The sequence below is a fragment of the Haematobia irritans genome, chromosome 1 (genome assembly GCF_050003625.1).
Source record: "Haematobia irritans isolate KBUSLIRL chromosome 1, ASM5000362v1, whole genome shotgun sequence".
Lineage (NCBI taxonomy): Eukaryota > Metazoa > Arthropoda > Insecta > Diptera > Muscidae > Haematobia > Haematobia irritans.
In genome coordinates this window covers 281,071,445-281,143,533 of record NC_134397.1, presented here as the reverse complement: position 1 = coordinate 281,143,533, position 72,089 = coordinate 281,071,445, and the positions used below count along the sequence as shown (strand labels likewise).

The 72,089-nt window shown below is 33.0% G+C and overlaps 4 protein-coding genes and 2 long non-coding RNA genes across 8 annotated transcripts; 3 read left to right on the top strand and 3 right to left on the bottom strand.

The window, feature by feature from the left end:
• The first annotated feature begins 31,203 nt into the window (after positions 1-31,203).
• Positions 31,204-42,605, top strand: LOC142228186 (acyl-CoA Delta-9 desaturase). Its single transcript, XM_075298540.1, has 5 exons — positions 31,204-31,346; positions 40,398-40,686; positions 40,861-41,197; positions 41,261-41,604; positions 41,660-42,605. The coding sequence occupies exons 2-5, from the start codon at positions 40,398-40,400 to the stop codon at positions 41,908-41,910; spliced, it is 1,221 nt and encodes a 406-aa protein (XP_075154655.1). The 5' UTR covers positions 31,204-31,346; the 3' UTR covers positions 41,911-42,605.
• Positions 42,606-50,911: 8,306 nt separating this feature from the next.
• On the top strand, positions 50,912-53,099 carry LOC142228159 (coiled-coil domain-containing protein 12). Its single transcript, XM_075298501.1, has 2 exons — positions 50,912-51,124; positions 52,632-53,099. The coding sequence occupies exons 1-2, from the start codon at positions 50,997-50,999 to the stop codon at positions 52,957-52,959; spliced, it is 456 nt and encodes a 151-aa protein (XP_075154616.1). The 5' UTR covers positions 50,912-50,996; the 3' UTR covers positions 52,960-53,099.
• Positions 51,159-51,364, bottom strand: LOC142228165 (uncharacterized). The gene is made up of 2 exons (XR_012720086.1): positions 51,224-51,364; positions 51,159-51,188 (listed from the first exon to the last, which is right to left on the bottom strand). It is a non-coding gene; the product is annotated as an uncharacterized LOC142228165 (long non-coding RNA).
• Sas-6 (Spindle assembly abnormal 6) lies at positions 52,914-55,862 on the bottom strand. 3 transcript variants are annotated; one of them, XM_075298484.1, is made up of 5 exons: positions 55,533-55,862; positions 54,735-55,082; positions 54,148-54,443; positions 53,390-53,931; positions 52,914-53,154 (listed from the first exon to the last, which is right to left on the bottom strand). In XM_075298484.1, exons 1-5 carry the CDS (start codon positions 55,674-55,676, stop codon positions 53,105-53,107), a joined length of 1,380 nt encoding a protein of 459 aa, XP_075154599.1. In that variant the 5' UTR covers positions 55,677-55,862; the 3' UTR covers positions 52,914-53,104. The 3 variants fall into 3 exon arrangements, with proteins under 3 accessions (XP_075154599.1, XP_075154592.1, XP_075154605.1); XM_075298477.1 differs by having other exon boundaries at positions 54,148-54,446; positions 55,533-55,842; XM_075298490.1 differs by having other exon boundaries at positions 53,075-53,310; positions 54,148-54,446; positions 55,533-55,848.
• Positions 55,863-57,874: 2,012 nt separating this feature from the next.
• LOC142228128 (uncharacterized) lies at positions 57,875-59,009 on the top strand. The gene is made up of 2 exons (XR_012720075.1): positions 57,875-58,333; positions 58,430-59,009. It is a non-coding gene; the product is annotated as an uncharacterized LOC142228128 (long non-coding RNA).
• An 8,477-nt stretch (positions 59,010-67,486) lies between these two features.
• mod (modulo) lies at positions 67,487-69,458 on the bottom strand. The gene is made up of 4 exons (XM_075298446.1): positions 69,256-69,458; positions 68,812-68,943; positions 67,976-68,749; positions 67,487-67,924 (listed from the first exon to the last, which is right to left on the bottom strand). The coding sequence occupies exons 1-4, from the start codon at positions 69,362-69,364 to the stop codon at positions 67,641-67,643; spliced, it is 1,299 nt and encodes a 432-aa protein (XP_075154561.1). The 5' UTR covers positions 69,365-69,458; the 3' UTR covers positions 67,487-67,640.
• Positions 69,459-72,089: the final 2,631 nt, after the last annotated feature.

Sequence of the window (72,089 nt, the reverse complement as noted above, 5' to 3'; positions counted from 1 at the left end):
AAGTTAGTTTGTATATGACATTGACTTGGTGTCGTCTGTCAATAATTATAATGAGGTTAATAAAGTAAAGATAAACAAATTGAATTCAAGTAACTGATTTCTATATTGCATACATATTTTCAAAAAGCAGGCTAATCTTTTGCAATTAATGACACATCCGTTAAGAATTTTTATCAGTTCATTTTCATTAGCGATTGTTTATGGAAAAACATCAAAAGGAATTATTTAAGTGGTGGATTTCTTCCAAATTCAATAGCGTTCGTCCTTGTGCCCAAAAAACTCCCTGTACCAAATTTCATCAAAATCGGTTAATAATTGCGACCGGAATCCTGTGAACAACAAATACATGGACAGACGGACGGACGGACACCAAGCGCTAGATCGACTCAGGAGGTGATTCTGAGTCGATCGGTATATATTTTATGGGGTCTAAAATCAATATTTGTGGTAGGCATATTTTTTGGCAGATCAAACTTATTATACCCTAACCACTATGTGGTTTAGGGTATAAATAGTACGAAAAATAGCACGACTCATGCGTGAGTCACGAAAATTTTCGTAAGTCACGACAATTCCGTGACACGTGCACACCTCTGCTTTGAATATCTATCTTAAAGGGTTATATATTCAATTCAAAACTTGCAACATAAAATTCAACAGGAAGACAACAATGTCAAACATGACTACACGTCGTTCTGTCTCCCAAATACGTCTAGGTTAGAAAATATTAAAAAAAATTATATGACGGAAGTGTATGATCTTTATATGAATTATGGTCACAATGGGAAAATATAAATGTATGATGAATACCCACTTGTCCACCATAAATATCAAAAATATTCATACACTAAACACTGTCTAAAGTCTTTGAACAATGCTTACTGTCTCTCACCAACATATTTGGAATATTTGAACTCTTATCCTGGCTTTGGCGAGGATGTAGGTGCTAAGCCTTCTATTTTTTTGTACGGTATTGTATTCTTAATTTTTTATATATTTCATTGACTTAAGACAAAATTGCAATATAAATAAAGCATTTGAATACGAATAAATAAGTTAGTTTGTGGTGTGGTGTCGTCTGTCAATAATTATAATGAGGTTAATAACGTAAAGATAAACAAATTGAATTCAAGTAACTGATTTCTATATTGCATACATATTTTCAAAAAGCAGGCTAATCTTTTGCAATTAATGACACATCCGTTAAGAATTTTTATCAGTTCATTTTCATTAGCGATTGTTTATGGAAAAACATCAAAAGGAATTATTTAAGTGGTGGACATTGGCCAAGGAAATGCTGTAGATTTTCGATTTAATACGTGTTACACATGGAACATTTGGGAATTGTGTGTGGTTGGAATCTATTGCCCTTCTATTAGGATTTAATTACTATCACCGGCTAGTAAATATATTTTAAATTTGTTTATATATGTATTGTAAGAGTTTCATCACAAAGCTTGCATAATTACTATATGGTGTGTATTCACGTGCAAATAATAAATACTCACTGGACAAGGTTCACGGTCGTATTATGCAATGCATGTCACTGCTCATTGAAATTTCTCTAACCATAACCAAATTTATTCAGAAGGTTTGATGCATTCGCTAGCAATAAATTTGTAGTAACATGGATACAACTTAGCACAATGTACACTGAGAGAAGAGTTTTCTTTGCTGAAGAACGAAATTTGTGACAAGAGATGTTTTGTTTTGACGCTAAAAAGTTTTTTAAAAACAAACAAAAAATTTGTAAATTATCGTTCCAGAGGAAATTTTCTTTGGGTCTACTAAGAAAATCCAAAAGTACTCAAAACAAAGGTTTATAATGCAAATTTATCATAAACACAAGACACAGGTTGCTACACTGTTAGAAAAATATGTTTTTCATATGTTCCGATATAAACAAAATGTGTTTCGGGCAAAATTTTAAAACACAATATATTTAAGTGCAAACATGTAATGTTCCTAAACTAACACTAAATGTTTAGGACATCTATGTTAATATGTTAGAATATATTATGTTTGGGGCATGAATGTTTCATAAAAATCATATGTGTGAATGCAAACATATATAAATTTACAAATTTCGACTAAATATACATATGTTGTGACAGTTTTTTCAAAGCGACAGAGAGAGTATAGAGAAAGAAATAGAGATGGAAACCGGGAGAGTTGACGAAAGATATCAACATAACACAGCGAAAGAATCAAAAGAGAACAATTTCTGTGAAACCGCTTGTATGTTTTTTCGAAAAACTGTTTTATGATAAGGCCAAAAATTTGATATGCTTAAGTCTAAATATTATTTAATTTGAATAAAGAGAATAGACATTCTGAACCAAGAGAATAGACATTTAAAAAACAAACAGCCTATGTTTTCGCCTTGAGAGCAGCATTTTATGCATGTGTGTTTTGTTTATTATTTTGGCATTATGGCCACAATTTTTTTCTTGGTTCGTTAAAAGAAACCAGGGGTCTTCATAAAAATAACGAAAGGGCACTATACTCTTTTTAGAGTTGGGACAGTAAAATGAAATAAGGAGGAAATAGTGTAAAATTACACAGTAAAATGTATAAAAACAAAGTTTAGTTCCTCTTTATTAATAAGTAGTCCACGAGGAGTTGACGGGCACCTTCAAATATAAAAGCGGACATTAAATTCGAGTTTTGCAGCTGAAACAATTTAAAAAGTTTAATTTCTTTAAAATGAATTATTAAAGAAAAATACTAGGCATTTTAGAGCGATCGTGTTAAATGCTAGTAAAAAACTATTCACGCCTATATAAATCTATGTTTATATTATAAAATTATTTATGTATGTTTATACTCGACTCCACGTTCTTATTTTGTTAGAGTTTTTGAATCCCTTCACAATTTTAAAGTTTTTTACCAAAAACAGTTTTTTGTTACAAAATTGTTATTTTTGCAATAAAAAATAATATTTTATCCAAAAATCAGTCAATTTCGTTTATATCAATCAAATATATCAAATTTATATCAAATCTTTAATAACCCACATTTCGAAGTTTCATTACAAAAATTTAATATAGTATAAATATAAATGTGTAAATTAAAAAAAAAGTGTTCGGTCGGAGCAGCATGTTAGCATGTCTGCCTTTGCATGCAAGGCAGACATGCTTCCAAACATATAATATGTTCACACAAAACAAACATATTAATGTTTCGGCAGTATCCAATAATATATGTGCTTCCTGCAAAATATGTTTGGAACATATGTTAAAGAAGCGATTTTTTTTGAGGGTGTAGACTACTAGTGTTTTGTTTTTGATTCAATAATTTTCAAATAAAAACAAAATTTACTCAGTAATTTAAAACAAAAAATATTCACGTTGACTAAAAATACTCAGACAAAATTATTTTCTTTACCAATCGCTAGATTGCGATGTTCCGTATACAACAACACCGCCAGAAGTAGATTAGTCAATTTTGAAAAATATTGAAAGTCCGTTAGTCGAAAAGTCGATTTGTGACTTTTGTATCCCTAAAGAGACCCAGCAATTTTATTGTCCTTATTATGTTATTTTATTATAATATTATCAAGTTATTAAACTATTGGCAAGTTAAAAAAGTAGATGTAAATTGTTGTGTATGCAAGAAAAATTAATCAATGTTTTGAATGTGGTTATTACCCACCACCATAGAATGGTGATGGGGTATAAAAAGTTTGCCTTTCCGTTTGTAACATTTCGAAATATCGATTTCCGTCTATATAAAGTATATATATTCTTGATCAGGGAGAAATTTTAAGACGATATAAGCATGTCCGTCTACCCCGTCTGTTGTAATCACGCTACAGCCTTCAATAATAGCGCTATCGTCCTGAAATTTGGCACAGATACGTCTTTTGTCTGCACGCAGGCTAAGGTTTTAATATAGCTCTCATATAAACCAATCCCCCGATTTGGGGTCTTGGACTTCTAGAAACCGTATTTTCTATTCTATTTGCCTGAAATTAGGACAAAAACTATGTGTGCCTAAAATGGTGCCTATCGGTCCATGTTTTAGTAGCCCGATCTCCCGATTCTACTTCTTGAGCTTCGAGAAACCGTAATTTTTGCCTGAAATTTGAAATATAGAGGTTTTTTAGGATCATAAAAAGGTATTCCGAATATATTGTGTATCGGTACAGATTTTGATATATCCCCCTTATAAACCCGCCCTCAAAGTTGGGGTCAAAATTCTGTAGGTTTTTCACAACCACAATTAGGTGTGCTGAATTTGGTGGTAAATCTAATCTCCCGATTTAACTCCTTGGGCTTATACAAACCGTAGTTTTTGGCAATGCCTCGATATAGAACGATTTCACGTCTTGAGGGTATGGAAGGCACAATGATCATGAAAGTTGCTTGAAACTGAAAGTAAAATTTCCAGATTTTACTTCTTCTAATCATTTGAATAAAAGGGGTAAAAATCTACAGATTTTAAATTTCAAGGCGTTATATCATCATTTTCTCGGACACTTACATGAGATGTTTATGATTCCTCTAAAACTCAATCAAAAATTGTTGTTATAAATCGAGTATCTGAACTAGTCTTCATAGGTACAATCTTTAAATTTTTCTTCGAGAAGCATACCGATCTACTCAGGAGAATATCTGTCATCAAACCCCCCTGAAATTCTACATATTTCAAGTAACCCGCTACGACGAAGAGTTTTCAAAGGAAAGTAGTATATTTGATTCATGGTGATAAAAAATCTACATATTATGAATTGAATTTGAATTACATTGACAAAAATCCGACAACAATAGGTCCGCATTTTCAAAAGAAACCCCCGGTTATTTGGACATTTTGTGTAGTTGTTTATTCTACACCAAAAAAAAGTGAACTGTTTTATAGGAAGAATGAACTACCTCGCACGAAAATTGAACTAAATTTTACTCCACATTTTGAGATTTCCACAAATCGTTGTTAAAACCAAGAAATGTTAATGCCCTGTTGTACTTTTTAACTGCAGTTCACGAAATTACATCGTCTCATAGAAGAAAAAATTAACTAAAAGTAAAGAAAATCATTGGCGCCAAATCATGACCATTTTAACAATACAGTAGTTCATTCTTACTATTTTTGGGAATCGTACTAAAATCTTCTTTTGCTTTAGTTCATATTGAACTTATGTGTACGGTCATTGAACTCTATACTCACGTTTAGTTCATAAAATTTTTGCGACATACTTAAAAAAAGTAAGATTTCGTTAAGCTGTGGAAAATTTCGATAAAAATAATAAAATTTAACTATGTTACAAGCAAATAATTTTTTTCCAATAAAAATAAATTAAATTTAGTGTTAGTTTAACTACGAAATTTTTTTTCTGTGTATAAGTGTACATTAGCTTATGTGGGATCTTTAGCATGGATGAGAGTGCGGAACACAAGACTAGCAAACATGAGACCCATATTCAAATCCGCCGGCCGTGAAAATCGAGTAAGTAAGAAAGCACTTCAAATAGAATACTTAGTAAGAATGTGTAACTAAAGTCAAATACACAGACAAATAATATGAAATGTACAAAATATGGGGGTTTATTTTTAGTTTTTTTTTCTGAGAACATTCCACAATAACACTTTTATATACGCATATGAGAAGTGTAAATGGGATCTTCCTCCCCAATGATTTTAGCAATAAAAAATACTTTGTTATTGCATTAAAAAATACATTTTATTCTAAAATCAAGGCTCAATCCAATCTTTTGTTTTCTTGAAATAAAGTTTCTTTACATCGGATTGTGTGCCCATTAAGTGGTCTATAAATAGGGGCCGCGGTTCGATCACCCATCTGGACAAAATATAAAATTTGAAAAATTTATAAAATCTACAATTACAATTGGCAATTTCTTCTCATTGTTTGTATTACAGAAAGCTAAATAAAACAACTGGGAGTGAGAGAGATATGAGAGAAGGTCAAACTAGCCAGAAAATTAAAAAAAGTAGAGTTTGTCCTTTCTGCGAATGAATCAATGTTTATCACTAAATGTATATACTTTTCTATCAACTGAATGCAAAGTATTTTTTGAAACTTCTACCTTGCAGTTTTTATAAGTTGCCGACAGTTAACAGGTTGGCTGATAAGCCCTGGTCTAACAGAGAAAAACACATTTTTTTGTCAAAATTCGTTTTTATTATTCAACATAGTTCCCTTCAAGAGCGATACAACGATTATAACGACCTTCCAATTTTTTGATACCATTTTGGTAGTACTCCTTCGGTTTTGCCTCAAAATAGGCCTCAGTTTCGGCGATCACCTCTTCATTGCAGCCAATTTTTTTTTCCTGCGAGCATCCTTTTGAGGTCTGAGAACAAGAAAAAGTCGCTGGGGGCCATATCTGGAGAATACGGTGGGTGGGGAAGCAATTCGGAGCCCAATTCATGAATTTTTGCCATCGTTCTCAATGACTTGTGGCACGGTGCGTTGTCTCAGTGGAACAACACTTTTTTCTTCTTCATATGGGGCCGTTTTGCCGCGATTTCGACCTTCAAATGCTTCAATAACGCAATATAATAGTCACTGTTGAGGGTTTTTCCCTTCTCAAGATAATCGATAAAAATTATTTTTCTTCTTCATATGGGGCCGTTTTGCCTCGATTTCGACCTTCAAACGCTCCAATAACGCAATATAATAGTCACTGTTGATGGTTTTTCCCTTCTCAAGATAATCGATAAAAATTATTCCATGCGCATCCCATTACTTTGCCAGCGGACTTTTGAGTCTTTCCACGCTTCGGAGACGGTTCACCGGTCGCTGTCCACTCAGGCGACTGTCGATTGGACTCAGGAGTGTAGTGATGGAGCCATGTTTCATCCATTGTCACATATCGACGGAAAAACTCGGATGTATAACACGTTGGTGGTTTTGGTCAAATGTGAGCTCGCGCGGCACCCATTTTGCACAGAACTTCCGCATTCAAAATCATTTTGTGGATTTTTTTTATGTTTTCGTCGGTAACCACCTCTTTCGGGCGTCCACTGCGTTAACCGTCCTCGGTGCTCATTTCACCACGCTTGAATTTTGCATACCAATCAATTATTGTTGATTTCCCTGGGGCAGAGTCCGGAAACTCATTATCAAGCCTAATTGACTTACATACGTCAAATTTTGACACGAATCATTTGAAGGTTGGTACTATATAAAAATAATATCCATTTAATACTAGCGACGTCATCTATGTGTCAGACCGGGGACTTGTCAGCCAACCTGTTAAATGTTCCGAAATGAAGGCGAATGGAAAACAAATCACCAATATAGTTTAGCCATTTTATTAAGGTAATTTTTTGTTTAAAATAACATAATTTACTTGATTCAGTAAAATTTTTCTAAACTACCATAACAATGCGATTCAAGTTAAATATAATAACACCAAAATACGAGGAAAGACGTACAACAACAAATTCATATGCATTTTCGTAGATTTTTGAAACATTGCGAACTTCTCACTTTTTCACACTGGTCAGCACAGTAGTACCCAAGCGGATGATTTAGTACAGATTTTAATCGATTTCAGTGTATACAGATTTGAATCGATTTCAGTTTTCATGGCACAATAATTTTGACAAAATATTTCAATATTTTGAGAAAGTGGTTAACAAACAAAAGCTGTTTGCAGTAATCTACAAATGCATTTACATGTCCACTTTCTAGAGTAATAATAATACTACGGCAATCCTTATAAGCGAATTAAAACTGAAAGAAATTAAATTACAAAAGTTGACAAACAAAATTTGATTTTCTATTTCTATTTATGTTAAATCTTTTGAACAGTGTTAACATTGAAAGGCAGCCTTAAGTAGCTAGAATTCATATTTTATTGTGAGGATTATAACAAAAAGTAACACGCAATTTTATTCAAAAGGAAGCTCTTGACAATAATCTTCCTATGGAATTTTGTAATGATACTGGAATAGTTTTGAAATAAGAATGAATGGAAAAGTAAAGTCAAAAATCGTAGTTTATCTTTTAATTAAATATTTCCCGGTGAGACAAAAGACTGGAAAAAGGGGGTTTTCTGATTTTAAATTATTAAACCATCAAAAACATTAAAGTCGGGCAGTTGCGTCAACAAAATTGTTGTTCCAATATCTTTGTAATCATGAAATAAAATGCATCTCTGTTTTTACAAAAACACTTATATTTTAAAACAACAACAAAAATCTATTCCAGAATTCAATTTAAAATATACTTTTACGTTTTTATATTTAGGCGTTTTTAATTACCCGTCAAATAAAATACTGTTCGTTTCAATAACGTTAATCTACAATTTATTTACTATGACTTTACACTAATTCACTTTACAATTCGTTCACACTGATGTTATTCGTTTGACGCTTTAATTAAGACTGACTCGTTAGCAGCATGCGAGCGCTTTTATATATGACGGTTTGGCAATGCGAGAATATTCTGGCAGAACTACAATATTCTGGCAACGCCAGAACATTCTTTGACAACGCTAGAACAATCTACGACCATTAAGTTATTCATCTGTCAAACACATATACACTTCCCTACATATATGCTAGCATTACTACATCAATAACAATAGACAATGAGATGAAATGAGAATGCAAAATAACAAAGCAAAGGGGTTGTTATGCTCATAGATAATAGAAATACATAGATGTCCCACTCTTCTCTTTAAAAAAAATGTTCAGTTCCAAAAATTAATTTTCTGACATTTCGTTTTGTTTTTTTTTTTGTTAAGAGAGATTCTTTTGTATTCGTTGTCCATTCACAATTAATTTTTTATGAGGCGTTTTTTATTACAGAACACCCTGTTGTGTTAAAAAGAGTACCAAAAATCTCTCAATTCTCTTGATTTTCTTCGTTTATTCCATAGATAATAGAAATACATAGATGTCCCACTCTTCTCTTTAAAAAAAATGTGTCAGTTCCAAAAATTAATTTTCTGACATTTCGTTTTGTTTTTTTTTTGTTAAGAGAGATTCTTTTGTATTCGTTGTCCATTCACAATGAATTTTTTATGAGGCGTTTTTTATTACAGAACACCCTGTTGTGTTAAAAAGAGTACCAAAAATCTCTCAATTCTCTTGATTTTCTTCGTTTATTCTTAATCTTCGGAACTGTCAAACTTAGTTTGACACCCATGGGACATCTATGTATTTCTATTATCTATGGTTTATTCTTAATCTTCGGAACTGTCAAACTTAGTTTGACACCCATGGGACATCTATGTATTTCTATTATCTATGGTTATGCTATGAGAGAGTAAGAACTAACATTTCGATATGAAAATAAGTAAACAAAAGAACATAAAAGAAATTTAGGAAAGTACCAGAAAATGAATAGATGATTCCAACAAGTGATAACGAAATTTTATCGTTACAATTTGAATTTTTAAATTAACGGAAACTAATTTAAATAAACTTAAATCTATAATTATCAAATTCGTAACAATACATAATTGCTAAATTAATTTAAGCTCACTTTTCTACCTCACACTCAGAGTCGGGCAGTACTTAAAACATTTATATTATTTAAAACTATTGGAAAACTAATACTTGGTGGCGCCTCCTTTTTGTTTTTCGACAGCTTAAAGTCGTCTTGGCATTGATTCAACAAGGTTTTTACAAACATTGCGACAAATTTTATTCCATTATTCCTGTAATGCCATTTTCAACTGCTCTTTTGATGTGCAAAGCCTGTCCTGCATCCTGCGACCTAATTCGCCCCATAAATGTTCGATTACATTTAGATCGGGACTTTGTGCTGCAGTTTTTTATCACCTTGTGGCAATTATAAAGCAACCAAGTCTTCACATCAAGAGCTGTATGCTTCGGGTCGTTATCTTGATAGAACTGAAAACTTCTTTCAATACCAAGTTTTTGAACACTTTCCTTCAAGTTCGTCTTCAAAATTTATAGATAAATATGTTTGTTCATTACACCATCAATAAAATGTAGATTCCCAACACCTGAGGCCGCCATGCATACCCATACCATAACCGAACCACCACCATATTTGACCGTTTTTCTTAAATTCTTGGCCGCTTGCTCTTGGTTTGGTTTTCGCCATACTTTTCCCCGTCCGTCACATCCAAATAAATTTCAGTACATACACGGATGAAAAAGACTGTTTTTCATATGTTTGGCTATAAACATTATATGTTTCGAACACAAATTTTTAAACACAATATTTTTGAGTGCAAGCATATAATGTTCATAAACTAGCATAACATGTTTGGGACATATATGTTAATATGTTAGAACATATTATGTTTGGGACATAAAATGTTTGTAAATATAATATGCTTGGATGTAAACATATATTAATTTAGAAATAGCCTATAAACATATATGTGTTTAGTAGCTTGGAGCGCTATTTAACAGGGAGCGATATTGAATTAAGTTGGTGGTTGTTGCTTGTTATTACAAAATTAACATTTTATTTTTCCTTGGGCAATTGATCAGCTACTTCTTTGATCCTTACAAACTGTGTGGCCCGCTGTTCGAATCCCCGTCCGGCAAAAGGTAAAATTAAAATAAAAAAAATCATAAAATTGAATAATTTCTTCTACAATGTTTGTATTACAGAAAAAGGTGCTAAGAACTAAAAAATCTCGTGGAAGTGAGAAAGATGTCGGGGAATATACAATTGGGCAGAAACAAAATTTTGAGCATTCAGGTGGAAAACCTATGTTGTTAGCACCTATATTACCTGTTTATTTTCATAATTCATTATGATTGTAAATATATAAATAAATAAATAAAATTTTGAGCACAATATTGTTTGGGAGAATTTTTTTAAGCATATAATATTTTTGGGTGCAAAATGCTTCCAAACATATTATATGGTCACATAATAACATATTGTTTTTTGGAAGACAACATTATTGAATTTGGATGCAAAAATACAAAATGTTTGGAACTTAGACTACCCAAACATATATTGTTTAGACCAATATGCTTTCAAACATATTATATATTGGTAGAGATCAAACATATAAATGTTTGGGCAATACCCAAAAATGTATATGCTTGAAGCAAAATATGTTTGGGAGTATATGTTACAGAAGCGATTTTTTGTGAGGGTGTAGTACCTAAAAATCGAAATTTTAAACTGTCTTACGAGTATTTTAATTTATATAACAACTTACAGTACGCCAAAAATCAAAATCTTTGCTTGGCCTGAAAGAAACGACTTTAATCACAACACAAAACGTTGTTGCTGAAAATTTCGTCTACGAGCAAATAAATTATTTTTTTTGTGTATCCATCGGTTGCTGCGTTCATCAAATGCTATAATCCGCGAAATGTACCTATGAAGCTGTTTTGCATGCAGATTCTAAATTCAAAATGACAATACCAAATTAAAATCATTAACCCACTTTCAACGTATCCAACCATTTTTCATCCACAGGTTTATAAAAATTCTGCTTGATAGACTTTTGCTTTGAATATCTTCATATTTTCTTAGCACATTGCACTAAGTTGTATTCATGTTAATAATAACCTAACCTGTGGCTTGGGTATACAACAGTGTTATTTATACGAACAGCGAAATGTATTCCATAGTACGACCGTGAACCTTGCCGATTGAGCTTTTATTCATTACATTTGGATGCCAAACATAATTACATTGGCCTTTGTAAACATTTTTAGTCTTAGCTAATATTTTTTCATACAGCCAAACGGAAAGTTGTACATGGATGATGTGTTCAATGGATTTTTTAACAGACCTCAGGACCTTAGATAAATAACAAATAGATGACATATCCCTCTCCGCGTCAAAAATATTTCGTTTCCCAAAATTAATTCTCTGACATTTCATTTTCTGTTTGTCGTAAGGGCTGTATTGAAGGGCTATACAAAAAAGAAAGGATATGATATTTCCATTTTTTTGCTGGAAATGTGTAGTATTCCTACCGAAAGGTCGCCTATTCATGTTTCATAGATATCTATGATGGTTCAATCCGCGTGGTTCAATTCAATTAATTCTCTGACATGTCATTTTCTGTTTGTCGTAAGGGCTGTATTGAAGGGCTATACAAAAAAAAAAGGATATGATATTTCCATTTTTTTGCTGGAAATGTGTAGTATTCCTACCGAAAGGTCGCCTATTCATGTTTCATAGATATCTATGATGGTTCAATCCGCGTGGTTCAATTCGCGTTTCCCGTTCATTCAATCCGCGTTTCCCGTTCATTCAATCCGCGTTTCCCGTTCATTCGACAATCCTGTTGTAGGCTACATGAACTTCGCGGATACTTAAATGTTCTATCAATCTAAAATAAATATATCTAAATAAAATATAATAATTAATTTGCAATTTGGTTGTGGGTGGTATTTAGATTGGGTAATGCAACCGAATGAAGAAGGGAGTAACGACCAATTCCATAGGTTAATGCCACCAATACCATATGGAGTATTAGTTGCATCTCCCATAATTCGATTGAGTCGACTGAATTAGTCAGGTGACGCAACTGTCAACAGATAGTTCCAACAACTGCCAAAATGAGGTTGGCAATAAATTCGGTTATCACAACCAATCTGTATTCTCTGTGTACCAATAGTGTGCTTCCGAAAACTATACCCAAAGATACTGTCTTAACCGTTGTAAAAATTTTTTGTATTACAAAACATTTCGTATGCTAGTACGATTTATGGCTGATGTAAGAGATCAACAGAATATATATTGTTAGTTGTCCAGGTAGCGCCTTATAACCATAGCTTTAGGATATTTCTAATTTATCTAAATGTATGCCACATCAAAGCAGGTTTCCCTTTGACGGTTATCACAACCAATCTGTATTCTCTGTGTACCAATAGTGTGCTTCCGAAAACTATACCCAAAGATACTGTCTTAACCGTTGTAAAAATTTTTTGTATTACAAAACATTTCGTATGCTAGTACGATTTATGGCTGATGTAACAGATCAACAGAATATATATATTGTTAGTTGTCCAGGTAGCGCCTTATAACCATAGCTTTAGGATATTTCTAATTTATCTAAATGTATGCCACATCAAAGCAGGTTTCCCTTTGACCGGGATCCTGAGAAATTCGAAAAAAATTCCCGCTTTCCCGGGAATGGAAAAAGTCCAGGAAAAAGAAAACCCTAGTGTCACTGAAGCAAAAGGGCTTTTTTGGTTTATATGATTATTTTTAATTTATTTTATGTATTAAATTAACAATTTAAATAAAACTTGGATTTATTTAGTCCTTGGTTTGAATATAAAAATATATGAAAATATAATTACGGTTTTTTTCAACAGGCGATGTGGTTGCAAATGTTTTGAACATCACTGTATGCCGTCTGCAGTTGTTTTTTTAGATAGGTAAAAATACTATAATATTATATGTGTTTACCTTTCTCAAGAATATCGACCAATAAGCAATATGAGGTTGCAAATGTTTTGAACATCACTGTATGCCGTCTGCAGTTGGTTTTTTTTAGATTGGTAAAAATACTATAATATTATATGTGTTTACCTTTCTCAAGAATATCGACCAATAAGCAATATGAGGTTAATAGCATATTGTATTTTAAATGTTTTTTGCTAACGTGTTTACACTCATTTGTGCGTTTCGCAAAGTTTAACTAAGCACATATCCGCTAACACAAATAAACCATTAGATGCGCAGAATTTCTAAGTGAGATGATCATTACAAATGACTCATTTGAATCATAAATAAACATTTTTGCTAAAAGCTTTGTCTAATTCTTTAACTTGCACATTACGAATTTTATTTGATTTTTATAGATTTAAAATCGTATTTTCTCAAACAGCAAGCTTTTCATATTTTATTAAAATTTTATTAACTCGTATTGGCCTTAATCTCAAAAGTATGTATCAGCTGTGGCCGTCTTTATATAAAGCTCTACCTGTTCAATAAAATAATATTTAGATGTTAGATTTAGTTTCAAGAGTTGGTATCGAAACGACGTATTTACATTTTATATACATTTTGTTAATAACAAATCTGCGTTGCAACTTTTAAGTAAGAGTCTATGTGAATCCTTATGACGATGATTTTCGGGCCAAATTACACCTCACCTCTAGAAAATTGGAAAGCCACATTGTATTAACAAATTACACCATATGCCCAAAACTTTCTTTTCCTATTTTATATAAAAAAAAAATTTTTGAGAAAAATCTACTATTGTTATAGTAAGCGCACCCAGAAAAAAGTGACCACTTCTTTAAATTAAAATGAACTCATTGTGAAGAAAATTGAACTTCGTATAGCGCCAAAGACATTTTTATTTTTTTGAACGATGGGATTTTCGTTGAAATTAGGTAGAATGCATTCCATATATTAGTTAACATTTTCCTATATTTATGTACCCTTATATTACAGAATGAAAAAAATTAACTGAATTGAATTCATATATGCACACACACAGAAAACAAATTTGTTGTACCATACAATTTTTTTGCCAACCGAATTATTTGGTCATATCTACTACCACAAAATTTGTTAGAGCAACTAATTGTTGTCTGACACAACTATACAGAAATTTGTTTGGATGACTAAATTTTGGGCACAATGACAGTCTAATTGGAAATCACAACCAATAAGGTTTCATTCGTTTGTTAAAGCAATTATCTGTTTTTTTTTTTTGGAAAACCAATTATTATAAAATTAAAGAAAACGTCCGTTGAATGATTTCAGATTTTATTTAATTGTATTACAAATTAATATTTCTCATATTGATCATTTATCTAATGAAAAATTGGAATGTCGCCCAAATTCGGCGTTTGTGGTTCTTGGTGCACGGTTCTCACAATATCTTCTTCAGTCATCATTTGATACTCACAATCGCGATCGATTTTCAGGGGGACTCAGGCATAACCAGGCGAAATGTTCTCGTTTGCTGATTGATTTTGAGTCTGATGATGAGGCACAAAATCTATATATACACCTTTCACAACCCCGGAAGTCGTCATATTCTGATTGATATATTTTATGAAATTGTAAGAAAATTAGGGAAAAGGTTAAAATATGAGTGATATTAATGTCGTTTTATGTTTAACTTACTTACCACTTAAGAATGCAGCTACCGGTTTAAAAGATTGTTAGATATAACTCGCAGCAGTCCTTGTTGGGTAGATTGCATTTTTAAAATTGAACTCACGTCATCAAATATTTAAATTTTGGAGTTTCATATATTAACCGAAATAAACAACTTATTTTTTGTCATATATATGTAGTCCATAGCAACAAATTCCCTTTACAACTATAAAATTTGTTAACACAACCAACTTTTTGATTAGGCGGACTTTCAGTTAGGTTTGGTGACATATTGGTAAAACAAATCAGTTATCACAACAGGGTGGAATAAATTGAAATGGTTAGATACTTAAATGTATAAATAACAACCAATATTTGGTTGTGTTTACCAACTTTTGGTCACACCGCCATTATTTTGATTATATAAACTATCAAACAAGAGATATAAATAATAATTATTCCAAACAATTAAAAATTGTGGGTTTTCACTATCAAACTGTTGTCGTAATCGAATTCCAACCAATCATTTCTCTGGATGCAGAGAATACAGATTGGTTTTGACAATCGAATTTATTACCAGTTGGCAGTTGTGCCACCCGACTGATTAGGTCGACACATATGGTGTTGCTTGGGTCTGCCGACGATATCGGTTGTTGCTACCTTCATAATTCAATTGTGCTGCCCGACCTTAATAGTGCTCGTTACCAAATTAAAAATCAATTTTGTCCCAATTAATATTATATTTTATTTTATTAAAATACTACACTTAGTTTAAATATATTTATTTTAAAATATAAAAAAATATACACACATATTATACGATTATATAATATTTTACATCTGTTAAAATCTAAATTAAAATTGTTATTGAATTGGTTGTAATAACGTAAACGAATGATCATAAACTACTTTGATTACTCGTTTACGTTATTGCCACCAATTTATGCAGTGTGGATGCACTGCCTACTTTATTGTATGCCAAAAAGCGCAACAAACTCTTACTGTTGAAGTATTTTTTGCTGGGACAAGTAAATTAATCGTAATCTGAAATCTGTGTGATATAAATAAATGGGAACCAAAGTTTCCATTCATGATTAGCAGGATCTTCCCAAAGGAATAAATGGTAGGAAGAGCTAGATCGCTAGAGAATCTATCTCAACATGTCAGAAACGATACGATATAATCTGACCAAAACTGGTGCATTGCATTAACCCTTAAATGCACCGTGTATCTTTAAAGATACAACCATTCAAAAAATTCCTACTATTAAAGTTTTGGTTAAAACGGACAAATACATAAAAACAAATTAAGCTTACCCCATTTGCTTCCACTGTTGACTCCTTGCAAGTTCTTCTATACATTCATTAGGGCGGATTTTTCATTAGGTCCTCATAAAATTAGATACAGAAGTTCATGAAATTTTGTGTATTACATTAAATTAATCCATTTGACATAATATAAGCAAATTCCTGGGATTATCAGTAATACTTTTTTAATGAGATCCATAGTACTATTTATAAACATATGTCTTTTCTCGACTTAAGAAATTTTAATATTGACATATAAAAATATGCAATTTACATTCGGCTGTGGCAACCATATGTAAATTATAATTACTAAATTACAGCCATGAAATTCTATTAAGGAAGGTTGTACCAACCAATTTCATGCAAACAATCTCAAAATAGATACATTTGGTTGCTACAAGTATTTATCGTAAAACACGAAGGAAAATCTGTTATAGCAGTTGTCTAATGGTTGAGTAGATGAAAATATAGTTGAAAATAGAGAGAGTAGGTAGACACAAACGACTTATTGTTCCAAATATGGAATTTAAATTATTACAACCGATTTCCACCCATTATATTCTCTGTGTGTGGAATGATTTTATTGAATTTTTTTCATTCATTGGGACAAATCTTACATATTTGTGGTAAACCTTTTCAAACTTGGAACTGCTTACCTTCGTATTTCAATACAATTTTTTTATTTATACACTGTTAGAAAAATATGTTTTTTATATGTTCCGATATAAACAAAATGTGTTTCGGGCACAATTTTTAAACACAATATATTTAAGTGCAAACATGTAATGTTCCTTAACTAACTCTAAATGTTTGGGACACATATGTTGTATGTTAGAACATATTATGTTTGGGGGATGAATGTTTCATAAAAATAATATGTGTGAATGTAAACATATATACATTTACAAATTTCGAGTAAACATATATATGTTGTGATATTTTATTCAGAGAGCGACAGAGAGAGAGAGAGAGAGAGAGTATAGAGAAAGAAATAGAGATGGAAACCGGGAGGGTTGACGAAAGATATCAACATAACACAGCGAGAGACTCAAAAGAGAGCAACTTCTGTGAAACCGCTTGTATGTTGTTTCGGAAAACTGTTTTATGATAAGGCCAAAAATTTGATATGTTTAAGTCTAAATATTATTAAGTTTGAATATTAGTAGAGTAAAGAGAATAAACATTCGGAACCAAGAGAATAGACATTTGGAAAAAAACAACACGTGTTTTCGCCTTGAGAGCAGCATTTTATGTATGTGTGAACATGTGTTTTGTTTATCATTTTTGCATTATGGGCAAAATTTTTTTCTTGGTTCCAAGAACTAAAAATTTCGTGGAAATGAAAATTATGTGAGGGAATGAGCACAATCTTCTTTGAGGAAAATTCTTCTAAGCATATACTATTTTTGGTCTCAAAATGCTTCCAAACATACAATATGTTCACATAACACAAACATATTAATATTTCGGCAGTATCCAATAATATATATGCTTCCTGCAAAATATGTTTGGGACATATGTTAGAGAAGCGATTTTTTTTGAGGGTGTATGGGCAATTTTTTCTTCAATAAAATACACGTTTTATTAATATATTAAATTTACTAAGAATCAACAGCATCGACTGGCCTTAGGTTAGGTTAGGTTATGTGGCAGCCCGATGTATCAGGCTCACATAGACTATTCAGTCCATTGTGATACCACAGTGGTGAACTTCTCTCTTATCACTGAGTGCTGCCCGATTCCATGTTAAGCTCAATGACAAGGGACCTCCTTTTTATAGCCGAGTCCGAACGGCGTTCCACATTCCAGTGAAACCACTTAGAGAAGCTTTGAAACCCTCAGAAATGTCACCAGCATTACTGAGGTGGGATAATCCACCGCTGAAAAACTTTTTGGTTTTCGGTCGTAGCAGGAATCGAACCCACGACCTTGTGTATGCAAGGCGGGCATGCTAACCATTGCACCACGGTGGCTCCCCGACTGGCCTTGAAATATTAGTTTATTATTCCACTATTTCCATGTAATGTTATCAACTGTAAAACGCATTTCTTCTTCTTGTACCTTTCACTTTTAATAAGTTGCTGCGTAACGATTTTGTTCTCCATTTACAATTTCAATACCTAGAAATATAAAAAAATCATAAACCAATTTTTTCCCAAAAGGTTAGCGTCACTGAATGTTACCTGTTAATTGAAGATTCCAAAATGAAGACGAATGAAGGGGTTGTTATTCTGTTTTCTTTCTTTATACACCATCATGAACATAATTTGTTGTCACTTATTTAAAATAACAAATATTTTATATATTTTACTTGTTATTTTTATATTATTTTACTATATTATTTTTTAACAATCCCTCCGTATACCATAACAACGCGATTCCAGCTAAAAAAAACCCACGCGCAAACATTACAGGTAGATAAAAGAAATATAGGAAACTTTTCTATATTCTAACAGGTGTGTCTCCTTAAGTTTTAAAAATATTTCTCTAAGCCAAGTGTTATTCGTATGTATGATAAGCTTTCAACAATAAAGGAAGTCAGAATTATCATTTTATAAGAAATTTTACTAAATTTGAGGAAACTTGGTTTTAGTTCATATATTGTTTATTTTTACGAATGCTTTGTTATCACTGAATAAAATTTTCTTGTTCAGTAGTAAATTCTTATACCCAGCGAAGAACAGTATTAGTAAAATTCCATGCCTAATTCTAGTTAATGAACTATTCCTAACTGATTTCAGTTTAGGATTTACTTACTGAATCAAGTAAATTTTATTATTTTAAAGAAAAAATTAACTTAATGGAAATAAATTGGCTAAACTAAATTGAAGAAAAATTTTCCTTTAGTTCCGAAGGAACTTTTTTCTGGGTGCGGTTGACGTATTTTATGAAAATGTTCGCAGTGCTGGCCGCATTGTGTGAAAGATTCATAAGGAAACTTAATTAGATATAGCAGACATATTCATTTTATTCCAACATTTGGCCTAAGTTCGAGTTTAGAATAAAAATATATTTTCTTGTTGCAAATTTCATTATATCTTGATGGGGAATGATCCAATGCAAAAATTGAATCAAAGAAAACTAACCATTTTCACGGTTAGTTTTCTTTAATGGCCAATTTAGCTCGATAATTCCAACTTAATACTGGCCTTATAATAGCCATTTTTCATCCTTACATTTCTTTAAAAATTAATTCGAAAGAAAATAGATTCTTTCACTTGTTGCTTTGGATCATTCCCACAAAGTTATAATAAAATTAGCCAAAAAGTTATGATGTTATTCTTCTTTTACAGATTTACTTTTGATTTTAGCCATTTTTCACGTTTACTTTCTTTAATAATCCATTATAAAATATACACTGAAAAAAATATTTACATGATATTAAAGATTACGCAACCTAAATTTTAGGATGCGAAATTTACAAAATATTAAGGACAAATTTCTTTAAAATAAAGAAATTGTAATTAAAATAAAGTTTGTAATCTTTGCTTCAAAAATTTTTTCATTAAATTTAGGACACAAATTTTGTAAATTTACGTCCCTCCGTTAAATTCCCATGTCTTTGAACTAAGACTAATTTTCATTAAACTAAAGAACACACATTTTTGATGTAAAGAAATTGTCCTTAAATTAACTGAAATATTGAATCTTTAAATTTAAGATAAAAGCACTTCAAATATAGGCTAAGACTTAATTTGAGGATTTAGCATCTTTGGTTTAAAAATTTTTTGGAATTTAGAAAATATTTTGTACGTTGATGTATCCATTATAATTTTTTTTTACGTGAATAGCTTTATAAATATACCGCGAAAAGAGTATGAAAGTTCGATAAAAGGAATGTCTACCTTAATTTTAATTTTATTGACCCTAGATTTATCATAGGTCGCTAAAAAATGTATTTATTTTAAAGAAGCCGCATCTTTGGCTCGGAATCAATACCAAAATCCTTAAGGGAAGGTCAAAATCTTTGGATCCAAGTAAACTTTTTTTGAGTGTACGTGGTAAAAATTTAATAAAGTAGTATGTAACGTCCAATATTCTATTGAAATCTTGAGAATATTTTTGGAAATTAAATTATTCTTTGTGCGTTTATGGCTATAGCGATAATAGTCTCTTGTTGACAGTAATGCGCCCAGTAACGAGCTACAGTATCCATTATCAAAGATTATAAAAGAGGAAGATGGGAGATTGGCTTGCGTCATACCAAATGTTGCATTTACCAGATTAGTTTAATACATGTTTGTAATCTTTTAGTTGTTTTTCGTTTTTAAATGAAAAATGCAATTTTCTTAATGAAACAATGTTAAATTTTAGGCAACAACAAAAAAAAATACATTTCACATTACATTTTACCTTCATGGAAATTTATTTCGTGCTCTTAATTTCTTTTTATTTGCATTTTAATGCTATGTCAATACTTGTCGTATACGCGTTTGGTTCGAGTATTAAACTAATGTGGTAAATCGTCTTTTATAATCTTTGTCCATTATGTATTCGGTCATAACTTATAGTGTGGCCAATATCTGGGATATGTTTGACACGAATACTGTCCTTCGGATAAACTTAATAGCTACATGCCACTGAGTAAGCAAACGGTAGTCATTCCACCCAAATGCTAGTGATAGGCATTAGAGGAGTGGGCGTGAGTGAAATTTCACTCACACCTTCACGAAGCAAAATGTTTATTCACGCACGCTCACGCACGATACGTGTGGTAACCACTCACGCGCATTCACGATATTTTGCAACCGGGAATGAGGAAAGGTAACAAAATTCATGAATACACTGAAAAAAGATATTGTTGTGAGGCCAAAGATTTCATGTCCGAATGCAAATTTTGCTTAGCATAGAAGACGCATTTCTCTAATATAAAGTTTTTTTCCTTGTCCAAAAGTCTATAAACTTTTCAATGAAGTAGTGTCGTCCTTATAATTAAGTGATTTGGCTTAAAAATGGGTATCATAACATGAAAGCAAAATTTTTTGGGCTAAGGTCAACTTGACTTTAATAATTCAGAAAAATTCTTTAAAATTAATGAAATTGTCTTTAAATTTGTTGTCTTTTTGCATATTGACTACAAAGCAAAAAGTCGTTCAAAAAAGGTTTTTCAACACTTTATTTTAAAGACGTTTTTACTTGAAACATAGCATAATTTCTACTGGAAGTTGAGTCTGAATTTGGAAAATAAAGTTGTCGTTAGCTCGTTTTTAAAGGACTGATAGCATATGAAGAAAAAAAGGTGAAAAAAACGAAAAATTAAAATTTGCTTCCTAGAAGCAAGTACACAAAACCCAAATTTAAAAGAGAATTGTGTCTTAAAAGTATCCGTACTTGTAACATATTCTCCGCTTCTTTGGCTCGGAATCAATACCTAAATTGTTAAAGTAAAGAGAAAATCTTTGGAACCGGGCATGTTTTTTTTTAGTGTCATATGGTTCGACAGCTAAATTAATTTCAGTTAACATACGAATAAGAAATAAATCTTGATTTGTTTCGTGAGCGTGATTTGTTTCAGTCCCATTCACGCACATTCACGAGAGTTGCTTCAGATTTCGTTCACGATTCACTCACTTCAGCGTGAATCACGTGTGTCACGCGCACACCTCTAATAGACATTGTAGTTCAATGAAATGATCGCTCACTTCAGCTCTTTTCCGATCAGTGAACTAGTTCGGTCAGTTAGTTCACTAGTTCATTGTCCGTCAGTGAGTGGTTCATTTCAAGTTCTTGTCTGGTTCATTTCAAGTTCATAATAAATTACAGTACACAAAACCCAAATTTAAAAGAGAATTGTGTCTTAAAAGTATCCGTACTTGTAACATATTCTCCGCTTCTTTGGCTCGGAATCAATACCTAAATTGTTAAAGTAAAGAGAAAATCTTTGGAACCGGGCATGTTTTTTTTTAGTGTCATATGGTTCGACAGCTAAATTAATTTCAGTTAACATACGAATAAGAAATAAATCTTGATTTGTTTCGTGAGCGTGATTTGTTTCAGTCCCATTCACGCACATTCACGAGAGTTGCTTCAGATTTCGTTCACGATTCACTCACTTCAGCGTGAATCACGTGTGTCACGCGCACACCTCTAATAGACATTGTAGTTCAATGAAATGATCGCTCACTTCAGCTCTTTTCCGATCAGTGAACTAGTTCGGTCAGTTAGTTCACTAGTTCATTGTCCGTCAGTGAGTGGTTCATTTCAAGTTCTTGTCTGGTTCATTTCAAGTTCATAATAAATTACAAATATTAAAAGAACGATTGATGTGAACTACCCAGCAAAACAATTTGGAAGTTCTTCCAAAGGCACAACTTTAAAAGCACTTCCAGAAGATGTACTCCCAATAATGTTCTTTATTTTAACTACACAGGAAGTTCATTTCATTCAATTTTTTTATAACATGCTTTTTTCATATTTTTAATGGGTAATTTTAACTTTTTTTGTTTCAAATTGGTAAAAAAACAGTTTAGGAATTCATAAAATGATACAAATTATTTTAATTTTGTCGAAAAAAATGCTAAATCCAATCTGAAAAAAGTGTGAATTTTTGAAAATATTTGAGGCAAAACATTTCAGACAAGCGTTAGAATCCATTAAAAATTATAAAAAATTATAAAAATAATTTATTTGAAAAAATATCACGGAATTTTTTAATTTGCATCCAAAACATTGAATTCGGATCACACCTAAAGAAGTGATGCAAATTCAGTGCACCGGCTGTTGAAATGGAGGACTTCCGTCCTATGACAAGTCCATGTTAAATTCATCGCTTCTGAGTCAATTTTGCATCACTTCCGGATACAAAAAGAACATTTTCATTACTTTTTGGCGACGCTTTTTTTGCTGGGTAGTTAAGTCCGTTCATTCCAGTGATCCGTTCAATTGAACTACTTCGTTCTACCCAACTCTACCAAATGCAAACTCTATTGAAATACAACGTTACCACAAACTCGCCCCTCATGAACATCGTATGGCGTCAAAAACATTTTCGCAATTTTGAACTCCAATTTTTTTCTTTAAACTATGAAATGTCTAATGAGATTTCTTGAATTTGATATTTTTTTGGTATGCAAGAACACCACCTACACGCAAAAAAATAAGTCTTTCCTCCCAAACGAAATTTTAGACAAACAAAGTTCGTTTCTCATTTGCTTTTCGCTGTAAGGAAATGTATTTGGAAGAAAAGTATATACTTTTTGTGTTAAACGTTTATTCTTTTCCAGGATGTAGAAAAAATTTCATAAAGACAAACTCAAAAAAAAACATTGTTTTCTTGCTGATGTGAGGGAAAATGTCACATCTTTCTCACATCCACGAGGTTTTTTAGTTCTTAACACCTTTTCCTGTAATACCAACAATGTAGAAGAAATTATACGATTTTATAAATTTTAAAAATTTTTTTACCTTTCGCCTGGACGGAGAATCCAACCGCGGACCATGCACTTTGTAAGCCAACACACTAACCACTGAGCTATGTACCTGTTATGGTCATCAATAGATAAATATCCATATAAGTTATATTTATATAGCATAGCTTGCGGCGCCCACGACCCGAATAAACAAAGTTTATTTAACAGAAACAAACATTTAGTTTGGCACCGTGGAGCAGTGGTTGCTACGTCCGACTTGCATGCCAATGGTCGTGGGTTCGATCCGTGCTTCAACCAACGTTTTTTTTTTTTGTTGTTTTTACATATATTCCAGATATGTTCGGAAGATTCCCAAAAAATGTTCAACATTATATTGTAGTATATTAAATTTTGAACTATATATATAAATGTTAAAAATTTTTTTACCTTTCGCCTGGACGGAGAATCGAACCGCGGACCATGCACTTTGTAAGCCAACACACTAACCACTGAGCTATGTACCTGTTATGGTCATCAATAGATAAATATCCATATAAGTTATATTTATATAGCATAGCTTGCGGCGCCCACGAACCGAATAAACAAAGTTTATTTAACAGAAACAAACCTTTAGTTTGGCACCGTGGAGCAGTGGTTGCTACGTCCGACTTGCATGCCAAGGGTCGTGGGTTCGATCCGTGCTTCGACCAAAGTTTTTTTTGTTGTTTTTACATATATTCCAGATATGTTCGGAAGATTCCGAAAAAAATGTTCAACATTATATTGTAGTATATTAAATTTTGAACTATAAAGTGTGTCTTATTAAAGACCTAAAGTCAGAAAAGAACAGTGTTTGATATAAACGAAATGAACTGTGTTGTTGTTTCAAAAATAACTTTTTTATTGAAAAAATAAAAATTTTGTAACAAACGAATTTTTCTGGTGATAAAAGTTTAAAATTTTCGAAGCAATTCAAAAAACTCTAACAAAAGAAAAACGTTTTCGGTACACGTTTTCCAACCGTTTTTTTCTTTGCGTGTAGATTATCAAGAATTGAGGTCAGGTGATAAGATTATGTGAAGCTTATATCATATAGTTATATGGTTGCACATTTTTAAATACATTTATATTGTTTTGTTATTGATTTTCAATACATATTTTATTTGTTTTTTTTTTCCAACAGTACGGAATATTTTTTTTTTTTTTTTAACAATTGCTAGATTTGGTGACGCTCCGTAACCACACTGAAAAAAATATTGTCGTGAGGTCAAAGATTTCATGTCTTTAAAATACAAATGCAAATTTTTCTTAGCATAGAAGATGCATTTCTCTAATATAAAGTTTTTTTCCTTGTCCATAAGTCGATAAACTTTTCAATGAAGTCCTATTGTCCTTATAATTAAGTGATTTCACTTAAAAATGGGTATCATAACACGAAAGAAAAAACGTTTGGGCTAAGGTCAACTTGACTTTAATAATTCAGAAAAATGCTTTATATTTAATGAAATTGTCTTTAAATTTGTTGGCTTTTTGCATCTTGACTACAAAGCAAAAAATCGTTCAAATATAGGAAATGTTTTTCAAAACTTTATTTTAAAGAAGTTTTTTACTTGAAACATAGCATAATTTCTACTAGAAGTCGAGTCTTAATTTGGAAAATAAAGTTGTCGTTAACTCGTTTTTAAAGGACTTTGATAGCATATGAAGAAAAAAAGCTGAGAAAGCGAAAAATTAAAATTTGCTTCCTAGAAGCAAGTACACAAAACCTAAATTTAAAAGAGAATTGTGTCTTAAAAGTATCCTTACTTGTATTCTCCGCTTCTTTGGCTCGGAATCAATACCAAATTTTTTTAAAGTAAAGACAAAATCTTTGGAATGCTTTTTTTTTCAGTGTAAGAATGGATTTTATTCTCTTGGGTAAAATTAGTCGAAGTGTACACGTTCACGAATTTATCATTAATTCAGCGGTTTTGAACCAATTAAAACGAAAGATATTGATATTTTCTTATTATAGTGCAGTTGGATTTGTTGATGATTAACCAGCTCATAAAGGGTGATACGGTCAAAATTTGGTCAAGGGAAAACGCGTGTAAATCGGTGAAATCGTTTATTTAAAAAATCAAATTAAATTTCTTTTTCAAGTTCAATTAGTACAAAATTCAGGAAAAATATTCAGTTAGGCTTTCGCTTTTCCAAATCCGAATTGCCGGGCCTCACGCTTGACACCTGCCATCAGATTTTGTACAGCCACCTTGTCCACCTTCTTCGCCGCAGAAAGCCAGTTTGCCTTGAACTGCTGCTCGTCCTTAGCAGTTTTTTTGGTCTTCTTTAGGCTCCGCTTGACAATAGCCCAGTATTTCTCAATTGGGCGGAGCTCTGGCGTGTTGGGAGGGTTCTTGTCCTTGGGAACCACTTGCACGTTGTTCGTGGCGTACCACTCCATGGCCTTTTTACCGTAATGGCAAGATGCCAAACCCGGCCAAAACAGTACGGAACAACCGTGTTTCTTCAGGAAAGGCAGCAGACGTTTATTCAAACACTCTTTCACGTCAATTTCTTCACGCAAAAAAATAATTCTTTCCTCCCAAACGAAATTTTAGACAAACAAAGTTCGTTTCTCATTTGCTTTTCGCTGTAAGGAAGTGTATTTGGGAGAAAAGTATATACTTTTTGTGATAAACGTTTATTCTTTTCCAGGATGTAAAAACAATTTCATAAGGACAAACTCAAAAAAAAACATTGTTTTCTTGCTAATTACGTTTTCCCTCACATCTTTCTCATATCCGATGTTTTTTAGTTCTTAACGCCTTTTCCTGTAATACCAACAATGTAGAAGAAATTATACGATTTTATAAATTTTTTTTACCTTTCACCTGGACGGAGAATCGAACCGCGGACCATGCACTTTGTAAGCCAACACACTAACCACTGAGCTATGTACCTGTTATGCTCATCAATAGATAAATATCTATATAAGTTATATTCATATAGCACAGCTTGCGGCGCCCACGAACCGAATAAACAAAGTGTATTTAACAGAAACAAACATTTAGTTTGGCACCGTGGTGCAGTGGTTGCTACGTCCAACTTGCATGCCAAGGGTCGTGGGTTCGATCCCTGCTTCGACCAAAGTTTTTTTTTGTTTTTTTTTTTTTACATATATTCTAGATATGTTCGGAAGATTCCGAAAAAATGTTCAACATTACATTGTAGTATATTAAATTTTGAACTGTAAAATGTGTCTTATTAAAGACCTAAAATCAGAAAAGAACAGTGTTTGATATAAACGAAATGGACTGTGTTGTTGTTTCAAAAATAACTTTTTTTATTGAAAAAATAAAAATTTTGTAACAAACGAATTTTTTTGGTGATAAAAGTTTAAAATTTTGGAAGCAATTCAAAAAACTCTAACAAAAGAAAAACGTTTTCGGTACACGTTTTCCAAACGTTTTTTTTCTTTGCGTGTTGGTTGACAGTCCCGGAAGCTATGAAAATGCTGCTTTTCAAGCCACAGGTACAGATGGCTTGCCAAACCAGATATTTCTTTGCGAACTTTGACAGTTTTATGTGCTTGAAAATATCTGCTACCTTTCCCCTTCCTTTTGCCGTATAAAACTCCTGTCCCGGAAGCTGCTTGTAGTCGGCTTTGCCGTAGGTTTCGTCGTCCATTACCACGCAGTCAAACTTCGTCAGCATCGTCGTGTACAGCCTCCGGGATCGCGCTTTGGCCGTCGTATTTTGTTTATCATCGCGATTTGGAGTCACTACCTTCTTGTAAGTCGATAGTCCGGCTCGTTTTTTGGCCCGATGCACGGTTGTAGACGATACACCCAGCTTATTTGCGGCATCTCGGAGAGAGAGGTTAGGGTTTCGCTTGAAACTACCGGCAACTCTCTTTGTCGTCTCAGCGGCTTTCGGTTTTCGATTTCCCCCCGATCCAGACTTCCTGGCTGTCGACAAACGTTCCCCAAACACTTTAATTACATTTGTAACGGTTGATTTGGCAACTTGTAGCGATTTTGCCAGCTTTGCGTGCGAGTAGCTCGGATTTTCGCGATGCGCGAGCAAAATTTTGATACGCTGCTCTTCTTGCTTGGACGGCATTTTGACAACTGAAGAGTGACTTCCAAAATCAAAATAGGAGCAACATTCTACACACACACACCTTCAAAATGAGGGGTATTCAGGTTTTTTAAATGCAAAATTGAAAGAAATACGTCAAGTTTATATTAACCAAATTTTGACAGTATCACCCTTTAATTGCAAGTTTTTACTGGGAAAAATGTTTTTACTGTGAAATGTAAACGAAGGACTACCAGTAAAAATTTGTGATAGTAATCAAAATGTATCGAGTAGGCAAACAGAGCTAATATGATTTAAATATTGTTATAGTCTCACAGAAGTAGAATTAAAATGAATACAATTAAAATAATATGCATTTTAAGTGAAATAAAACCTTTAAGTTTCCAAAATTCAATCAAAAATGTAACTTTTGATACAAAATAAATTTAGCTTTTTTTCTAGCTATTTTTTAGAATATTTTACTTTTTTTGGCAAATCTAGCGGTTTTTGCTGAAACATTTCTGGCAACGCTGCGCTCTAGCATGATAGTCTTTTATTTTTCTTATTAATAGTATTAAAAACTTAATTTAATTTCATGAAACAATTAAAAAAAAGAGATCGGAAAAATATCAGTGGGTATGCACACTGAAAAAAAAGTGAACTGTTTTATAGGAAGAATGAACTTCCTCGCAAGAAAATTGAACTAAATTTTACTCCACATTTTGAGATTTCCACGTTGTTAAAACCAGGAAATTTTAATGCCCTATTGTAGTTTTTAACTGCAGTTCACGAAATTACATCCTCTCATAGAAGAAAAAATTAACTAAAGTAAAGAAGAAAATCGTTGACGCCAAATCATGCCCATTTTAACCATACGGTAGTTCATTCTTACTATTTGGGAATCGTACGAAGATCTTCTTTTGCTTTAGTTCATATTGAACTTAAATGTCAGTTGTGTAGAATAAATGTCAGTTGTGTAGAATAAATGTCAGTTGTGTAGATCTATTCTCTTTGTTTACAAGTATTTTTTCGTCCCTATAACTATATGCCGTCAATTTCAATAGATTTTCTGCAATGACAGTTGAAAAATAGTTGTCACAACCAAATGTCTCTTCTTAGAACAATTAAACAATTTTGACAATTTTAAGTCGGTTGATACGACCTACTTTAAACCCATTTGTAATCATCATTTAGTAAATATGGTACTCCCAGCAAAAAGTCATTTCATATTTTTGTTCAAATGTCATTTTTATTACTTCAAAGTTGTTTGGCCCGAAGGTATTCAAGCGGACTGAATCTTGTTCACCCTCTACCATGGACTACATAAAAATATTACTCGCAATGATGAATACTGTCAAGAAAAAGGCGGGTTTTGCTTTAGCAAACGTTATGAAGATCGGATTAAGTAATTTTTTTTTAATATTATTCTATGGTACTTAGTTATATAATAATACAAATACGGTAATAGATTTGATTTAAAAATGGCGTTTATAAATATTTAAAAAATGCACGAAATTATACCCTTTTATACACATTATGAATTCTGGGACAATATGTATCTGTTTTCTATTTGCGCCAAAAATTTTGTTTTCTCCCCTTCCAAAAATAATATTTTGCTCTAGTTCAATCGTCGCACAAGGTAGTGCATTTTCAGCCAACGTGTACTTTTTTAGGCTTTCGAAGAGATTCGAAAGCCTTTAACAAAATTACAACGTTGGCGATACCCGTTGTCCAAACTCTAATTGAGTCACACATTTTTGGGTAAAAACCCCAAGAATATTTTATTCCTACATAGAAAGGCTTGGAAACTATAGACTAGGATATGAAAAATATTAAATAATTAAAAAATATTAAATAATTGGAATGCTTCTATCGTAGTACCACTCGCTGATTCCACACTGAAAGCATAGTTCTCTTTTCTGAGGAATGAAATTTTGGACAAACCTAATTTTCTGTTGACACTAAAGAATTTTCTTTAAGAGTAAATAAAAAAATGAAGACAATAGTTACGTTGTCTGCCATAAAGAAAATATTTTACAAAAATCGCTTCTGTAGCATATACCCCAAACACATTTTGCTTCAAGCATATATATTTTCAGGATTGTTCAAACATATTATGTTTCACCTTCGGCATACACTGGTAGAGAAAAATTTTAATTAAATTTTCTTGTGTATATATATTTTTAAGGCGCCAATTGGCTACTTCCATTCTTTTACTTGCAGCTTACTCTCTAGCTCTCTCTTTCTAAACACATATATTTTTATAAGCTATTTCCAAATTAATATATGTTTGCATCCAAACATATTATATTTACAAAAATGTTATGTCCCAAACATAGTATATTCTAACATATATGTGGCAAACATGTTATGCGAGCTTATGAACATTATATGCTTGCACTTAAAAAAGCATATGAAAAACAGCCTTTTTCGTCCGTGTACATTAAAAATGAATTTTATTTGTCTAAAAATTCATTCAGTATGAAAGTAATTTTTCTTTGGGTGCATTAAAAAGGTAAAAAGGTATTTCTACAGAGCGGTAAATTCCTCCCAATATCTTAATGAATATGTACTTGACCAGTAGTAATTTCCACCACACAACTTCATAGAACTCAATGAAATGATCAAAGAAAAGAAAAGATCGAAACCCAAAAATCCAAAACAAAGGGAAATGTGAGTCAACACCGCATAAACCGCCATCTAAAGAATATTAACTGTATAGGTTACGATAGTCATACAGTTAGCCCGTCAGATACAAGATCAACTTGACCGCAGACAACAAAAAACACAGGCTATAGTGGTGGCTGGCATACGTTTGTTTGGTTTAGACAGCAATAAGGCGGACGGCAACAACGCGAAAGAATCTGCATTGCTCTTAGTTTGGCCAACGAAGAGACAAGTAATCTAACTACAAGCCAATAGACAAATAAGTGAGCCAAACTCACCATGCCGTCGTAGCCCTTGAGATCGTCGTAGAACAGATCGTTGAAGATGTAAGGTGTCGATGCTTTATGAAAACCCCAGGTTAAGATTCAACGTCAAGCAGTCCACTGTGAACGTGACAGCCATCCAAACGTCCTCTGGATACGCCGCCAGATTCAAATCAGCCAAAAAATCACTATTATTAAATGAAGTGTAACGAGTGCTGCTGCCGCCGTTAGTCATTCTTTCTTAGCAGCGCACAAGTTCTCTTAGGCATTTGCAAAGACAACGTTCCGAACTAGAAGTCGCCAGCACACATAGAACACTCGGACGCGTATTGATTATTGATCGAAAGTCTTTAAAATTCCGTGTAATTAGGCAAAGCTAAATTGTCTGCGAGCTGACTTCGTGCAGTCAGCATTTCATTTCATCGCCGCGTTTCCGAACCAACGGACACGGACGACGCCTCGTCCTATACTGAACCAATCTATTCAAACTAAATTGAAAAAAAGAACTCATAAAATATCCTTGTGCCAAATGAACAGTGATGAATTGAAAAAGAAAACTCGTGCCACCAAACAAAATATAAACAAAACAGACATTGCCTATAGCAATCGTTCGCAGAAAGTGTTTCTTCTTCGAATTACGAATTGCTCACAGCGTTATCGCCAACAAACAAATAGCCGCTAAAAGGATAACTTCTACAAAATATATTTCAAAGGTAATTGGAACCTGAAACAAGTGCAGTGAGTGAGTGGTGGTACATACAACAAAAATTATATATTTATCCAAAACGAATCCATTTCTTGTTAATATTGTCTCAAACGAGTTTTATTTGCCCTATAAGAGGATATGTTTTCGGAGAAAAGAAAAAAATAATAATTTTTTTGTGCACTTACAAGCTCTATCTGGGCTTTAGTTCATTGTGAATGCGAAAGGTAAAGAAGCATCTTAGGAGACATTAATTCGAGCTTATTTATTTGACCTTACAGAAATGCAAATTTAATTAGAAAAAAAAACCTTTTTTTCTGAAATTTAATTTCGGAGCAAAGTACCATGTTCCAGAGTGCAGTAAAAATCAGTCGGCCTTTTAAAAAAGGGTACTAAGTTCGTGTTATACATACGAAAATAAACACTAAAAAGGTCAAATATAATGCAAATTTGTCTTTTTGTTGTAAACAATAAAGATTTCACCATGAGTCCTGAACCTGTTGCTCCTTTTAAGATGAAGCATGAAACTTTCATGTATAAAATATTTGAGCGAAAATTGTGTTTTTGGTTTAAATTAATGAAACACGGCATAATTTGCAAGAATTTTCGTTGCAAATAAATTACTTTTTTAGTATTGTATGTATATTGTCAATGTGTGTTAAAAATTAGATCAATTAAATATATAGATAAATTAAAAAGAAAACATCTAGCATCTTTCAAAACTCTTTGCAAATTGTCACCTTCAATGTTATTCATTTTTAACCCAAGAGCCTATGCCAAATAGCATTAGCATGTTGAATTCAAACAGTTTTGTTTAATTGTTACACATATAAGTTGCAAGATTTGTTATGGATGTTAAACGATTATAAATGTTGAGTACTTCCAATTGTCCTTATGGGATCAGAAACCATATATCTTTCGGATGAAGTACAGAGACCGTTACAAAAAGTGTACAAAATGTTTGTTTTAATAAAGTGTGTTCTGTGTTGTTTTTATATTTCATTTTTACGTTGAAGTCGAGATTTACTTTTTTTGTAAGCCAAAAATATATAATGAAATTGTATATATAATTGCTAAAATAAAAGCTATATTGAAGCAAATACTAATATACACTTTATTATGATGCTACTAATGTACACTTTATTGTGCGACATACTGTGAGTATGTGTTCTGAAACAAGAGTTCTTCTTTGTTGAATAACGAAATTTTAGACTAACGAAGTTTTCTTTTGTCTTAAAAAAGTATGTCCGGAGAAAATAAGTTTTCTTTAGATGTGCTTCAAAAAGTACATTGACGGAAGAGTCATTTTTTTCAATTTTGCCTATGCTAAAATTACATATTTCTGTCAACTAAACACACAAATTAACTCACAATTAAGAATTTTCGCAACAATGGAAATAAAACGTAGTACTGGCCTTGAGATAGCTTTTTTAAAATTCAGATAGTTTGGCAAATATTTCAGTTTACGGTTCAGAATAATTCATGTTTTTATTACAGTACTGTCTCGAAGTGAACTCCACTTCATTCCATTGTATGTATTCGAAACCGAGAAACACTTTTTTAAGCGATAGAAGTGAATACTTGAATATCAATGAGAAAAAATTAGAACGTTCTACAATGTTCTTTATTCATAATGTGTCTTCTTGGCAATGTTCTTACATTCTAATTGGTATTCCAGAAGTTTTGAAGTATCGTATTCATTGCCAATTCGTATTTGAGAAGCTAAGTCTGAATAAATTCGAGTTTTATTCTATGCTTAAGTACAAATCGTTGTGGTCCGTGGATAAATAATCTATACGACAATATTGGAACAAATCTCAATAAAATCCACAATGATATGCTATATATAGTACTCATACAAACATAATGGGAGGAGAACTGTTCTGTTAAAAGAAAATAACGATTTTCTGCAGGAAATCTCTTTCTGTATTGAAGAATATATACCGACTGGTATAATTTAAATTCAATATGGGTTTGAATTCATTTAACTAATTAAAATATCCCATATATTATAACCTATGTTTTTAACTACTATGAACGATCAGGAGGCAAAATCATGAGTTGATCGGTCCGTATCAATACATGAAGGCCGTACTTTAAGCAAGTCTTTAATTTTTTTAATTTAAACTCGATAGAAATATTATAAACATTCAAACAACAATTTGGGAAACACTGGCTCAACCATAAAATCCCCATATTTCAATTTCTTTTTCATACACAGTCCGTTCTATGCGCAATTGGAACAATGTCGGAAACTATGAACGATTCACATTAATGCAAAGCGCCTTAAAAGGATACCCAACCGATTTAGTAAGTTCTGATGCCATAGCCATACCAATCTCATTATCTGGATAGCTACCTGGCTTACTGGGTAACTCATCTATTCGCCCACTCATGACAAAGCCCTACATTAGTATGCTAAGACATACTCCCAAATGATTGACGTTTTGCATATCAATATTAGCCAGTCCAAATAATGATCGGCAACACGGATGAGTTGAACGTTGTGCGCATGTTTGAGAAACTCATGCTTACGTGCTTTGAGCGTCGAGCATTCCAAACGATTTCCTAAAACACACCAACCAATGCGCAGACGCATGCCGCCACAACCGCATGAGCAAGAACACGGAACAAAGTCTGATTCTTTACATAACAACACCATCAATGGATCGGCAATCGCTGTCTTTCGATAATTGTTGAATAGATAAAATAGGTTTAGAATTTTTAAGTGCACATATATGTGTATTTATTATCATATTTCTTTAAACATATATGTATTAACGCATAGAATAACAATAATACAAACGACAGTATTTTATGACTATTTTATTTCCCCATTCATTCCATATAGAATAAAAGATATTACATGATACCATATACATACGTATTTATACATGAGCATAATTAACCTTGACCACTTGGATTATAATCTTTGGCTAAATACCTATTCTTAAATTCACCAAGACATAGTCCAAGAAGATCACTCTTTCTTTCAGAATGGAACATATCGTAACACATGCTCATATATCTATAGTTACCAACGACCATAGAGACGTAAAAAGATACAAAGACAAACATACTAAATTTGAAAATTGATAACATAGCAATCATCAATCACAAGATATTACCTTATTCTTCATCAGCGAATTAATTTGGTGAGGATTTCATTTCTATTTACATATCTTGCCATGTGAGAACGTTACTGTAAATTTTCAAATTTTAATATCTTCTGATTTAAAAAACATAACAACATGCATGATTACCGAAACATGAGTATTGTCTTATTATTTATGCATATCCAAATACGAAAGAAACTCAAAGAAGAAAACCAAACCAATCATTAGTTAAATATTTGGAATTGGAGGTTATGTAGCTATGTTTGTGTGAATATGTCATCGTCTATCCAAGTAACAGTATATAACACTTTCCGTCATGGGGTACAACTTAAGAATGCTTTACTAAAGATGCGTCTGCGTTCAAGATTATTGATCTGGTCTATATTGGCCAGTAAAAATGAAGTCTATTAAAGGGTTTTCATGCTTTAATTGCTACATTTGTGTTTATTGTTATGAGTACTTTTCCTAATGGTAATTCCGACTTAATAGTAAAGAGCACATTGCTCTACATGGGCGTATATTGTTTGGGCGGGGAATACGTATTGTAATGTATGCAGAAAAAAAAGTCTGCTGTTAGTAATATTAACACTTGGTTACTGCAACAAATTTAGTTCTGGCTATATTGGTCAGCAAAACTGCTGAAGCATTTTTATGAAACCTATTTGAACGGTTATGATTCAATTTAAGTTGGTAAAGCGTAATCTGAATATGTCATTTGTAGTGCAGCCAAAGGATAATTGATCCCATTAGACCTCAGTTAAAAGAAGTTTGCAATCACTTTTGGCGACTGATTATTCCAGTTCGAAAGACTATAATTCTAATATAATATACATATTTAACAAAAAATTTTTATTACAAATATACATAATTTTTTTTAAAAAAGAGTTAAATTGCAATTAGTGATTTAGCAGATATCGACTATAAAAATTCTTTGTACTTAAAGAAGCTACGAAAATATACATAGTCCACGAAGCCAAATCACTAATTATTTCAGAAAACATCTCTTAAACTAATATTATTACAGTTAAAACTTATATTCTCAAATTTTACCCTAAAATCGTGCTCAAATTGTATCATGAATTGACATACATACATGACACTCAAAAAAAAGTGAACTCTCTATTTCACTAAAGCCAATGTAACTTTATTTTAGTTCATGGAATTATTATGTTTGGAGAACGTTTCATTTACTCTAATAATTTTTTGCGTACGTTAGTTAAATGAACTAAAAAACGGGAAAAATTATACACAAGTTAATCATAAAGATTTACTAAATTCGTATTTCTCACAAAATAGTTCATTATTTCATTAAATTTGTAAATTTTACTACAAATGCGTCCATCATGAACTTCCTAGAAAAACTGGAACATTCTTGAAATTTTGAACTCCAATTTTTTTCTTCAAATTACAAAACAAGTGAAAAAATTATTGATGTCTAATAAATTTTCTCGAGTTTGTCGAAAAATATTTACTTATATTTGTGATATCGACGTGATGCCAGCGTTTGTAATACTGTTTAATTAAAATTTTATAAAAAAGATTCAAAAGTTTCTAAAATTAACCAAAATATTTCTTCCTGGTGGGTTCACTGTTTTTTCAGTGCATGAGCGTATATTGTTTGGGCGGGGAATAATGTAATGTATGCAGCAAAAAGGTATGCTGTTACTAACATTAACACTTGTTTACTGCAACAAATTTAGTTTATTTTTAAATTGTTCGGAAATTTTTAAGAAATTTGCCCAGCCCAATAAAATTTTCTTTATTTGATGTATAGTAATAATCGTGGCAATAAATGCAAATCTGAGGTTGCATACAACAACAAATAGTTCGTTGCTTTCAAACAATGTTTTACAAAAAAAAACAAAGTTACGTTAAAAATAAGATTTTGGCATAGGCTACGTTCACCTCCAAAGACAATTGAATTGAATTAGCGAGCAATTATTTTACTGATAGGTTAGGTTAGGTTAGGTGGCAGCCCGATGTATCAGGCTCACTTAGACTATTCAGTCCATTGTGATACCCCATTGGTGAACTTCTCTCTTATCACTGAGTGCTGCCCGATTCCATGTTAAGCTCAATGACAAGGGACCTCCTTTTTATAGCCGAGTCCGAACGGCTTTCCACATTGCAGTGAAACCACTTAGAGAAGCTTTGAAACCCTCAGAAATGTCACCAGCATTACTGAGGTGGGTAATCCACCGCTGAAAAACTTTTTGGTGTTCGGTCGAAGCAGGAATCGAACCCACGACCTTATGTATGCAAGGCGGGCATGCTAACCATTGCACCACGGTGGCTCCTATTATTTTACTGATGGAAAAATATTTCTAAAATATGAATTAGTTCTTTTGGAGAAAAAAAAACAGTTACAGTTTTTCTAGAATGAATAAATTTTAATAAAAATGTTTTTATAATTTTTTAAAATTTAGAAGGTTGAAATTAGAAGGTTTTACAATTTTAACAATTTTTATCCCCAAATTGTTACTTCAAAATATGGATTTTTTTAATAACAGAAAAAAATATTTTTTCTTTGACAAGAAGTATTCGTTTATTTGTATCATATTCCAATAACTCGTAGTAAATATTTTTTCTTTGACAAGAAGTATTCGTTTATTTGTATCATATTCCAATAACTCGTAGTAAACTATTTTAGTTAAAATTTTCTAAAATAAACCTACATTTTCATTCATGGTGAGACCGACCACTCTTTAACACCTTTCCGCACTATTTTATAGATTCTTTATCTATTTTGCTTCAATCCATAACAAGCAAACAATCTAATCAAACACTAAACATTGAATTCTCCTTCATAAAAACTGGTCGAACCGATCTAATGTACAACATAAATTCAATTCAATATTGTGCTGGTTCAAGATCGCAAAATGTTGGTTATATTTACACATTGGACTTGTAGCACAAACAACAGGTTCTCGAGGTGATGTACCAGTTATTTTACTTTAGATAAATGCAAACTTAAAGCAACAAATGCATCAATTAAAGTTTCACCTAAAGAACTTTTTGTTACCTTCCAAGTTCAATATAAAGTGAGTGTCACACGTTCAAACGAGTAAATAAAACCCTGACTTATTAATTAATTGATAGTCAAATTTAAATATATGAACTATAGAATTCTAGAATATGTGACATTGGATAGGTAGGTGATCAAATATATTTACTCGCTCTATTTACACCGACTACCACGACGACCAGGTATTTCTCTATCCGCGTAATGTTTCCAAAAACTTCTCATATAAAGCAATGACCTACTAACCGTCTAAAACACAGCAAGAGTTTCAGGTTTTCTATGTATGCCCAGCATCCACAGCTCTTATTGAACGACGAAGAAGAACAGGAAGTAGATGGGTTCCAATACCATCGCATATGAAGCTTATTTCCGCATTGTCAGCTCTTTGATTGTGTTAAGAATTCATTAACTGACCGAAATTCAAGCTTTTAATGAATTCTCTTTTCTAAAAGAATTAATAATAGCTATTATGTTTATCATAAACAGATGGAAACAAATTGAAAAATGATTCACAACTTGTTTACATCGAAATAAAATCTGTATATTTTTACATAGAGCTGATATGAAGTAAATTGATGTTACTCCACAAAAATTTCTTTTTAAGAGAATCTCGGGATCCCACATTTTTTCATTTTCGATGAAGTTCTATTGGACCAGTCTTAATGAATTCTCTTTTCTAAAAGAATTAATAATAGCTATGATGTTTATCATAAACAGATGGAAACAAATTGAAAAATGATTCACAACTTGTTTACATCGAAATAAAATCTGTATATTTTTACATAGAGCTGATATGAAGTAAATTGATGTTACTCCACAAAAATTTCTTTTTAAGAGAATCTCGGGATCCCACATTTTTTCATTTTCGATAAAGTTCTATTGGACCAGTCTTAAAACATACGACATTTCGGGGTTTAAAGTCAAAATTTCAATTTTGGACAATTAAAGAAAAGAAAAATAACAAAACAATAAAAATAAAATTAAAAATTTCAACCCCATGGATTTGAGCCTGTGTCTGTTGACTTTTGCATTTCCATGGAAGTTTTTTTTGAGAAGGTTTTGTAAATTACTAAAATATTCCATCGAATTCAAGGTGTTTGTGGCTGAATGTGCTAATGCTTCATCTAAAATTCATTGGTGTGCAAGGTTGCACTACTTCCGGATCACAAGTTGGGGATCCAAACTACTTTTTTGGAAGCTCTTTTTTTGCTGGGAAGTATATAAAAATTTAGTTTGGTGTTTTATCCAATTAAACACGTCAAGTTGGTATTGAAGACATTTTTGCATATTTGAACTCCAATTTTTTCATCAAACTACGAAGTTTTATTTAACAAACAAAAAAAAAAATAATTATGTCTAAAAAATTTTCTTGAATTTGTCGAAAAAGATTTACTTGCTTTTGTGATATCCGCGTCATATAGACGTTAGTAATACAGTGTAGTTCAAATTTCCTAAATTTAACCTACATTTTGCTTCCTGTGGGTTCACTGTTTGAGTGTATGTTCGAATATACCCATGCTTTTCACATATTGGATATATCATAAAAGAATGCAGTCGGTCAATGAAATGAAAATGAAATGAATCTTAGTAAATTAGCAGGGAGCCACCGTGGTGCAATGATTAGCATGCCCGCCTTGAATACACAAAGTCGTGGGTTCAAACCCTGTTTCGGCCAAACAACAAAAAGTTTTTCACCGGTGGATTATCCCACCTCAGTAATGCTGGTGACATTTCTGAGTGTTTCAAAATTTCTCTAAGTGGTTTCACCACAATGTGGAACGCCATTCGTACTCGGTTATAAAAAGGAGGTCCCTTGTCATTAAGCTTAACATAGAATCGGACAGCACAATGGACTGAATAGTCTAAGTGAAATATCGGGCTGTAAATTATAGAGGTATAAAAAATAAATATTTCCACACTAAAAGAAAGTTGTTAGTAAATACAGCTAAAATCTGCTACAATAGCCAAATAATTATATATAATAGTAAAATTTGACTGCTACTTTTAACTTAGATTACCCTAAAACATATTTTGGTTTTGCTGAAATAAACCAAAACGGCATATAGACGCCTTGACAACACAATCGAATCTGCATCATAAGTAATTAGCTATATTATAAGCTAATAATAATAAATCACATATTTTAGCCCATGCATATTAGGCTCAAAATCTACTAAATGTAGATTTTAAGTCTATTTTTAATAAGGCGTATGACATTTGAAATCTGAGTAAAGTCGATTTTGGAAGTTTAATGTGAATGAGATATTACTTAATCTTAAAAATTAAAAAAAAAAAATTGGTGGAAAACCGATATGTATGTACATACGCTGTACCACAGCATAAAGGGTTTTTTTAAGATCTTAGTAAATTTTCCATTACATATAATCCCGTTCCGAAATTCGGAGATTTTCGAGACGGGATTAATCCCAATTTTTTATTTTGAATCCCGGAATTTTTTTGGGATTCCGAAAAAATCCCCGGATTCTATATTTTGATATCCCGAATGACAGCCGTACTATATTGACATGAGCTTTAATATAGTCCCACAAAAAATAGTCTAATGGCATTAAATCGCACGATGTTCACTCGGCTATCACCATTGTTACGCATGCTGTGTGGCATGTGTCACCATCTTCTTGAAACCACATATCACGCAAATCAAGCTCTTGTATTTTGGGCAAAACAGAATTGGATATCATCTCACGGTAGCGCTCACCATACACATTACTTTCGATTAGCATAAACCGCTCCAGACTATTCCTGGATTTTTGTAATGCTTCTGACATATCTCTGCTTATTTACGTACCCATTTGAACACATTTTGATAATAAAATTCCCCCAAGCCATTGAGTGGCGAAAAATGCTGCCGAAAATTTTACCCCTGTATAAAGATATAAGATTAAATTTAAATATTTTTTTTCAGATGGCGCCAAATATAATAGGAAGTACTTTCATTTTAGCTGAAACCGCTATTACCAACACAGATTCTAACAACAACAAAGCCATAAACTCTACAGCGTCTACAAACCCAGCGGCAACCAGCGGGATTGTGAAAACCAGTACCATTAACAAGCAGGATGTCGAAAACAAAAAACCCTACGAAGTGGAAATAGTTTGGCACAATATCTTGCTGTTTATTATATTACATAGTTCCGCGCTGTATGGCCTATATTTAATTTTTGCGGAAAATGCCTATATTGAATTCGCGCTATGTAAGTATTAACTATGCTCTTATTATCGTAGTTTATCCGGTATGTATATCTATACAATAAGAATTTAGGATGTGCGTCTATGGAGAAATTCACTAAAGGCGCATACCTGAATATGATATTCGTTCTTTATGTCTCAAAAGGTCTAAACTTAACTGACATACATTTTTATTCTAGCCTACATTTGTCTATTCATGGGAGGAATGGGTATTACCGCTGGAGTTCACCGTTTATGGTCTCATCGCGCTTACAAAGCCAAGGTACCCCTACGCATTTTCCTTATGCTTTGCCAATCACTGGCTTTTCAAAATAGCATATACGAGTGGACTCGGGATCATCGGGTTCATCACAAGTTCACCGACACCGACGCAGATCCTCACAACTCGCGACGAGGATTTTTCTTTGCTCACATGGGTTGGTTGTTGTGTAAGAAGCACCCGGATGTGAAGGAAAAAGGCAAACAAATCGATATGAGTGATTTGAAATCTGATCCAGTGGTAATGTTTCAAAAAAAGTAAGATACCAATTTACATTTCAATGTGGAACACGCAACTATAGTCTTCTTGATCTAATTTAGGTACTACTTCATTATTATGCCCATTTGCTGTTTCGTTTTGCCGGCGCTCTTCCCTTATTACTACCTAGGATCGTCTCTGAAAGTGTGCTTCTTTGTATCATCCATGCTTCGGTACTGCATTTCTTTGCATGGTACATGGTTAGTAAACAGTGCTGCTCACTTTTATGGAATGAAGCCGTATGACAAAAACATTAGTTCAGTTAATAATAAAGTGGTGTCGACAATCACCTTCGGTGAAGGATGGCATAACTACCATCATGTATTCCCCTGGGACTACAAAGCAGCTGAATTGGGAAATTATTATAACTGGACAACAGCCTTCCTAAATTTAATGGCTAAAATTGGTAAGTGAGAAAGAAAGAGTTTCAATTAAATCTATAATATGTATTTTTTATGTAGGCCAAGCATACGATTTGAAGACAGTTTCGGATGAAATGCTTATTAAAAGAATTCAACGTACCGGAGACGGCTCCCATCCATTGAGTGCAGATTTGAATAACAACCTGCTATCCGGAAAAGGCATAACCGCTGAAATGTTGGCCAAATTAGATCATGAAAATGAAGAAACCATGGTATGGGGTTGGGAAGATAAGGATGTGAGCGAGGAAGATCGCAAATGTGCCAAAATAATTGAAAAGAAAGATGACTAGTTCTCAGTAGAATTAAGAGAAATACATCATTAGAATCGAAGGCTTTAGGTCATCTATAAGGTTCAGGAGTACATATTTAAATTAATTTTTATTTAAATTGGTGTCTGTTACTTTCGTACATCCTAGCCAACCTTATAAGCTCCCTGCAAGAAAAACACAATTTTGTACCTTATCGCAAATCCGACTACAGTTACACATGCGCACTCCCGTCTTGCAAAATTTTCAGCGGCTATGGACAAACCCATAGAATGCATGTACAAGGAGGTTTCTTTAGTTTTAGATATTCTTAGCTTTAAATCATAGTTTCATAAGTACCACCATTGTCTGGACGCCAGACTATCAGTACATGTTCCACATATGTACTATTGGTATGCTGACCACCCTTACGTTTTTGTGTAATTACTTCCTCATTGATTTGCACAATGGCCCGACAAATAATAAGGGAAAAACCCCATAACCCCTCCTTAGAGAGTTAAGTATGTTCTGTTTATAGTTTTAAGATACATTAATGTCATTTGTACATTTCAGTTTACATAATAACCAAAAATTCGAATATACTCATAATTTTAAAAAAGAAAATATAGAAAAAATCAAAAAAAAATAAATAAATATCAGTTTCCATTTTTTCTTGCACTTAGTCTAGCGGAAAAATGAGAGAAAAAAACTGATACAAATTTTAAAAAATAAAAACAAAATTCAACTCGTTTTGTTAATTTGGAAATGGTAACTTGAAACCGTCTCAACCTTTTTTATTAATGTATGCCTGTTTTAGTAACCATTATTTAATAATTTTGAAGCCTATAATACACAGTACAATTTTGGAAACTCAATATATTATCAAATATTTCCCAGCCAACATTTTAAAGTTCGATTTTATCCCCATCGTTGTCATACACCCAAAGAAATTTGTTAGTAGGGACAGCAGAAAAGTCTGCTAAAACAGCAGAAAGTACAAAAATATAACAGCAAACATCGACTGCTGTTTTTAGCAGACTTTTTTCTATGAGTGTATATACTTTTGTGCATCGTTATTTCGATCGTCTAGGGAAATGGGAATAATGGGAATTATCGCCTATGCTTAATTCTTAAAGAAAAGAATTATATTTGTAAAAGTTTATATATACTGACGGAACCAGGCCCGCTTCGCAGCGCTTTCCTAACCAAAAATTAATTTTCTGACATTTCGTTTTGATTTTTCGGAAAGAGTCAATTCCAAATATTAACTTTCGGCATTTGTTTTTGTGTTGTTCGTAAACAGCACAGTTACTCGATTTTGGTCACAATTTTTTGATAAAACATCAATATTGTGTAAAATTGGAAAACTCAAAAAAGGAAATCGGAAGAGAACGAAATCGTACTCTTATTTTCATTTTATTTATTTTAGACTTGTAATACAAAATACTTCGCGGCCAATAAATATATTACATAGAATTCTTAAACCATTGTCGTTGTTTTTGATTTCAGCTTAAAACCATGCTTTCACTAAACTACAAGTGTAGCTTAACCAACAGAGGAAAAGAATGTTTGTCAAATTTATTTGGGCAATGCCCTATATAAGGTTGGGGTGGACGCACGTTTCGGAATTACCACATTCCTCATCAGCATTCTCTACTTGCAGCAAAACTATCAACCAATGGTTAGGTTAGGTTAGGTGGCAGCCCGATGTATCAGGCTCACTTAGACTATTCTGTCCGTTGTGATACCACATTGGTGAACTTCTCTCTTATCACTGAGTGCTGCCCGATTACATGTTAAGCTCAATGGCAAGGGACCTGCATTTTATAGCCGAGTCCGAACGGCGTTCCACATTGCAGTGAAACCGCTTAGAGAAGCTTTGAAACCCTCAGAAATATCACCAGCATTACTGTGGTGGGATAATCCACCGCTGAAAAACTTTTTGGTGTTCGGTCGAAGCAGGAATCGAACCACGACCTTGTGTGTGCAAGGCGGACATGCTAACCATTGCACAACGGTGGCTCAACCATTAACCAATTATCAGAATAAATTCAGGCAGTTCCCTAAACCCACAAGTGAACCACACTTGAACCTTCCGAAAAAAGTTTTAAATGATAGCCAGCTTATGCCTGAGTATACAAATGTAAATAAAAAAAATAATATACAATGGAATTATAACTTATTCTAATATTAGCAACAATAGCAGATCCCCAGCTATAACAAACGATAAGAATCTACAAAATAGCAGTAAGTATTAGAGATAAAAGGTACCTATAATAAGCAAAATAGCAGTATTAGAGATAAAAGGTACCTATAGTAAGCAAATATTTGTAAAATTGAAATAAAAGTTATCAAATGTCATTCGAATAATAATTCAACAGTTTAAGGTGAAACACGTTATTAGAGTGAGAAAAAGACTCGTAGATCATAAGGCAAACTGTTCCAACTTTGTGCAATTCTGATAACATATTTCCTTGCATAGAGTGATCTAACAACCCTATTAATCAAAATTTGAGGGTTCCTCGTAAATCTCGAAAATTTTAATTTCCTATATAGAGAACGAGGACCACCCGCGCTGACTATTTATATATAGAAGAAAGTCAAATTTCCAAATCTCACCACCCAATATATTATGTGACTCATTAAGTTTAGTACTAAGATCACGTTTTCGCACTGTTATACTCCATATAAAAAAACGTTAGCGCGGAATAAATGCGAAATCTTTTTTATGAGCATTTTCCAACAAATATGTATACAACCCTGGATTTTTCGCAAGAAAAAATAGGCAAGCATATTATTTCGCATAAATAAGTTAACATCCCTGGGTTTGAGACCCTATTTACGAAGATAGATGAAGATATTCGGTTTTCGCAGAAACGAACTTAGTACTAAGCATTAGGAGAGATTTCGCCATTCTAAATCTGACATGAAGAGGTCAATATATGTTAGCAGTATATATACGTCGCAGTGCTGCCCATACACGTCCTGATACCAAATTGACATGATGGTCAAAGTTTGGACACCATGCACCAAAAGTTCGAAAGAGCGGGCACAATAGTAATAGGCCTAAGATCTTCAGGTCCTCGATTATGGCTACCCTTAGGAATTGGGACTACTCGTCCAGTCTCCCAAGCCAAACGAAAGGCAGATCTGGTAAAAACCATGTTAAATAAATCCAAAATGTAAGAAGAAACCTAGGGAAATACTAATTTAATAAAATATATCGAAATTCCATCCACGCCTAATTATGTGACTTAACTTCGCGCAAAGCGTCATAAACCTCATCTTCGTAAACGCAACGGAAGGAACCCCCATTAAGAGAATCTGGAAAGAACTCCAACTCCTGATCGTCTTGAAAATCAATGCCGTTACCCGCGAAATATTCGTTAATTTCATCAGCGTCATACGCAATATCCCTATGACCCGAACCAACACAACCACACCCTCAAAAAAAATCGCTTCTCTAACATATGTTCCAAACATATTTTGCAGGAAACACATATATTATTGGATACTGCAGAAACATTAATATGTTTGTTTTATCTGAGCGTATTATATGTTTGGAAGCATTTTGAGTCCAAAAATAGTATATGTTTGGAAGAATTCCCCAAAGAAGATTGTGCTCATTCCCTCACATAATTTTCACTACCACGAAATTTTTGAGTTCTTCGCATCTTTTTCTGTAATACAAATATGCTGTTTTTTCTTTCAAATGTCTATTCTCTTGGTTCCGAATGTATATTCTCTTTATTCTGAATACTCATTCTAATATTCAAATTAAATAGTAATTAGACTTAAGCATATAAAATTTATGGCCTTATCATGAAACAGTTTTCCGAACCAACATACAAGCGGTTTCACAGAAATTGCTCTCATTTCATTCTATCGCTGTGTTATGTTGATATCTTTTTATTCAACCATCCCGGTTTCCATCTCTATTTATTTCTCTATACTAACTCTCTCTCTCTCTGGCGCTCTTTGAATAAAGTATCACAACATATATATGTTTACTCGAAATTTGTAAATTTATATATGTTTACATTCACACATATTATTTTTATGAAACATTCATGCCCCAAACATAATATATTCTAACATATTAACATATGTATCCCAAACATTTTGTGTTAGTTTAGGAACATTACATGTTTGCACTTAAATATATTGTGTTTAAAAATTGTGCCCGAAACACATTTTGTTTATATCGGAACATATTAAAAACATATTTTTCTAACAGTGCAGACGTACGTAGAATATTCCAAAATCTTGCCGAATTACGTACGTAGAATCAAAGATTATCTGAAATAACAAGATGTCTATATGCTTCCTCTTTTTTTCCAATAGACTCATGAGTTTAGGTCCATACATGTATGAGAGAGTTGGAAAAAAATGGGTATGATGTTATGAATTTAAAAAAGAAAAGAAAATGAAGAATTTTCAATTGGGTTAATATGTCTGTTTCTGCACTCTTTTCATTCAACATTTATGCCAAAAGAAATTACTTCAAGTAAATTGTGTTTATTTTTATTTTGTTGTGTCTTTATTGGTACTTTACAAATTACATTGCCATACAAGACATAATGCCTAATATGGTTTATTTATTTATAATTATATGATGATAATAATGGCAATTTTAACGGCTAAACTGGAACTTAATACCCACCTTAAGTCATTAAATCATTAAGAGATGTCTATTATGCTCCCTGGTGTTCTTTCTACGTTAAGTTTTCTACAGTTTTTCTGCGAAAATAGGAATTTTTACTTTACAGTTTTAATTTTGGAAACACGGCCAATTCAAAATGTTTTCTTTTTTAACTTCTTTATTTGTCAATTGTTGCTTTCTTATCTCTTTTTGTTCGTGTTTTTATCTAAACAAAAGTCACAAATTATTATACATTATTGGTCCCCCGAACACAGCTATTTAGACACATGATTGTTACGAATACAATTTTAAAGAGGAATTGGAGAAAATGTTGCAAAGAAACCTTCCAACAAGCAAATTAGAGTCATTTTTACAACTTTTCGACTAAGAAGTTGCGATTTTACAAGGAAAATATTGGTATTTTGACCATTTTTGTCGAAATCAGAAAAACATATATATGGGAGCTATATCTAAATCAGAACCGATTTCAACCAAATTTGGCACGCATAGCAACAATCCTAATTCTACTCCCTGTGCAAAATTTCAACTAAATCGGAGTTAAAAATTGGCCTCTGCACCCAGAAAAAAGTGCCTTCGAAACTAAAGGAAAAAATTTTCATCAATATAGTTTATCCATTTTATTTCCATTAAGGTAAATTTTTGTGAAAAATAATAAAATTTACTCGTTTCTGCAAAAAAATCCTAAACTGTAAGCAGTTAGGAATAGTTCATTAACTAGAATAAGGCATGGAATTTTACTCATACTATTTTCTTCGCTGGGTATAAGAATTTACTACTGAAAAAGAAAATTTTATTCACCGATAACAAAGCATTCGTAAAAATAAACAAAAACCGAACTAAAACCAAGTTTCCTCAAAATTAGTAAAATTTCTTATAAAATGATAATTGCGACTTCCTTTATAATAGAAAGTTTTTCATACATACGAACAACACTTGGCATAGAAAAATATTTTAGTTCATTCGTACTAAGAAGTATGAAATCCTTTCAAAACTTAAGGAAACACACTTGTTAGAATATAGGAAATTTTCCTAAATTTCTATTGTCTACCTGTAATCGATACCTGTCATCGTAATCGATGTGTTTGCGCGTGGGTGTAATCGATATATTTGCGCGTCGGTTGTTTTTTTAGTTGGAATCGCGTTGTTTCGGAGAGATTGTTAAAAAATAATATGGTAAAATAATATAATAAATAACAAATAAAATATATAAAATATTTGTTATTTTAAATTAGTGAGAAAAATTTTCGTTTTTTTAAATAAATCTATCAATGTTCGTGATAGTGTATAAAGAAAGAAAACACCAGCAGAATAACAACCCTTTCATTTGTCTTCATTTTGGAATCTTCAATTATCAGGTAATATTCAGTGACGCTAACCTTTTGCAAAAAAAATGTTTTATGATTTTTTATATTTGTAGGTATTGAAATTGTAAAAGGAGGACAAAATCGTTAGGCAGCAACTTATTAAAAGTGAAAAGTACAAGAAGAAGAAAAAGTGCGTTTTACAGTTGATAATATCACACGGAAATTGGAAATAGTGGAATAATAAACTAATATTTCAAAGAGATTCGATGCTGTTGATTCTTAATAAATATATTCAATATATTAATAAAACATGTCTTTTATTGAAGATAAAATTGCTTATAGAAATAAATAAAATTGTATTTAAAAACGAAGGTAAGCAGTTCTAATTATGAAGTAAAAGTTTTACCACAAATGTGTAAGATTTGTCGAAATGAATGAAAAAATTTCAATAAAATCATTCCATATATGAATTCAAATTAGTTAAATTTTTTCATTCTGTAGTATAGTGGTATATAAATATAGGAAAATGTTAACTAATATATGGAATGCATTATTCCTAATTTCTACGAAAATCACATCGTTCAAACAAATAAAAATGTCTTTGGCGCTATACGAAGTTCAACTTTCTTCACAATGAGTTCATTTTAACTTAAAGAAGGGGTCACTTTTTTCTGGGAGTGTGGTCATATGAGTGTAAATCGGGCGAAAACTATATATGGGAGCTATATCTAAATCTGAACCGATTTCAACTAAATTTGGCACGCATAACTACAATGCTAATTCTACTCCCTGTGCAAAATGTCAACTAAATCGGAGCAAAAAATTGGCCTCTGTGGTCATATGAGTGTAAATCGGGCGAAAGCTATATATGGGAGCTATATCTAAATCTGAACCGATTTCAACCAAATTTGGCACGCATAGTTACAATGCTAATTCTACTCCCTGTGCAAAATTTCAACCAAATTTGAGTAAAACTCTGGCTTCTGGGACCGTATTAGTCCATATCGGGCGAAAGATATATATGGGAGCTATATCTAAATCTGAACCGATTTCAATAAAATTTTGCACATTTGACTATACTACCAATTGTACACCTAGTGAAAATTTTCAACCAAATTGGGGTAATACTCAGGCTTCTAGGGCCGTATAAGTGCATATCGGGCGAAAGATATATATCGGAGCTATATCTAAATCTCAACCGATTTCTTCCAAAATCAATAGGGTTCTACTTTGACCCAAAACACATACTTGTGCCAAATTCGAAGTCGATTGGGCTTAAATTACTACCTAATCCCTTGGTTACAAAAATGTGTTCACGGACAGACGGACATGGCTATATCGACTCAGGAGCCCACCCTAAGCATTTTTGTCAAAGACACGATTTGTCTATCTCGTCTCCTTCTGGGTGTTGCAAACATATGCACTAACTTATAATACCCTGTTCCACAGTGTGGCGCAGGGTATAACAAGAGGCAATTTGGACATCTTGTTATAATTACAAAGTCTTTGCGTAGAATATTCCAATATCTTGCCGAATTAACGCCGCCAAAAAGACCCGTATAAAATGTCCGTCTCTCCTTGCGAATCATACCCTTAGCCCTATTCCGTTGTTTGCAGTAAGTCCTCCAAAGTGTCTCAGAACGGTAATTTAGAAGGGCTTTGTAAGCCAAATCCCTAAGCGATCGAGCTAAAGTATATGGAACATCAATCGAAAAGGATGCCAGTATAAGGGAGTGGTATGATATAGATGGACATAGGGTCTGATTACACTAGTTTACAAAATAAATTTGTTTAATGTACATTTGATGAGATGTGACTTTTGATCTGCTGAATTAGAAAAAAAATTTAATTTTTTTATGGAACAGTTTTTGAGATATCCCGTTATTTTTAGTTTTTCGCTCTTTTTTCACTAAACAAGTTAGAAATGTCCGATTATATCGTTGTTGATACTTAAATATAATAGGAAACTTCTAACTTGAGATAAATTTGCTTAATGAAAAAAGAGCGAAAAACTCAAAATAAAGGGATATCTCAAAAACTGTTCTATAAAAAATTTTTTAACATTTTTTTCGAATTCAACAGATCAAAACACATAAGAAAAGTCACCTCTCATCAAAATTTTCAGTGTAAGCTAGTGTTACAGTCTAGAACAGAACTACCACTCGAAAAAATAATCTATCAAAGAAATTGATCGCGTTCTAAGATCAAAATGTGTAGACCTTCCCACACATATCAAAGTGCAACCAATTAAAAAAATCATCAAGAACTTCTGTTGAGAACGCGATTTTCTCAACTTGACCTAATCCTTTGAAAAAATGTTTGGAAAATTGTTGAAACTTAGCATTTTTCTAGCATTGGTGTTTATTCGGATGTTCTTGATAGAATAGCAGTGCAACGATGTTCTGGATAGATCATGCAAACTTTGAGAAATTATTAAGTAGCGATGCATTTCAATTTGAGGATAACAGTTGATAAATTATTGATAATGGTGGGTACTATGTTCAGTTTTCGAGTCGAAAATCACGTTATCTTCGCGATTACTTTTCCTGAAATAATCAAAATTATAAATGAAAATACACATATTCCTGCAAAGTCTTGCCGAAATCTAGATGAACAAGAAACTGCACCTCAATTAATCTATCTGCTTTATATTGAACTGTTTTAATAAACTAACCGCGAAAACGGGAAAAGCGAACATAGTACTTACCTTAGGGCCAGTTTCTCAATATCTTGTTATTATTTATCGTGTCGATAAAACAGCTGATCCCATACAAAAATTTTACTAACCGGAGGTCTATCCACCGGTTAAAATTAATCGGAGGATGAGAAACTGGCCATTAATGTGTTTAATTCTACTGTTGAGGGTAATGTCTGTTTTTTGTTGAGAACGCGATTGTCTCAAAAATTTCTCATGACTATTACCGTGATCCCTTGAAAAATTATTGAAGTTTAGCATTTTTCAAACGTTTGCGTTTATTGGGTAGATTCTCTTGTCGCCACACATTTGAAGGGTTGCCATGTAATTCTTTCTCTGAAGTTGTGGCTGCCAAAGAAGATTAAAATTGCTTATTTTATTGTAAATTATTGATAGGGTTACTTTGGTATTGTATATTTGACGCTTAGATTTATTGAAGACCCCAATGATATAAAACCTTAGACTGACTATGTCTGAAAATGATTTATTGGGAAAACTAACTGAAGAATCACTAAAAAGAAAGGAACGACTGAAGCAATTGAAGGAAAAAGCTAACAAACACGGTAATGATCCCGACAGCCATGATAATGCAGCAAAGTAAGTTCCCTGTTTACTCAAACAAAGTATACAATGTTGAAAATACAGAATTTATTCTATCATTCTTTATTTCATTTTTTAATTGTTCATATGTTATACTAAGCCGACAAGGCACATAATTAAAGTACAACATGTCCTAAAGCCTAGGCAAAGAAATACAAATTTAATTTAACTATAATAATAATAAATATAATCATAGTTATTAAAGTAACTATTAAGATTGTTGAAAATTTGTTTGAATTAAAACAGAAATACAAAGAGTCTTGTATAGAAGTGTTCGTCCTAAACAACACCAATAAACGATAACCTTAGACAGAATTAGGAACAAAAACATTAAACATTTTCAAGCGAAAAGCATTATTTGATTGATAAAAGTCAATTGGAACGAGTATTCCACTTCTAATGACCTTATAAAAGAAAGCGAGGTTGATACAATCAACAAAACTGGAAACTGGTATGCCTAGCTAATGGAATTAAATGCCTTAGTCAAATCGAGTGAGACGTGAGCACTTACTGCGGTTGAAGTTACCACGAATATTGAAGTTAATCAAATTAAATGCCTTGGTCAAATCGAGTGAGACGAGAGCACTTATCCTACTGCGGTTGAAGCTATCACGAATAGAGTCCGTCAAAAGCAAAGATTTCGTAATATGTCCATTACGAAATGATACTTACCAATCCTCTGACTAAACCGAACCAGAATTTGGTCCTTAATCAAGCATTCACATACCTTAGACAATATGGGAGGTATCGAGATTGGTCTCAAGTCTCCCGGTCCACATACAGTATTACCCTTAGAAATTGGAACAACTCTAGTTATTTTCCACGCGGTCGGACAAATCGATGTAGTCAAATAGAGTTAATTAGATTTAAGGCAACATCGGAGATATTTGGAAGAATTGTCCATAGAAATTCCTATCTACTCCGACAGATTTTGATATAATCCTCTTCAAAACAACATATAGTTCATCATTTTCCGATGCAGTTAAATGAGAACCTTTCATCATGGAAAGCAAGTTGATTAAAGTCAATAGTATCGTCCGAAAACCGCACATTACCCACAAATAATGGTACCCAGGCAAATCCCTTAATGACTGGTCAAATAGAACATATTGATCTTTCATACACTCATCACCAACGTACCTAACGTTCTTCTTATCATTTTCCTGCGTTTTACTTCTTAAATATAAATTAATTGTTGGGGCATGACTGCGTAAGCTATGACATAGGATCCCAAACCAAGGAAGAGTCAAACAAGAAGTTCCCAAGGTCGGTTAATATATGTAAATCACAAAGATAGGAAGTCAAAACCAGCTAGAGTGAAACAAGAAGTTCACCAAGGTGGGTTAATATACCCGAACATATTTATCTTTAGTTTTACCATCTGACGACTATTAGATTGTATCTTATGAAGGCGACTCTTAGGATTCGTTGTATTGTACCTATATATTAGAATCTGATTTAAAATTCTCTTCCTACTTATTGTTTATGCGTTATGTTTTTACAGACCAGTTTTTCGAAGTTACAAACCACAGAATGTAAGCACTGTCGGTGAAATCATACCCAAGAAACCTACAGGTGATATAGAGGAAGCTGTCGGTGACCAGCTAAATTTGCTGAAGCAGTCTATGGCATTGGATGACATTGACATGACAAATTTAGCACCTAGAAAACCAGATTGGGATTTGAAGCGCGATGTTGGCAAAAAAATGGCAATATTAGAAAGAAGAACACAGAAAGCCATAGCCGAGTTAATAAGAGAGCGACTGAAAAAAAACCAAGAGGGACATGAAATATTTCAAGCAGTCAATATTGCTACAGCGCATGCGCGATAGTAGCATTATATCTTCCGTACAATTTTAAAACTGCGAATACATTTATTTAAAATAGACCAATCAATTACAATAAGAAAATATTTTATAATAAATAATTGAACGTACAATTAAATAATAAATTCAAAATGACGCCATACAAACCATTTTATTGTTTTTGTCCAGGGGGGATCAATTTTAACATTAAAGATTTAATTTCTGAAAGAAAATAAGTTACTTTATATTTAGTGAACTATTGGAGCCTTTAAATTAATTTTTGTTTAGATTGTTGCCCTTTGCTTTTATGAGCATTATAGGTCGATTGGCGTTACTACGTTTAGAAATTCTGTGATTTATCAAAACTATCTGGAAAACCTACCGATTGCAAGCAAGATCTTATTAAGAATTTGTAAAAAAATAAGAACAATCGATAAAATATAAATTATGTACTTACGATCTGAATACTTTGTTTCCAATAATGCAGCGCATTTTCTAATTGAGTCCAGCTCTTTTGGAATTACATTCCTTAAATCGTTCACTGTTTGCTTAAGAAATGCGATCTGCTCATCTCGTTGCTGTATTAAAGTCTCCTTGTCTCTAATCGCCTTTTCCTGTTGTAGTGCAACTTCCGTACGCCAACTTAATATATTTTTCATTTTACATAGATCTTGGGAATGTTTCAGAATGATTTTGTTGGCTTTTGAAATTTCATCAGTTGCAATTTCCAGTGCCTGTCGTTTCCCGTGACTGATCTTTTTTTCCGCTTCCAATTCGGCTATCAGCTCGGCTTTGCCTTTTTCACATTTGTTTAACTGCTCTTTCAACTCACTTATTTCCTTACGAAGATCTTGCAAATGCATATCGTGTTTACGCTCAATGTTTTTTAAGGTCGATAACTCATTGCAAAGTTTATCATTTGATTCTTTAATATTTGATAGCTTTACTTTTAACGAATTTACTTCTTCGTTTAATTTTTCGTTGCGTTTTTGTTCGTGTCTAAGATAATTAGAAACGATGAGAATTTTTTAACTAGATGGGTTAATTTAAACATACAACTTCATATTTTGTAAATTTTGGATTGTATTTCTATTTTTTGTCCCTTGGAGTTGGTTTTGAATTTTTGGAAAACAAACATACTGCAATTGGGGGTTGCAGTGCTTGGACAAGAAGGGACATCGGTATGTAAGGGTTTGATTCAAATGGCTTACTTACGATTTTTCTATCTGTATAACGTTTTTTTCCGCTTTTAATGTATCGATTTGGATTTGAAGATTTTTGGCACATAATCGGCTTCTTTCATTGTCTTGTTGTCTAAGTTCCCTAGCGGATCTTAACGTTTCTTTTAGTTTCAATATTTCTTCAGAATGTTTCTGCTCTATATTCTTTATATTTTCCGAAAAAGTTTTTCTCAATTTATTTGCTTCTGTTTCCAAATTGTCTATTCTCTCATTGCGAATATGTACTTCTTTTTGTAGTTGCCGGTTGTTTTCCTCCGCAAGTAACAAAGTCTTCTGAAAAAAAGAAACAAGAAAAAAAAGAAATAAAAAGAAAAACTGGAATTATCACATTTAATAAAACAAGGAAAGTCTAAAATTGGGCGGGCCGGCCCTGAGCGTTATTGCCAAATTGTCATGTGGCTACCTCGTCTCCTTTTGGGAGTTGCACTAACTTATAATATCATGTTCCACAAAGTGGTACAGGATATAAAAATCTAAAAAGTTTTCTTAAAATTTTAAAATTTTGTTTATTGTCATGTATTTATATTACCTTTTTGGTTTTAATTATCTTTAGATACATACCTGTAGTCTGTCCGTTATGTTATTCAAGTAAAACAACACAACGTTTAATGGGGCAATGCGACAGGGTAAGCTCAAATGAACAAGGTTTTTGAACGATCGAGTTTCCACAAATTGTAGTTGGAAACTTTCCTTTTCAGAACATTCCAGGGAACCACTAATGTGCAATTCAACCAAACATATATTTAATTTACCAGCATGGCATTCGTTTAGCAAATGCATGAGGTTATGTACAAATCCGGAAAACGATACATGTAAAGATTGGTCTTGCTTCAATTGCTGAAAAGAGCTACTATCAACCGTTGTTATATACATTTTTCTTTGGTCACATTTTTCAGTTAAACGCAATTGCTGTAAGTACAACACAAAACACGAATCAATGATGATTTGGATTCTAAACATTAAAAACAATCTAAGGATAAAATTTTACATAATATACATTGATCTATTTATTTTACAGATCTCTTTATAAATCCAAAGTTAATAAAAGAGTAGTTTGTTAAGACTGTCAAGCATGGAGATGTCACTATGGCAAATCCAAAGTAAAAACGTGGACTCCAGCGATAGGCGCAATGAGATATCTTGAGTATCTTCAGTCATTGGCTTTCCTGTGGACACTCCATTAAGTAAAGGGAATCTCATGTGGTATATGAGAAAATCTTTATTATTATTTCGAGTTTCAGAATAAAAAATAATCTACATAAACCTAGCATGAAGTCTTGAGCTGCTCTTAAACCGAGTGGCAGAATCAAATTGTTAAAATTTTCTAGTCAATACAATTTTCCGCGCCATCATACTTACAATAATATCCTGAAACTCAATCTTTTGACCGTGAACTACACAACATTTCTGTGTGCTAAGAGAGTTTAAAAAACGAAAATTAACTAATATTTCGCCAGAATATATGCTTGTCCCATTATTCAAATCATATTCGTCGCCCGACATTTTAAAATAACTGGGACATCTATATAGTCATAAACAATTTATTCCTCTTCAGTGTTGCCAGGTAATTTTTGAACTTTCCACCATAATATAGAGAAAAACACCCCTAAATTCAATTAAATTTCAGACAATACAATAAATTGTTATAAACTCTTTGGCTATATGTAGGAACTTGTGTTGACGTCCCGTATATCTTTTTCTTCAAACTCATACCAGAATTGTTGCACTTTATAAAATATTTTTTAGCTCTAAGATCAGTCCAAACGCGAAAAATCCTGTAAATTAATGGTTGAGTGGGGAGAGCGAACCACTAGCTTGGCATCACTGATCGACTTTAACATGACGTTTAGTACCAGGGTACACTTATTAAAGAAAACCCTCGTTTAGCAGACATACCATGAGACATACGTACGTGTAAGTTACAATAGGTATGTTCGCGCACGCTTACAGGATTCAATTCTTAGTGTCATTTCACGCATTTTTGTCTCGTAACCAATACCAAAATCATTAAATGAATACAAAATCTTTGTAGCTTCTCAGCAAAAATGTATAAGTGCATTTATTTACGTCTGGAGCTGCCCTGACAGCATTTCAAAGTTCCATTTCGTCCTCATCGCTACCACAGATTCGTAAGTGACACTACAACAATCGCCAACTGTGATGGGGAAAGCGTATCAAAAAGTAAGAAATGTACGTGAAAGTTACAAGAACTATTCTATATGTTGTGAATCACCAAGCGCAACTAGCTTATTATAATTTATTTAACCCTTCGTTGCATGATTTAATTTGAGCAAGGATAAACATTTTTTGGTATGTTAGAGTTGTTGTAAAGGGTGATTTGTTAAGAGCTTGATAACTTTTTTTTTTAAAAAACGCATAAAATTTGCAAAATCTCATCGGTTCTTTATTTGAAACGTTAGATTGGTCCATGACATTTACTTTTTGAAGATAATTTCATTTAAATGTTGACCGCGGCTGCGTCTTAGGTGGTCCATTCGGACAGTCCAATTTTGGGCAACTTTTTCGAGCATTTCGGCCGGAATAGCCCGAATTTCTTCGGAAATGTTGTCTTCCAAAGCTGGAATAGTTGCTGGCTTATTTCTGTAGACTTTAGACTTGACGTAGCCCCACAAAAAATAGTCTAAAGGCGTCAAATCGCATGATCTTGGTGGCCAACTTACCGGTCCATTTCTTGAGATGAATTGTTCTCCGAAGTTTTCCCTCAAAATGGCCATAGAATCGCGAGCTGTGTGGCATGTAGCGCCATCTTGTTGAAACCACATGTCAACCAAGCTCAGTTCTTCCATTTTTGGCAACAAAAAGTTTGTTAGCATCGAACGATAGCGATCGCCATTCACCGTAACGTTGCGTCCAACAGCATCTTTGAAAAAATACGGTCCAATGATTCCACCAGCGTACAAACCACACCAAACAGTGCATTTTTCGGGATGCATGGGCAGTTCTTGAACGGCTTCTGGTTGCTCTTCACTCCAAATGCGGCAATTTTGCTTATTTACGTAGCCATTCAACCAGAAATGAGCCTCATCGCTGAACAAAATTTGTCGATAAAAAAGCGGATTTTCTGCCAACTTTTCTAGGGCCCATTCACTGAAAATTCGACGTTGTGGCAGATCGTAAGTCTATTCATGATGAAATGTCAAAGCATACTGAGCATCTTTCTCTTTGACACCATGTCTGAAATCCCACGTGATCTGTCAAATACTAATGCATGAAAATCCTAACCTCAAAAGAATCACCCTTTATATGGGGTTATGATACCGTAAACCAATTTTTGTTCGATTCTGATCACTGGAGCAAAAGTTACGTAACATTGCATATATGCAATTTCATGCAGATAATCAATTTCTTTAGTCCACGTTGTTATCTCTATATATTACAGGTAGTGGAGAAAAGTGATCAGATCAAACATGTCTTAAGTGAAAAATTTTATTGCTGGATGGGGAAAATGGAACATTTTTACTAAAAAAATTTGTTTTATCGCCAAACATAAAATGTTTGCCAAAATCAGATAGCATAGTTGCGTCAAACATGTTACGTGTTCCCCATCGAAAACTAACACTTTACTTCTGAAACATGTTTGAGGTGATCATATTCCTTCTCGGGATGCAATATTAAAAGTCAAACTCTTGAGATTCTAAATAATTTCTGCCTTTTTTGATGCACAGAGTTCCCCAGTTTTGCATTTGGGAAGTGAACTTGGAGAACGCAATCCCATAGATGCGAGACCGTTTGGCGGGCTTCGCCAAACTGTTCCACGTGTAACAGTGCAATGGTCGAAGGGGCGACGAAACTTCTAGGGGGTGACCCAAATAAGAAAAAGACTGGAGGACTACCATGCTTAAAGAAAAGAGGAACAGAAACGTCATAGCAATCATTACCGGATACCTAGAATTGGCACATCTGTGCCGAGTAAGAGCAGCGGATGATTGTGTATGCAGACGTATTTTGACGAAAAAGAGACTTTGGAACTCTGTTTAAGTTCAAATGCTACGCTTTTACAATATAAAGAAACCGCCATATCTTATATGAATCGGTATGATGGAACAAATAAGTTGGAATCTACCACAAGCTGAAAACTGATTTTGATATATGCCAGCTTATATGATACACTGAAACCTGGACCCTCGTTTTTACTTAGGGTAGGTATAATGGCGAACCAAAACTTCATTTTCACTTAGACATTTCAGTTAATTATGATACCACAATATTAACCTTCTGTTTATCATTGAGTGCAGTTCGATTCAATATTAAGCTCTATGGCCGAGTTCGAACGGTCTTTCACCATGAGGAAGCTTTTAAACACCTAAAATTGTCACCAACATATTGACAGGGGATAGACCACCCCCAAAAGAAAAATTTGAACCCATTCAACCAATATATTACGATGATATACGTGTAACAATTACAACCCAGAAGCTTGTATGTTATACGATTCTTCAACGATGTAGGCCAATGATCAACTCTAATCTTCTTCTACGACCTCGATTTATATCAAACTCGGTGTTTAAATCTCCATCATCATCGAAATGCTCGGTTTTGTATTCATATTCGTCGCTAAGTGTCCTAGTAGTAAGAAGAACTGATTGAATGCATGATATTGCACATATGCAATTATATGGCATATATGCAATGACAGTTCATATCGGTTCAAACGCATGAAATTGCAGATATGATATCATTCATTGTAGAGCTCTTGTAAATATAATTTGTATTATAAAACTATATAAGTAGCGTTTAGAATAAACTTTTCATTTTATATTAACATTTAAAAAAAAAATTAAGAAAGTTTCATAATATTAAAACAAATAAGTTAAATTTTTCGAGGTACTCAATATGCTTATTTTAATTTCGCTTTATCAAATATAATCTACGGCTTCCAAAATGTGCATAACAAAAAAAATTATGGTAAAATATGTAAAAGAATAGGAGCTAGACAGGCAAGAAACTAACATTGCATATATGCAATGTCATGCAACGAAGGGTTAAATAAAAACAAAAATGAAGTGCTGTGATTGTAAAATTGGTTGTATAACTAATGTCATTACCATTCGGATAACTAAAAATTGATTTTATAATGGGTAATTTTCCGCCGCCGAATAGACAAATCTATATCGTGTCAGCAAAAATAAAACAGTTTACATTCACTTATGTTGGGTATACACTGAACAAATTTTATTGATAATAAATATAGTGTTACGGTCCAATCTATTATACATTGGTATCATCTAACAGTGTTTCACTCATTATCTTCTTTTGTATCTATTTGCAACAATGTAAAAATAACTCTCACTCTTACTCTCAATTCTCATCTATTTATATGCTTGCATCTTTTCGTTAACATACACATACACACATGTACATATATAAATGCTTTAACATATCTAGTTCTAAGCTTTGTATTGAGTAAATAAAAGACACTCTGCATTTTGAAGTAAAGAAGAACGCATCGTCGTTTCTCATTTGATTAGTACACCACAATTAATGGCGACGAGGATAAAAGAGTAAAACTTAATAAGTTAATAAATTAAATAATTTAACAAATAAAACAAAACAAACAGTAAAAAAAAGAAATGCCTGCCAAGATGGATGAAGCAAATCAAAGTTTTGCCGCTAGTCAAATTGCTGTGTTTCAAACATCGAATGTGACGGAATTTAATCCTAATGTGGAGTCATGGAATGTATGGAAAGAACGTTTGGACATACATTTTTGTGAAATAAGTTGCACGGATGACAATGTGAAGAAGTCGATTTTATTAAAATCAATTGGTGCCGTGGCTTATAAAATGTTACACAGTTTGTGTAGTCCGGATGCTCCTGTAACCAAGCGGTATGATGAATTGTGCATTATATTGGATACCCACTACACACCACCAACTATTGTGTTCAGTGAAAGGAAAAAGTTCCATGTATCAACAAAACACGACAGTGAGACCGTGGCTGAGTGGTATGCCCGTGTTAAGACATTAGCTCTTAATTGTAAATTTGGTGCAAATTTGGAAGCCTTCGTTCTAAATCAATTTGTGATGGGTTTGCCAAATTTCATTTTCGAACGACTGTGTGAAGAGGACGAAAGTCTAACGGTGCAAGTGGCGTTGAGGAAGGCAATGATTTTAGAGACGAAGAACATGACAAAGGAGGCAGAGAGGGAACAAAGTTCAGTGAACCTTGTTCAAAAGCAAAAATTAAACTTCAAACATAACGGCAATGGCGGTAGTAGCAGAGGATATGGCAGCAGTGGTAGCAGAGGTAGTGGTGGCAGCAACAACAGAGGCAGTGGTAACAATAATAACAGAAGCAGTAATTTTAACAGCAACAGAGGCAATGGTCATAACAACAGAGGTGATGTGGAGAAGAAGTCTGCTTGTTTACATTGTGGCTGGAAAAATCATAACTCCCAATCTTGTAGATACAAGGATAGTAAATGTCATGCTTGTGGGAGAATTGGTCATCTGGCTTCTGTGTGTCATAACAGAAAGAGAAGTGTCAATTTTGTTAATAATAATTTTGATAATTCTAATGATGATGATGCTAATGATGATTTATTTAATTATTCAATTTTCAGTGTGGCTGAGCGCAATTCTAGTGATGTGTATTCTCTTCAGATTGTCATTGATGGTGTTGAGCTTTGTGCTGTGTGTGATACTGGGGCTCCTTGTACATTAATGCCCGTTTCTTTTTATAAGGAGAACAACATTAAGAAAACATGTAGCATACAACGGTTCAAAATAAATAGGAAAAGGATCCTACATTTCTGTGGAAAGTGATAATAGCGTAGCACGCATGTCTATCCGGCCTACTTGCTCGTCGGTGGTGTGGGATCTTGCCATTTCACTCGCCTGAATCGCTACCATAAAATTTTAATGAATAATTGCTGCGTGCTCATAAAGACGAAAACGATTGTTTTCCAAAAAAAAAAACAGTAACAGAAGAAAGAAAGTATAATTGAAACAGATATTCAGGAACAGATTGCTATGCGGCTGAGATGATATTTAGCCACCAATTGCCCACCCATCCTGTCTACCTAGTATCCAAACGAAATTCAATTGATAGACCCACGATACCACCCCTCTTCTACATTCCGGCTGGAAGAAATCAAACTAAGTTCTGGATCTAGTGCATTGTGACAATGAATCCACTTTTATTAAACAAAAACCCACAATGAATTTTCATTACGATGGCTTAGATTCAATGATTCATAATTATTTTCATTTTCAGCGCAAATACAGTTCAACGTCTTATTCTAAATTAACATAGAAATAAAATTCAGAATTTACTGTCTAAAAATCTTATATATACTAATATCCGAAAACAGCAATGAATAAAGTAGAAAAAAAAATAAATTAGTCGGCTATTAATTTCGCCTTCAATACTTGATTAGATAAAGTGATAGTTCATGTAAATAATTAAATGAGTTACTAGCAATTGCCCTAGTAATAGAATTCAGTTGTAATTGATCATATAATTAATCGACATTAGGCATAAAAGAGAAATCGAATTACGTTCAATGAAGAGTTTAAGTTAGAAATTTACAATTGGCTTTTGGTTAAACGAAAATGGAATGTCTCATACATGTGGACAAAAAAAAAACATCAGCTGATTCACTGTAGATCATTGATCTCATTAAACGCATAAATGATATTTGGGCAACAGTCTCCCGCAATTGAATTGGAGAAGTTAATTGAGTTCAAGTGACATGAATTTTCAAATTTAATCTTTATACATGTGAACAGATATGTTGTTTGCAATACCAAAAGTAATCTTCAAAATCGCGACAATGTTTTCCAATGGTGTTTCAAAGTTCTATGGTGACATACGACACAGTTGTAGACTCTATATGTTGGCATGGGTACTGTTAGCACAAATGCACATTTCAACAATGGCTTTAAAACTGTATAAACAAAATTGGGGATCTGACCACTCATGCCATCATTTCCAAACTAGGCTAACTACAACTATTTCGTATGCACTCTAACCAAAGAGCCATCTATCTCGTTTTTCTGAGATTGAAAGCAATCCTGTCATTAAAACGGAAATCAATATATAAGATTGATATTAAATTTAAATTACAGACAGGAAATATGCATTTCAATTTCAGAAATTAAATTAAAATGAATTTAATTATATTTTGGACAAACGTCTCTCCGAACTATAACGGTTCTCTGTTATATTCAGTGAGAGCATGTCTCATATGCAATAGTGAGAAATTAAAATAAACCACTTACTTGTTAGCTCAGGTCCATCGATGAAAGGCCTTTCAAGACGAATGGATTTTGATGTTGCTAGTGAGGGTTTAACATATTTATGTATGCACATGTCATGATGTTGATTTGTATGATATTTACGTGTGTGTGTATATTCAAATTCACTTAATTATCTTTCATATGCATTGCCACAACGAAACCAATGTTCTTTGTCAGTAATGTTTATATCAAATTGCATTAAATTATCTAATTATATTCCACTCAGAGCAAAAATCGCTTTTTTTTTTTTTTTTTTTTTGAAAATAAAAAAAACACTTCACTTTTATGCCTTTATGTTCGATAATGTTAAGGAAAATTATTTTCTATTTAGTACTACACTAGTTATAGCGAACCATGACGAAATTCAAATATATACAATTCTCGGAATTTCCACCAATTAATTTGCGGGAACAATCAAATGCATCTGGTGATCTCTACTCGAGCCAACACTGGACAAATTCAACGGAGTACAGATCAACTTATTCCTCCGGAGAAAAATTGTTTAAGTGTTAGAGGAGATCACTTAGAAAACACAGGCCCTGGCAAAATACACCTCCGAAATCTCCCCTTTTCCAATTCTCAGGCACGAGATCTCCGCCGACCAAACTCCACCGGCGAGTGAACTTTACGGACTGACTAAATTGAAACATAGAAGGCTACGTTGGCGAGAGTCAAATCTGGTTGGGCAGTCTCCAAAGCTGAGGACAAATAAGAAAAACAATGTCACAACCCAAAATTTATAAGAGAGACGTGGATCAATCTTACCATGAATTCTCTATGAGATTGGTAGATAATTTTGTAGAATGCAATAAGTTTGCAAGATTCTCTCCACCCCGTGCGTGAAAAAATGATTTACCGCCTATAAACTGAATATTGTAAGAATAAAGCGAACACTTGTGAATGCGCATTTAAACTTACTCCAAATATTATAGATTGATGTAATAGCAAAATAATAGGAAATATTTACGGACTTATAAATTTGTTCACGTAATTTTATGCGAACCTAAATAATAATTTTACCACAAAATTCCAAAAAACAAAATAATAAAATAAAAAAACGGCCAAATTCAGGCTTCACTATATAACACGGTGTTACTTGGAGGAAACTCAGGGTAGAAAAAAACATGTCGCAGCATTCCTCTACGCTTTTAAACCCCCTAAACTTTCCAGAATTACACCAACACTACAAAATTCCAATCCAAACATGGCTGCCAAAATTGAGTATAATCTCACAGCAAAATGAAAATGTATTTATTACCCTGACGCTTTATGCACTTCTTCGCCCTGTACTAAAGTTCAAATCCACGGAAAAAAAAAATAAAATCACTGTTACTGCAATAATGAACACAAGAAAAAATTAAATAAATAAAAAAAATGAAATTGGTTTGTGACGGGTTTCGAACCTGGACATTCGGATTCGCAGCCGGATGTCATACCATTGTGCTGTCGACCAATGACTTCCACAAGCAGATATAGGCAAATGTGAATATCCCTCTCTTACACCTCATAATATCTCTCTCACACTTCATAATTGGTTTTGTTGTCTTACGGTCAAATACAGCAATGAGAAAAACAATATAATATACAAATACTCATATTAATATGCCATTGAAAAACGGATACGGAAAAAAATACCAACACATCTACAAGCGCCTCTACAAACACTTCGTCAATGTAAGGTACCATATGTAGACTACAGTGGTGACAAATTGAAGCTGGTAGGAGAGTATGATGCGTCGGTGACATTTCAAGGTAAAACGAAAAAAGTTGTTGTTGTTGTTGTAGATTCGAAAAATCCACCCTTGCTTGGACGTTCGTTTTTGCGATCATTTAATTTTGAATTGCTGCAAGTAAATAGTATTGATTCAAAGAATTCTTATACGGCGATCGTTGAACAAATTAAAAATGAATTTGCTGAAGTTTTTCAAGATAAGTTGGGCGAGTATAACGTCAACAAAATTTCTTTAAAAATTGCTGAGGACGCAGTTCCTGTTTTTTGTAAACCAAGACCTTTACCGTTGGCATGGAAAGGCAAAGTTGAAGAGAAATTGAGAGATTTGATTAATGCTGGTGTTCTGGAACCTGTTGATAATTCCGATTGGGGAACTCCATTAGTTCCAATTCTAAAGCCAAACGGAGATTTGAGAATATGTGGTGATTACAAAGTCACTTTAAACAAATTTTTATTGGATTTCAAATATCCTTTACCCAGAATTGATGAGATTTTCGCATCATTGCAGGGTGGTGAAATTTTCACTAAACTTGATTTATCTAACGCTTATAATCAACTTGTTTTGGATGATGATTCTCAATTTTTATGTGCGTGGAGTACACATATTGGTACTTTGAAAGTAAAGAGGTTGCCATTTGGAGTTAAAACGGCTGCGGCCATATTTCAAAAAACAATGGAAAATTTACTTCGTGATATTCCGAATGTGGTTGTTTACCAAGATGACATTACTGTCACTGGAAGGAACATGCAAGAACATGTCAGAACTTTGAAGAGAGTTCTTCGAAAATTACAAACTTCAGGTTTGAAATTAAATATTAAAAAATCAGTTTTTTTCCAATCCGAAATTTCCTATTTGGGATTTAATATTGATAAACATGGATTGCGTAAAAATAATGATCGGATTTCATCAATAATTTCATGTCCCATTCCCAGAAATATTTCTGAGGTACGAGCTTTTGTTGGCATGGCGAATTATTATTCAAAATTTATAAATGATTTTTCAAAAATTATGTCTCCACTTTATAACTTATTGAGCAAAGATGTACCGTATGCTTGGTCGGACGAATGTCAAAAGTCATTTGAAGATATCAAGAAGTCAGTTACTTCAGATCAAGTTTTGGTTCATTTTAATCCTGACTTGCCAATCATTCTAACTACTGATGCTTCGAATAATGCAATAGCTGGAATTCTATCACACCAATTTTCTGATTCAACAAAACCAATTGCTTTTGTTTCACGTGCTTTAACGAAAAGCGAGAAAAATTACAGTACCCTTGAGAAGGAAGCCTTATCTATTGTGTTTTGTGTTACAAAACTAAGGCAATATTTACTTGGAAATCATTTTACATTAAAAACGGACCATCGTCCTTTATTGGCTATTTTTGGTGGCAACAAAGGTTTACCTCTCATGGCATCAGCAAGAATGCAACGTTGGGCGTTAATCCTTTCTGGATTTAATTATTCCATAGAATATGTGAAAGGAATCCAAAATGAAGCTGATAGCATTTCGAGAATGCCCCAAGCAGAGATTCATTGTAATTACATTGAGAATTCTTACATAAATTTTATTGAACAAAATGAACGTGAATTTAAAATCAACTTTAAAGATATTTCTCGTGAAACAAGGCGTGATCCAATTTTGTCCAGAGTTTCAGAATGTATATCTGGTGGAACTTTACAAAATTTGAGAGGTGATAACTTCACAACATATAGAGAAAAATACACTCAATTAACTGTTGAGTATGGTTGTGTTTTATGGGGTTATCGGACAATAATTCCCGAGAAACTTAGAAACAATGTTCTAAATGAACTTCATCGTTCTCATTTGGGAATAGTCAAAACTAAGGCACTTGCCAGGTCATATATTTGGTGGCCTGGTATCGATAAAGATATTGAGAATTTAATTAAAAATTGTCTACCCTGTCAAAAACTTCAGCCTAGTCCTGAAAAGAGTTCATTACTGCCGTGGATACCAAATGATTCGGTTTGGAGTCGGATTCACATTGATTTTGCTGGGCCAATCAAAAATTTCTACTTTTTAATCATTATTGACTCTTTTTCAAAATTTGTTGAAGTCTTCAAAACTAAAGATATGACAACATCGTTTACTGTTTCGAAGTTGCGAGAACTGTTTTCACGTTATGGTCTTGTGGATACGCTGGTCAGCGACAACGGCTCGCAATTCACTTCGCACGATTTTCAACAATTTTTATCTTTGAATGGAATTAAACACATATTAACTGCGCCTGGACATCCATCAACCAATGGACAAGCAGAAAATTTTGTTAAAACATTCAAAAAATCAATGTATGCAAATTTGGATCAAAATAAGGATGCAAATATTGATCAAATTTTATGTCGTTTCTTGATGGATTATCGTAATATGACACATTGTAGCACGGGTGAATGTCCAGCAAAAATTTTCTTTGGGAGAAAACTAAAAACCAGATTTAGTCTTCTCAAACCACCAACCACTAAAGAAAAAATTATTAATGCACAAATGCAAAATATAAGATACCATAAAGGTCATCGAAGTATCCAGTTTAGTGAAGGTCAGAAGGTTATGGTACGTGATTATCGTAATCCTAATAAATCCAGTTGGACTCAAGCAACTATAAAACAACAACTTGGACCTCAATCGTATTCGTGCATTTTATCACACAACAACTATATTATTAAACGTCATCTAGATCAAATTAGAGGACAACAAAAACAACAACAACTCATCGAAACTGATTTTTCTTCAGCACCCCCCACAGCAAGCAACTGTTCTTCTGGTGTAGCACAACAAGTAGAAAATACGGAATCACACACTAGAAGAGAACTCAGACCACGAGAGGGAGGAAGAGTAGTAAAGAAACCGAATTCTGATAGTAACAGCAACATAAACTTTAATTAGAAAATTTGAAATTTTATTAACAATTTTGTTACTATTATTTACACTCAGTTGTTATATATCTATATTTTTGTATTCATTTTGTTAAAATGTTACAAACAACTTTAGGAGGAGCATATAGTGTTACGGTCCAATCTATTATACATTGGTATCATCTAACAGTGTTTCACTCATTATCTTCTTTTGTATCTATTTGCAACAATGTAAAAATAACTCTCACTCTTACTCTCAATTCTCATCTATTTATATGCTTGCATCTTTTCGTTAACATACACATACACACATGTACATATATAAATGCTTTAACATATCTAGTTCTAAGCTTTGTATTGAGTAAATAAAAGACACTCTGCATTTTGAAGTAAAGAAGAACGCATCGTCGTTTCTCATTTGATTAGTACACCACAATAAAAAAATAAAATCGTAAACTTATAACACAATACAACATACACATAATGTATCTATGTTAAATTGTGCAGAAATGTCGTCTATTTCCAGCTATATATTTTTTTATAATACGTATATTATTTAAAATAAATGGTGGTATATTCCTCTAGGGCTTAATTGCTAAACTTAAGTCATTCGTTTTTAGTACGTTTGTGGTTTATTTCTATATCATTACTTTTTCGGGATGGGCGTTTTTTCCCCTGATTCTGCTTAAATTTCAACACTTTATTTTTCTTGAAAGAATAGGGTTCTAGAAATATCATTTGGCCCTTCAACAAGGATTCGTTTTGCAAAAATGATTTGCAATAGCCATCAGAGTCCTTGAAATGAATGATAGCGAACCCCTTTTTAAGAATAACAGAAGATATATCCCCAGATTTTGAAAAGTGATTTCTTAAATCTTCTTCGTTGACATCTGGAATGAAAATTGGTCATTAAAAAAGGCCAAAAAATATTTATTATGTACCTCTTGCGATATTGATAATGAATATAGATGTTTTAGGTTTCTCCGGATTATAAGCTACGACTTCCAAAGCGATATCCTCTACCGTTTTTCCGTTTAGTTCGAAAGCCTTCTCAACGGCACTAGGACTTTTAAATGTTATGAAGGCCAAACAATTTTTTCTGCAAATCACATCCATTGATTCTATTTCACCACATTTCTTAAATATTGATTCAATTTTTTTTCCTTCGATGTGTTCCAAATGTTGGTTATTTCTCAACATAACAGTGAGAGTGGGATCGCGTTTTGCCATTTGCTCCGCAGCGTCTACACTGCTTTCAAATACGCCTATTGTGTTCCCATTCAACACAGAGTTGTGAAGAGCAAGCGCATCCGCAACCATCTCTTTCGTTGAAAACGTCACGAAGGCATAAGTAATAGAATTCTTTATTATGACACGTACATTCTCAACATCCCCACAAGAACTGAAATGTAACTTCAATTGCTCTTCCGTCGTACCCCGTTTTAAAAATTTTACATATACACTGCGATCACGGCTTTCGTTTGCACTTGCTTTCTCATTGGCCTTTTTTATTTTCTTTGCATTATTTTGTTTCATGGTAACTACAATTGGAGAGCCCTTAATGAGTTTTTTGTTTGCCGATAACGCTAAAGTCGTTGCATTGGCATTCTTAAAGGAAATATTCGCCGTGCTGTCTACGAGACCTTCTTGAATATGGACTGTATCAATGGGTCCATATTCAGCGAAGACTTCTACAATGTCTATTACTTTACATTCTGGAATTTAAGTAAGACAAATTCTTGAACATATCTAAATCTATCAAGAAAAGCTTACTCACTTTTGGGCAGTTTATTAATGTGCAAAATGCGATCATAGGGAATGTCATCACATATTGGCCCCGTTGCAACTTTTGAAGGTATGGTCGGTTCGTCCTTTCCAATACATGACTCGGTAGGTGCATCTTGGTCATCTGTTGTGAAAAGAACCAATATTACATAGTTAAACATATTCTTACACGTTGACTTTTACAATATACTCCTTTTTAATTGAATTTTTTTGATATTTAAGTTGTCACCTATTCAGGTGAGACTACTTGGCCAGATTCCCTCAACTATGAGGAACCAAAACGCCATAACCAATTATTTAGGATAATCGTTTTTCATTCGAAAATATATTTTTTTTTTCATTCAATTGACTTTTTAATCAAGTCAAAAATATATCGAATCACATACGATTTTGATAACTACTGATGGGTAACAGTCACAAAAGTGACATATCTCACCTTCATGCACGGATGGCGTCTGTGTTGACTCCGTCGCTTCGGATTTATTTAATTGTTTATCAGTCTTTTTGATTTGTTTAACTTTATTCTTTCTCATTTTGTTAACCATTTGTATATATTGGTTCCTTTAATTTACAATATTCAGCACGTGTAAAGTTCTAATTTGAAAACCGAATACAATAGACGACGGCGTGTCTCCATAGGGCTTAGTTAGTTACAAACGTAATGTGATGTAAAGCCTAATGCTCTTTACAGATTATCAGTTATTCCGGACGACAGTGCTCGTGTCGTATTGTAATATTTATGTACACAAAGAATGTAAACAAACCTACTAAACGTAAACAAAGCCTTTGACAAGATGAATGTCGATATTAGTCACCTGGTTGCATGACTTTACCTCTTTAATATGCCTTGTACATATCCCATATATTGTGCACACTATAAGTTAAGTCCGAAGGCATAATAATAAAATATATGGGATATGTTCACACACATTTACCGATTATTTAGTCATCGTCGACAAGTCGTATCGACCCGACACACTGTAAGATTCTTTACAAACACCGATATTCCGTCCGGAATAACTGATAGTCTGTAAAGCGCATAAAGCCTAGTACTAAGATCACGTTTTCGCACGAAAAACTGTTATACTCCATATAAAAAACGTTAAGCCTAGTACTAAGATCACGTTTTCGAACGAAAAACTGTTATACTCCATATAAAAAACGTTAGCGCGGAATAAATGCGAAATCTTTGTTTTAAGCTTTTTAAAGCACATATTTATACAATCCCGGACTTTTCGCAAAATAGGCAGGCATATTATTTCGCATAAATAAGTTAACATCCCTGCGTTTGAGACCCTATTTACGGAGATAAATGAAGATATTCCCAATAAACACAGGATGAGCGTTTTTAAAATGCAACAACTTTTCAGTTTGAGGGTAAATATAATTTTCAACATAAATTCAACTTGACTTGAAATAGCTCATCTTCAATACATCTTCAAATTGTTTGCGAATTACTTCCAATTTGCAAAAATGTTGACGAAATCTTTGAAAAGGTGTTGAAGATAATATGAGAAAACTTTGACAAAACACTACCCTAAAATGCAACGAAAAAACCATGTGGTTTTCAATACTTATTTGAGCAACGAAGTTCGTGGTCAATTGCAAGAAATAAAAAAATGAAAAATTTTAGACAAATAACCAAATAGTTTATTAAAATAGGTAAGTGAAAATAAAAAATGAAATAAAACTTTAAGGAAGTCACTAAATGTATATCTCTTTGCAGAAAACTAAAATTATGGATTCTACGTACTTGAAAACATTAAAAAGCTGACCGATGAAAAAATGGTGGAAATTGACTGGAACTGGTTCAAATAGTTTATAATAATTGGTACGTCAATATGAAAAATTAAATCAACACTTTAAGGCCGGTACTCTGTTCGGTTTTCGCGTTGAAACTCCATACAAAACCAAAAAATGCGAAAAATTTGCGAAATTTTTTCCATTTGTGATACTTTGTTTTTTCGTGTTGAAAAACTGATGTTTATAGCACGGCGCCATTTGCAATGTGAATTAAGAAATAATTTATTTATTAAAAACTATTTGTGCGGGTTTATAAATCAAACACGGACCATATTTTTGTTCCGAAACTATACAAAGGATCAAAGGAATAGCAGATCAATTGCCCAAGGCAAAATAAAATGTTATTTTGTAAAAACAAGCAACACCACCAACTTAATCCAATATCGCTCCCTGTAAAATAGCGCTCCAAGTTACCTAAAAAAACTCCGCTTTCTATGTGCGAAATAATGGTTTCCATAAAATTTTTCGCAAGGATGAACATAGTACCGGCCTTTAGAGAAGTCACTAAATTTAAATCTCTTTGCGGAAAACTAAAATCTTTGGATGCTACATTCCTGCAAACATTAAGAAGCTGACCAATGAAAAATAAGTGGCTTATCGACAAGAAAAAGTTTCCAGAAACATTACAAGTGCAACCAATTAAAATTGTTAAAAACAACAAAATGTTGAAATCAACAACTTCTGGATGAAAATGTGCATCACATCGTCAGTTTAATTCATATGCTATTATCAGTTTAAAATGGATATTTTTTGAATTCCTTCTGCTGGAAATCAATTCTAACACGCGGTCCAGTACGTTCCTAATTTCAAATTGCCCGCATGCTAATAAATTTTAATGCTGTTTTATGACACCAAAAGAAAGGAAAACGAATTATCAATGCAAAAGTGTTTACTAATAACGTTTAAGATATTTGAAGTTTTTTTTTTTTGTTTTTTCTTATTTGTTGATATGTTTCATAAGATTATTATTTATCAATTGGTATTGTAGTGCATTATTATTTTTTTTATTTTGATGAAAATGAATAAATTATACAAAATTCATAGAATTTTGGCTTTGACTTTCAATTTGAAGTCGGGATATCATTCATACAAATTTTGGTTGAAAAGTATTTGCAACGATGTTAATTTTGAATTTCACTCGCATCGAAAATTGTTTGACAAATTATTGAGTAGCGATGCATTTCAATTTGAGGATAACACTTGAGATATTATTGCTAATGTGTTGAATTTCACTGTTGAGGGTAATGTCTGTTTTTTGTTGAGAACGCGATTTTTTCAACAATTTCTCAACTTGAATATTACCCTAATCCTTTGAAAAAATGTTTGAAAAATTGTTGAAATTTAGCATTTTTCAAACGTTTGTGTTTATTGGGAAGCGTCAGTTTTTCAACTCGAAAAAAACAAAGTACCACAAATGAAAAAAATTTCGCATTTTTAAATTTTGTATGGGGTTTCAACGCGAAAACC

What these genes read in the sequence shown, in the direction of transcription:
- LOC142228186 (XM_075298540.1), top strand. Translation starts at nt 40,398, where the DNA reads ATGGCGCCAAATATAATAGGAAGTACTTTCATTTTAGCTGAAACCGCT. An exon ending in GTGGTAATGTTTCAAAAAAA is followed by an intron (nt 41,198 to 41,260) that starts GTAAGATACCAA and finishes GATCTAATTTAG; the next exon opens with GTACTACTTCATTATTATGC. An exon ending in AAATTTAATGGCTAAAATTG is followed by an intron (nt 41,605 to 41,659) that starts GTAAGTGAGAAA and finishes TTTTTTATGTAG; the next exon opens with GCCAAGCATACGATTTGAAG.
- LOC142228159 (XM_075298501.1), top strand. Translation starts at nt 50,997, where the DNA reads ATGTCTGAAAATGATTTATTGGGAAAACTAACTGAAGAATCACTAAAA. An exon ending in AGCCATGATAATGCAGCAAA is followed by an intron (nt 51,125 to 52,631) that starts GTAAGTTCCCTG and finishes ATGTTTTTACAG; the next exon opens with ACCAGTTTTTCGAAGTTACA.
- Sas-6 (XM_075298477.1), bottom strand. Translation starts at nt 55,676, where the DNA reads ATGTCGGGCGACGAATATGATTTGAATAATGGGACAAGCATATATTCT. An exon ending in ACATAACGGACAGACTACAG is followed by an intron (nt 54,447 to 54,734) that starts GTATGTATCTAA and finishes TCTTTTTTTCAG; the next exon opens with AAGACTTTGTTACTTGCGGA. An exon ending in GTTATACAGATAGAAAAATC is followed by an intron (nt 53,932 to 54,147) that starts GTAAGTAAGCCA and finishes TAATTATCTTAG; the next exon opens with ACACGAACAAAAACGCAACG.
- mod (XM_075298446.1), bottom strand. Translation starts at nt 69,364, where the DNA reads ATGGTTAACAAAATGAGAAAGAATAAAGTTAAACAAATCAAAAAGACT. An exon ending in GACGCCATCCGTGCATGAAG is followed by an intron (nt 68,944 to 69,255) that starts GTGAGATATGTC and finishes TTTTCACAACAG; the next exon opens with ATGACCAAGATGCACCTACC. An exon ending in CATTATCAATATCGCAAGAG is followed by an intron (nt 67,925 to 67,975) that starts GTACATAATAAA and finishes TTTTCATTCCAG; the next exon opens with ATGTCAACGAAGAAGATTTA.